General features: G+C 40.6%; 1 protein-coding gene across 1 annotated transcript; it reads left to right on the top strand.

Annotated features, from left to right (window-relative positions):
* The first annotated feature begins 12,133 nt into the window (after positions 1–12,133).
* SLC15A5 (solute carrier family 15 member 5) lies at positions 12,134–62,240 on the top strand. Its single transcript, XM_090041602.1, has 9 exons — positions 12,134–12,509; positions 15,508–15,730; positions 23,759–23,928; positions 28,511–28,731; positions 31,024–31,213; positions 45,078–45,266; positions 50,920–51,051; positions 60,123–60,231; positions 62,093–62,240. Exons 1-9 carry the CDS (start codon positions 12,134–12,136, stop codon positions 62,238–62,240), a joined length of 1,758 nt encoding a protein of 585 aa, XP_089897728.1.
* The last annotated feature ends 9,849 nt before the right edge of the window (positions 62,241–72,089 follow it).

Raw genomic sequence — 72,089 nt, 5'->3', positions numbered from 1 at the left:
AACATATATTGTCCATAACTAGCTCAGTATCTATCTTATTTATGTAATAATAGCTAATGTGGCGTTTAGGGAAAGAGTCTGGCCTCTGCTGAATCATCATCTTCATGTTTTACAACACCTTAGCTTTTCTTTGATAGTCACTTATCCAGATGCTTAGTTGTCCAGGACTTGCTTAGCTTATGAAAGCTAATGCAAACACAGACAGAAATGGTGTATCTTCAGGATTAAAAACATTGAACAGAAATAAAAAAAACCCTTTGAGAAACACAAAGAAAAAGAAATCCATTCTATTTTGGTTTAAAAATATTTATCAGTTCTTCACCTCCCTTGTTAGATGGCAAAACATCCTGGGTTATTGCATATAGACCCACGCACAGAATTCTTGTTTAAAAATATTCCAGCTTTTAGTCTCTCAAAGGTCATTCTTACAAGCTGCTGAGCATATCTCAAGAGAATCCCCAACCAATCAGTGATATCACTGGATGTAGAGAGCATATTGGACCTAACAGCGCATGCTCAGACCCCTTGACATGAAAGGAATCTATCATCTACCTTCAATCACCACAGTGTCTCCAAGGCCTTAGAAAAATCTTATTTTCACATAGCAACATCCTACTTCTTACTCTCTTAATTTAGTGTCTGACATCCTTTTTTGTTGTTTTGAACAAGAAGTTGAGCACTGGAGGGAGTTAAAAGAACCTAGCTGATGGAGTGAAGGAGAAATAATTAAATTCATCAGAGCACACAGACACTCATCTAACTGACTTAGGGTATTTAAACAATAACTTGTATTGTGCATTATCACATTATGTAACACCTCAAGGTGCTTTATAAAAAGGTGAACAATGGTCTAATTATATGTTCCTCTGTACCAAGCTAACAGGTGAAAGCCAAAAGTGAATCTAGGTTTTTTTGTGGTGTCATTTTTAAAGAAGTACAGGAGAATCGGCACCCTTTTGATACCTACTTGGGAAGCTTGAGAGACACCATTAAATGGATGCAATGACAGCATGTCATTATAGCATTTAGCAAGGCATATGAGCAAACAAGGGGTGTCTCCAACCAAGCTGACATTTTCAGGTGTTCAAGCCAACTTAAGTATCTTTGCTGACCTTCTGAATTCCAGAGGTGCCTGGCGATCACAGCACCCACTGGCTTCAGTAAAATCTCCAGGTGCTTAGAGCTCTTGAAACCATCAAGCCGTTTTTATTCTGGTGCCAAAATGTGGCTCAAGGGAAAATGAAGTTCTCCCTTTTGCTAATGCTCCTTGTGTCACCACACAAGAAAACAAAAGCTGTTAAAAGTCCCACGGGGAACTGGGGGAATTCCTCCGATGCGAGTACAGAACTTCAAAGCTCTTCACAAGCCCTGTTTACAAAGACCATACTTGCTCTGGCAAGAAAGACCCTGGGAATGGGAGTGGAGTCCTCATAGTTTATATCACTCTGAAGATTCTAGGTTGCTCCAAGCTGTGGATGAGCCTGCCAAAGGCTGAGATAAAGCAGTTTGACTTCTCTGATTTATGTTTCGTACCTCAGTGGTTCCCCAAGCAGTCCAGAATCCTCTGGCTCCTTAAAGCACCAGTAGGCACCCATGCTTGAAAATGTAGGCACTGGACTGTTGATATGTAAGGGGTGACTGGAACGGAAAGCAAGCCAACGCCAAAATGTCATAGTATTTCATAGGTCAAGAGGAACAACTGCAGGAAAAACACCTGCAAGCAAATATAGCATCTCACTGGGCACTCATGTTACCAAAGAGATTTTGTTGTATGTTCTTACTAGAGTTAACTGGATGAAAGCAAGCAAACAAAAATATAGCCTGTGTATCAGGAATATGACATGGCTGTGGAATAGCCTCTCCCAGGAAGTGAAGGAACCTCACTGCCCGAGTCATTTAAAACTAGACATGGGACACAGTATCAGTGTTTGAGTTTTATCTGAATTTGAGAGTGTTTGGATCTAGGATTTGCATTCAAGCTCAACTTTACTCCACAAAACCCTGGAGACAGTCCTGAACTGGATTGTGGGAAAACATTCTAAGAGGTCTCAGTCTCTCGTTTCTGTGATTTAAGACAGCGCTCATACTTCATACTGTTGGATCAGATCCCAGCAGCAGAATTTTGTACAAGCTGAAATTTAATTGTGTGTGCTGGGATGCCAGCCAAAAGGCCATTTCAGGAGTTTAAAAGAGATAAAATAGAGGCCTAAGCATGGTTGTCTACATCAGCAGCAAAGAACTGTTTCTAAGACTGTAAAGCTCACTCTAGCTGTACTATAAAGAGTCTCAGGTTCTGGACAGACAGTGTATTTATACCATCATTGACACAGTTTATAAAGGAGCAAACACACAATGAAAATATCTATACCAGTGCAGCATTTCCCAATCCAGTCTAGAATTACCACTTAAAGAATCAGAGTAACTCTATACCAGTGCAAGTCTGCCATCTACACACAGCTTATTTTGGAGCAGCAGTTGCCTCATGGAAAAGGGTATTATCTGTTTCCTTGCCAACTAATGGAAAGGCAAGGTACTTACTTTGGATCCTGGGGCAATGTACACAGGTTTACAAAACTGATCTATGTTACACTGGTGTGGGTTCAGATCTCAGCCTTAAGGAAGCCTAAAAATTTGCCTGTGCCTGGATGTTCATATCAAGAGCCAAGCTACCCTAAGGTTCTGGTGTGTTCATATCCATGGTTCTGGGACAGGCTCATCTCTAGAAGAAACTTTCAAAGACATGTTGCAAAAAATAGCTCTGCTTAGTTAAGCTAAGATAAAAATTTAGCCAGAAACCCTTTTACAGAATAGACAAGAAAGAGTATAAAGATTTGAGAAATTTTAGAGTTAATTTTAAAATAGTTCTGCTGTACATATCATTAGGATAGGAATGCAATTTTGAACTCATACCGATTAATAAAATTACAGACATTGAAGAGCATATACAGATTAAAGGCAAGGATCATAGAACAAACCTCTTTATGACATCTGAGACAATAGATTTGATTGTATGGGCAAAATGTCAATGTTAATTAGCTCAGTTCAAGTTTCCTGCATATTATAGCCCAATGCAGTTTTTAACCAGACCTGAAGCTACTGAATAGAATTGTCCCAAAAAGGGGGCTGTGTGGGGGAAGGGATTATCAGGGTTGAACTCAACCCTAGCAGTGGCTCATGCAGTGACTCTCAACATTTTTAGCCTCAAGGCTCTCCTCCATAACTTTTCTGAATTTTGCAGTACCCCATTTGAAAATCCCTAAGATAGATCTAAATTCAGAAAAGATATGGAAGGGGGCCTTGGGACTAAATACTTGAGAAGCGCTGATCTAGCAGGTGCTGCAGCACACTCTTTGGGAATCACTGCACTCAGGAAATTGGAAGTGAGAGGCATCTAAACTACACCTTATAAGCCACCATGACAGCGTTTTAGAATGTAAATTTGAGATTTGGTCCATTCAGATTTGACCAAAAATTATTTCATCCAAAGGAGACTCTGGAATGACAGTCAGGATTCTCCCTTGCAAATTAGGAGAATCAGATTTGAGTCTCTGCTGTACCGTTTTCCTACTTCCCTATTAATTATTCTTGGGGAAGTAGGGAGTCTCAGTCTCTCTTCTTGAAGCTATTTTTTTATGTATAAGTAAGTCAAATATTAAAACAAGGATTTAAACTTTGGGTTTCTATAACCTAGGTAAGTGCCCTAAACACTGGTCAATTGTTGCAGTCTCTTGGTACCTCAATGATTATTTGTTTTAAAAAAATAAAACAGCTTGTTGCTTTCCCAGTAGAAGCCATTAGTATACAGATGCTCAGAATTTTTCTTCCAGAGCAAAAGTGCCTGCTCTTCGAGAAAAATAATCTGGGAACAAGCAGGGTTAAATGGCTCCTGGGAGTTTTTCTCTTGGGAGAGCAAATGCCTATACACTTTCCCTTCTGAGAGAAGCTGCAACACATAATTCTAGCATGCCAGGGTGCTTTGTTCTTGCTCCCCTCCCCCAGGAGATAGTGTGCCAGTTGGGCTGGGCTCTACTGCTCCAGGAGGCTGAGCATTCCCTCTTCACAGTTCCTACATGGTGCTCCAGAGAGACACAGGTTGACCCTGAACAGCCTAGGTCAGACAATCAATGCTACCTTGTTCACTGCTACCATCTGTCTCAAGGCAGACTAAGGGTGCCTGCAGAGTGTGCTGAGTTATATGCGCAGGGGGCCCCTGGCTGCACAGCATCAGCACTGCAAACCTCCTTTCAAATATCTTTGCAGGGTTGTCTAGGAAAGCAACCCAGAACAACTCTACAAGTTTATCTGAAGATGAATATGCTGACTATCTTAATAGCTCCTTAGTGGGGACACTCCCCTAGGTTGTGAAAGGCCCAATTTCAAGTCCCTATTCCAATGACTAGTTAATTTATACAACAGCAGTGTCACAGGAGCACTGAGGTGCTCTGTGCCTTAAGTAAAGAAGGTGGGCCGCTGTCAATCAGGAGGGCAGCCCCAGGTGCTGGTTGCTATGGCAACCAAGTAGGTCATGTGACCGGAAGGGGGCAGGGCCGGGCCCTGTATAAGCAGCTCAGGCTGGAGCCTGAGAGCAGTTCCCCTCTGGCAGCTGCAGGAGCTGCAGCTCTGCGGGAGAGCTGAGCAGCAGAGTCAATGGTGGCGGTTTGACCGGACAGACGTATGGGTGAGAGTCAGCATGGTGTGGGGTTTGTATTATAAGCCTGGTGCTTATGTTACGTTGTAGCCGGCTGGCTGGCTGACTCTTTGGTTTATTTATGGTTACACTGGAGGACCGGGTGAGGCTGTAGGGGTTGAGAGGAGGCCTCACGGGGACTCCCCAGTAGCTTGGGGATTCCTGGTGCCCAGTAGGGGGCACAGAGAGCAGTGCCACAGGGGCACAGTGTGCCGAGTCCCGCAGAGGTGCTCAGCGTGGCCGCGAAAGGGTGCTTAGACCCCGGAGGTGGCAAAGAAGCACGGGGAGCGCAGTACAGGCCACAAAGGGGGTGAGGACACGCAGAAGACACGGCACAAGGACGGGAAGCATGGTATAGACCCCAGAGGTAGCAAGGAGGCACGGGGAGCACAGCGCAGGCCACAGAGGGGGTAAGGACGCGCAGGAGGCGCAGCACGAGTGCGGGAAGCGTAGCGTAGACCCCAGAGGAGCGGTGACAGGCCCTAGGCAGGCCCCTTACTATATCAAGCCATCCCAAGGCAGGTGGCATGTATCATTGACAGGCACCCAAGACAGGCGTGGGCCAAGGAGTGTTCCAGAGGGCTTCCGCAGCAACAGGGGAGCCCAAGGAACCAGAGGGGCCAGGTAAGGCTCCAGCCGCCTGAGCCTACCGGGACACACTAAATTGGACAATCATCATTGGCAGGATCCAGCAGGGGCCAGGTAAGGCTTAGGCCGCCTAAGTCTAATTGGAAGATCACTATTGACAGGACTCAGAAGGGGCGCTGGTTGCAGGTTAAGCCCAGGGGCGCTGGAGAAGTGGTGCCGGTTGTGGGTTAAGCCCAAGGACGCCAGAGGAGGGGCATTGGGGTGGGCCAGCACAGGGGGCGCCAGGTAGGGCGTGGAAGGCTAAGGACCAGATAAACATCCAGGAAAAGCTGCGAGGCTTGGGGCATGCTACAGGGGAGGTAGGAGGCACACACTGCCCATAAGGCTGGGGTGAGAGCACCCCACTTGGAACGGAGGTAATACCAGCGCAGTGTCATAGGTACAAGTAGGCAGCCTCCCATACTGAACCTAAGATCAAAGACGTGGCGGGCGAGTCCAGGGTGCTGGATTGCCTAATTGACACGGCAGGGGGGGCGCTAGCGAGTACACGGCCACTCGTAGGTTCCCACTCTGTGACAAGCAGTTTTTGGCCCCTATGAATCCTTTAAAAAATGGGCCTTGGATAAACTGTAAATATCAAGGAAATGAAGACAATACCCCTTAGGAATTTTAGAGGAATGAACATAGTCTACTAAATAAACTGGTATAGAAGTGTTCTGTCATTATCAGAGAACAGTTGGAACCATCCTGGATTTACAGATAATACTGTCTGCATTGTAGATACTGGTTTAAAAATCTCATTTCAGTCTCTACCTAAAAATCTATATATCAAAAAATATATATCCTGTGTGCCATCTACAAACTATAGCATGACAGAGAAGCCATCATTCTATATAATAGAACTACTTCTAATTTTCTCATTAGAGAAAACGACATCATAAAGAATATCTGCCAACAATGTGATATAAAACTGTACCACGCATCATGAAAAATAATTGCAATTCAATTACTCCTGAATTATAAAACCGTCAGATAGGTGCAATAAGATAAGAGCCTTAGAACATATGAAAAACTGCTTAGCATGGGTAATTATATATATTTGAAGAAAATCTCAAAAATAAAACAGGTGGTTTGAAGGAAAAAAGTAATCATGCCAAGATAATTCTTATTTATAGCTGTAGTTTAGGCATCAGCAATTTTTAAATTATTTTGCCTTAGAGAGCTTTATAAAAGCCAAATTAGTGGAATCTTCTCACTGAGTCCTCAGACAGTGTACTCAGGTGTAGTCATAGTCAAAGGGGAATCCTAAGCCTGGCTAGTCCATTGAGCTAGCATGGTTAAGACATGCCAGTCCATGTAGTCAAGAGTACACCAGGAAGTGATGTTCCCAACCATGCATCTGGCCTTCAGGTCCCCGTACTGAATGGCCTGATACCAGAATAAGCTAAGCAGCCTTTAGTTCAAAACTGGAGTAAGACTTTATATCATACTTCTGAAACCATTGCAAAATATCTTAAATGCTGTGCTGCCATGCCCCTCATTCAGCAGTAAAACCAGGAACTCTCTTGTCCTTTGTTTTATGTTCTGGGCAATAATTCCACAATGTACTAAAGTATATGCCTATTTTTAAACAGGTCAGTAGTCTCATTAACTTGAGCCACTTGTGCACTTAAAATAACACATGCTTGGGTACCTTGCAGAATTGTAAGGTAATTCCATAATCCCTTTCATAGGCAATGCATAGGGAGGTCATTGGGGGGGGGGGGGCACATGCCCCCCGCCCCGAAATTGGCCCTCGTTGGCCAGGGAGTGTGGAGTGCTGGCCAGTGCCTCCCTCACCCCTCCCAAGAAGCACCACAGACACTTCTGATTTTGCCAGCAGCACTTCCTGTTTGCTGCCGGCACTTCTGGGGTCAGCGATTGGTTGCTTGGGCCCCCCCAGAGCCAGGAGGCACTGGTTGCCCATGACTCCTGTCACTGAAAATCTCAAATCAAATTCTAAATGAACTTAACCTTATAACAATCCTTTACCGTAGGTATATAATATAGGAAAAATGAGGTATGGGCAGGTTTTTCTGTCTTGCCTAAGGTCACACAGGAAATTTGCAGCAGAATCATGATGGAGATCATGTTTTCTGACTGTTAGCTCTCCACTTCAACCACATGGAGAAAAGCAGGAGAGAAATAATATTAGAAGAAGACTGGGATGCAAGAGGAATTGTCAAACCCTAAAAACTGAAAGGAACAGCAAGCAAACAGCTTGTTAGGGATTCATCCTACAAGTCGATGGAAACCTTCAAATTCTGGTAGCTTATAGAATAGTTAGGACAGGATCCTTAGTTTAAGAGAAAAAGAAAACTAAAACACTTTTAAATAACAAAAAATTGTGTCAAGTGAAAATAGACACAACACTCCTTAAGAATAAAAGTGGAGAACAAGAAAGGAAAAGGAGGACTGATAAGTGCATTACTGCTTGATAAAAAATTTATTTTATGGAATTTTACAATAGCTTAATTGGCAGGTAGGGTGGGCAAGAGGGGCCCCAAAATAAACAAAAATATATTTTTCTATATTTCCCCTGTAAATTAAATTCCTTGCACTGGTGCTACAATTCTGAGATTTTGCCCCTTTCAGAGACAGTAGATGTTAGCTTAGATCCTCCAAAAGAAAGCATTAGGCCTCCGATTCTCAGTTGTGTCTGTAGGAAGTGAAAAATTTTAGAAACAACCACAGATGGAAAAAAAGAAATAAAATTATGCAAACATGATGTAACAGCATTACCACATCATTTACCAAAGCAGTTCTCGTATAATCAATAATCTTAATAAACCGGTAATTTCGTAGTTGCTATCTTCCAGCCTTCAGCATACTTTTATCACATTTAATGGGTGTTTATAGCCTCAAAAACAATTTCCTTTGAGTAGATCTGCTAGTTTTCCCAGTTTTCCAAATATACTCTCTCAAATCCCTGATAATTGTATGTCAGTGTTTTAATTGGTCTTTTACATTATTTACAAAGTATTCCAGCTTGATGTTTGTTTGTTTGTTCTTCTGGCCTGTACGTCTCATAACCATGTGGACATTACTCAACATTTTTCATTGTTGTTGACAAGGTTTATCAGCAGAATCAGACATACATTTTAAATGCAATGAATATAAAAAAGCACTGCTATGTATTGTGAATTATTCCAATCATTCACAATCTAGATTCAAGTTTCTGTGCATATTGGCTACAAAATTCAGATACCCAGATAATGGGCAGCCTAGAAGCATCTAAATTGGATGCATTAGGTAAGATATCAAAAATTTGTTCCCCCCATATATAACTTTGCTTATGTGAAAATGTGTTTTGTTTTTTTTTAATTCAGTGAAATCTCAGAACTCGTTCAATGAGGTATGAGAATATTATCATCCATGTTTTTCCAGCTGGGGAAACCAGTTTCATAACCTTGTCCAAGGTCATACCAAATGCATGGGTCAAAGCTGCAACTAGAACCCTACTTTTCTAGCTACCTACTGTTTTAACCGCTCAACTATCCTATTTCTCCTTTCATTTAGGTGTTATTTTCAATGCTACTTTGAAACATGTTTGTATGTAACAGGTAAAAACCATTCCGTTTAATAATTATTTTTGAGCCTCAGAAAAAAGGAAGCTGAATGTCCTGACATTCCAAAATAAACCAGCAAAGTGACTGAGGAGAGAGCAAGAGGAAGATATGCCCAATACCTAGAGAAAAGATCCTCTCTCAGAAGTTTGAACACAGACAAAAAGCAGTTATGAAAAGTCCCTGTCTAGGGTCCTAATTAGTCAGCTATTATTATTAGAAAACATCCTGTAGGGAACAATGTTGCACTGGCAGGCAGATGAGTTAGACACAGCTACTATTTGCATCGACACAATTCATACACTTACAAGAAAGAGGAAGATTAAAGTGGTCATGCTCATAAATACATACATATTCTCCCCTAGTCTTTGCCCGTAATGCAAAATTTTATCTCAAAATTGAGTCCTTTCCATGAAATTAAACTCCCTGGAGCAGACAATACAGAACTAAACCCTGACCCCCTTGAAGCTTCTGAGAAGTTTGACATATACGTCAGATATGTTTATGGTTTGACCTACAGAATATTTTTCAACCATGTCAAAACTGTAACCCTTGAGCTTTGAAACAATTCAGCAGTCAATTTAGTTTGCTCCTAGATATTTAGGAAGTGCCACAGCTGGTGTTAGGATGAAGGCTAACAGTTCTCATCCTCTTTTAATTGAATTAAACTACAGATCATAATACTTACATTTTAATCCTTCCAGCACATAAACAGAAGCCTAGCTAGAACCTTTGCCCTTAATCTACAGGAATTGTTTGGCTAAACAGCAATGCAACACTTTTGTTCTGCCTTTGTACTTTCAGTTGTGTGCTATTCTATGAAAATAATTCTTTAAACAACTGGTCCTTGACCAAGGAAAAGCTCAGATCAGCTCCATCCAGTACTGAATTAACTGAAGTACTTAGGCTATGACCTAGTAAGCTTCTAGTATGTTTGAACTGATGGAATACTCAAATAACAAAAAGATGGGCTATCCAGACATACAACTCTTTTACTGACGACCAGTTCTCTAAGATTGACTGTAACCACTAGTTACCCAATAGAGGAAAAGGGCTTTTATAGCAAGTTCCAACAAGTAGTAGTCCCATCTGAAGTAGTATCCCTTTAAAGAAAAACTATTGTAAGGATTACAAAGCCTTTCACTTGGGAATGCAGGATTTGTCAGAAGTAGAGCTTCCTTATGAACCTATCTTAGCCTTTATGGTAGTCTTTAGTAAAAACTCATATACTTCAGTACTGGTGGAACCCTATACTTTCACCTTCCATCTACCTTCCTAAGTATTTATTAAGGAGTGAACAAAAAAAATTTGAATTTATCTAACCTAGCTGGTAAATCTTCTGACTGTGCATTTCCATGGTACGATTCACCCTCAATCAGCCCAGCCACACTAATGATGAACTGGTGTATTCTACTCAAACCCTTTTAAAAGTGTCTGCTAGGAAATAGTGGTGAAATACATATAGGAGTTTAAGAGTGTTTGCAATGATGGGTTTTCTCTGGTTCTTCATTGCAATCCTATCTTCCAAAAGAACAAAGAAAGGCTAACTCAGTTCATCAGTAACTAGGTAAGAATTGCTTCCCCCAGATTGGCTGTGCGTTCACTGTTTGGTCAAAATTACTTTTTCTTCTCTTAACTTGGGACCAGTTTTGTTAAACTGGAAAAAAAACCAACAACCCAAACTGACCTCTAGTCTATTTTCTAACAGCCACCATGGGAAAATGAACACCATAGTCCCTTCTAAATGGATGACACAAGTTGTTGCATCTTTTTTGGCATCTTACATGTGTGTAAACACAGTCTCATCTTCACAGACCCTACTCGGAGTCTAATAAACTGTGTGATGCTTCAGTTCAGAACCTTTCTGAATTAAAAGGAATGCTATCTGAGAAAAATGCCCTATTGCCACTTGGATCTTACTTTTAGGATTTCTAGATGGGATGTTCTGATATGGGTCATTTTTAGAATAAGTTAGAATAGTAAAATTTAGATCTGTCACCAACCTTTGGAGAGTTTTAGATCTGGCATTCTGTTTTGGGTCTTCCTATATGGTTTGTATACTATTTCATATGTTTTGTATAATAGTAGGTAGTATCAAATGGATGCTAGGGGGTGGGGAACATGAATGCAGATAAGTAGCTATGGAAAAGCAGAAACTCAAACCAGAATCTCTCTCCCAAGAGTCTCAGACAGCCTAAAGTTTTTTTGATAATTCTGTTTAGATATAACAGGTCTGATACACCACTGTTTTAAGCCATGGGTAGTGAATTGCATTTCTGAAAAGTGGGTGCAGAATCTTACTATTATTATGTGGTAGTAATTTGGACAAATGTAAATGGCTAAGCAAACTCTGCAATAATGAAGAATCAGGTCTATGAGGTCTGATACCATTCAGTAAATTTGTTTTTGGGTTTGCTATTGGGTGCATTACACAGCAATATAACCAACATCTTTTCCCAAGATTTCTTTTCAGGATGATTATTAATGCATTTGAACCAGCACCATTTTTATTCCATTTCCATATGACACTTTTCAACTATGGCACAAGGTCAGGTTATAGAAAATGTTCTGGTTTTGGGTGCTTTTTGATTGCATTTTCTCTCCATTAATACGCTCAAATTACTTTCTTATAAAATCTACTCTTACTTTAAATGTAGCAGCTTTTCTTTCCTTTCTAATTAACTTTCTTATCTGAGTTTCAACTAAAAATAACAAGTGTAATAATGATAAGATATTGTTCACCTAAAAACATGTATCTTTTCTCTCTTTATCTCTTTACTTGCAGTCTTTCACTTGTTGCTTAATTAAAGTATCAGAATATTAGCCCCAAATTATTTTCTTGATCTGCTACTTGAATTCTGCTGAAAATGTTTAGCCTTCCTCAGTATTTAAACCTTTATCTGTATCATGCAGGTAGAATTGTTTGCATTGCATTGGATTCACATAATTTAATGGGTAATATAATTTTGGGGGGTAAGGAGGGAATCTTGTTAACCACAAAACAAACTAATTAAACAAACAGATTGAATTTAGCAGCATCTGCATGCTTAGAAGTTTTAAGACGGATGGCTCCTAGGGTTTTTGATTTCAAATGTAACAGCACTGAAGTGATAGATGCCTTAGAAATTGCAGCAGTAAGGTGTGGAATGCCGGGCAAGAGTCTTACCAGTTTGTTAATAACAGTAAAGGATAACAGATGTGTATACTTTATAACCTAAGCCACTCAAGTTAGTCTTGTTCAGTGCAGCCAAGCATGCCTGGGGTAGACCCAAGAGGCTCAGAAAAGAAGCAGCGTCTGAAGACCACTGCTGCTGAAGAAAGAAAGAAATTCTCTAAGAGAGGCAAGGATGCTGGAAACTCAGCTGGATCCAACTCTGAGGAGAAACCTCAGGTGGCCATTTGCTTGCTATTGGTGGAGCTGTGTGAGAGGTTCATCTTTTTTGGCATCGTCTGCAACATGATTGTCTTTTGCACTGTTAAACTAGGCTATTGCAACTATCAGGCAGCCATTGTAAACATGTGCTTTGTAGGTGCCTCCATGTTAACGCCTGTGTTGGTGGGCTGGCTTGCCGAATGTCTGGTGGGGAGGATCAAACTGGTGTATATCTGCACCTTTCTACACTTTCTAGGTAGGTGCTATGCTACAACTGTTTCACCAGCAACATACTTTTTGTATGCGCTTACATTCTGCTAAGACCATAAAATATGCCATTTAACATTTACCTGGAAACTCCAATAATCCTACAACCAGGTGGCCTCTCCCAATGCTTCTAATAGCTACTGCCTTAATTTTTTTTCTGTGCAAGAAGTACAAAAATGTATTTGCTAGCATGTGTTTATGAAGCAGTGCCTTGAGGAAGAACTAAATTATGTTTTAAAAAAATGCTAGATTTTCAAAAACGTTAAGGTATTTTAGGTGCTGTGCTGTTTTGATGCCCAGATTCTGACACCCTAAAAGAGCTTAATTCTTCAAACAAAAAAGTCTTCATCATTTTCTCAAAGTCAGCTCATTGTAAGTGGAGAAACTGGGCGACCAAAGTCACCAGTCACATTGAAAAATTCAATATTTTGATCACTTTCTAAACTTCATAGTTTGCAGTGCATTTCCACAGTGAGTGCAAGTTAATAAGATTCTGTCGTACATAAAAGCTGCATGACTGCCAGGTGAGGTGCCCATAGATGTATATGTTGCATAAATAACTTTTACCTTAAATACAGAAGCTGGATTTTGATGCAGAGTCTGATTAACACTACCACTTTCTGCCTCCTTGTGTGACCCACTGGGGTGTAAAGGACAGGTGACCCTCTTCTAAATAGTTTCCTGGAAATTTGTGTACCTTTTTTCAATCTCCTGGTCTTCCTAGACATTCCCCTCAATACACAGGAGTACTCTACAAGCCATTTTTAATGACCTGCATGCCTTTTGGAAAGGGGGACATCTGAACCTTAGAAAAATCATAATTAGGACAAACCAGTTTAAACAGCATTTGAAAGAAACTGTCTTTCTTTTCAGTGAGTGAAACCCTTTTCCCTCCTAGATAGTTCATAAGGTCACAGTGATGAACTATTTTTTCAGCCTAAACTGGGGTGCTATAAACATTTAGAGAAGGTCTTGAATACAGCTGAGGCAAAATGGCATAGGGAGGCATGAAACAAAGAATTGCTGCTGCTGCTTATCCCACAGCTGGAGAAGTAGCAGCTGGGTTGGAACATCAGTTTGCTTCAGACCTGAGTCAGGTTTCAACCAATGAAAAATTACTGATTGCTGATAAATAAGGTTTTTTACATATGACAGTAGCTAGTTTGAATGTGAACAGTTGTCTTTGTCATGTCTGGAAATGTTTTGGCTGGATATTGCAGCATAATATTTAAAATGGGATTGGCACTTAAATGCTAGATGTATGCCTCAACTAAATGCACCTTCTGTGGATGACTGAACAAAAGAGTAATATTTATTTAAAAGAAAAATAATAATGCAAAAAGGACTGGGAGAGCTGTTGAAAAGTAGTCTGGGAGGAGTGTTGCAGGGGCTGTTTTTCTAAACTACAAAATGAATGAACCACCTAGGCAACATAACCTTTCCTATATTCTTCTTTATTCTGAGCATCAACTTTGCTACCTTCTTATAGGATTTGCCCTTTGAATCTAAATCTAAATAGAATATCAGCACACAAATGGACTGTAATGGTAAATGCAAAATGGAGTCATGGACTCTTTTGATTATAATTCAGGCTACTCGAGTAACTCAGACAACTTAATCCTTCCTTGACAACTATTGAAGGTAGCACAAAGCCTTTTCCAAGGAGGCAGGTAAGTGTGTGTAACAAGGGCAAATTTCTGGTAAATATTTAATATAAAATATTGTTCTGCAGTGAATAAATTGTGTAGGCTAAATGCTGAAAAACTCACTATACCTACTCCATGCACGAGATTTGACTGTGAGACCTCTTTAAATATAGCTGTCCTATCAATCTTCTTGGGATTGGGGCCTCAGACTGTGGTGTTGTGTATCACATCCCTGGTCATGCTTACAGGGCAAGCCTGTGTACAAGTGAATACACTTGTAGTTCAGCCTTCTTCAAACTACAAGGATTTTTTAGGGCTTTGCAATTCACAAGAGATACAGGGCTCACTTTCCAGTCCTAACTGGGCACCTCCAGTCTATGGTATTGTTTCTATTGGATAGGGGATGGAGAAAGCAACCAACAGGGTTACAGCCTAAGTGCTGCCTTGAAGGAGTGGTGGAATGCACACGCACACAGAACTGGCTATACCATAGCTGCTGGCAGGGCAGCAGTCACTGCTGCCCCATGTGCTGTTGCTACCCAGGGCACAGAACTGTCCTATTACACTGCTGCTATCAGGAAATTCCTACTTCCACCTTATTCTGGAACCACAATGAGAAACACTAGTCCCAGAAAAACCAGGAAACTTTCATCAAATTGCTTATTTGAGAGTATACCTCCTGACAGTTGCCAAATTATTTGACAAATGTTGTTCATTTAGCTATAGTGATAAACTAGATCTTTTGGGCTCAAGGAAGCAATTTGTTACTCCATCAAGGAAGATAAAAGAACAAGCACAAATTAGTCATGTTGCCTGAACTTGCATGTCATTTAATTGCATCCTTTTTGCTCCTGGCAAATTTCCAGTGCAGCCCTGACTGAGGCACATGTTAGGCAAGATGCAAGAATTTTTTAGGGTGACACCTTTTCTTGAAGCCAGCTATGTATTTGGGATAGAGTTGGACAAGCTTTTGAATGCAAGACAGTCTTTCTCAGGTTGGTGCTGTCAATCCTGCTAGGGTTGGTGACCTGAGGAAGACTGTCTTGCATTCGAAAGCTTGCCAGACTCTATCCTTATCCCAACTACGTGGTCCAATATCATCCTTGCCTCACCAAATTTCTGGACCATCACAGCTATAACATCACTATTATATACCATGTTATAGTAGTGTGTTAGGGTCACTTTTGCCATTGGCAGTCACTCTTCTTCCTTAATTAAAGTAGCTTCCAGAAAGGTTCTGGACTTGCAGTGGTACCAACTGGCTCTCAATAGAAATGAGTTCCAAGAATGAATGCACTTCATTTTAATCAGTTGCATATGTTCATTTTCTTCCCATTGCAGGTACAGTCTTGCTCCCTCTTGTTGCCTTTCCCTTTGAAGACTTTTTTATAGACAGACACCATATTCTTCATGTCCTAGCCCAAAAGGAGCAGAAAGTAGTGTTCTACTTTGCACTTTTAACAGCATGTCTTGGAACGGGTGGCATTAGAGCAATTCTTTGTCCATTGAGCGCATTCAACCTTGAGGATTATGGACCAAAGGAACTCCTTTCTTTTTTCAACTGGTTAGTGTCTGTGTTGCAACAGGGTAACTAGGGAAAGTGATGATGTTTAACTCAATGCTCAAGTTCATATACTTTTTTTTAAGAAAAAGAATTCATATTACAAATCTTGTTTTTTGGCTATAGCATCTATTTGTCAAAAAAAGTACCTGACTTTCTTTACAGATATACATTTCTAAACTTTTAGGTACCATTGAGATCAGAGTTAATAAAGATCAGGTGCCAGACTGAGCTATTCTACTGAAACAGTGTTATTCTATTTGAGTTCTTAGTTCATGCCACTAAATGACTTTATTTTATTTTAAAAAAACTGTTTGGTAGGTCTGAACTTTTTATTCTCAATGGGCCAGACTCTATAGAGTTGACAACATTTCTTGAACTGAAATATACTACTTTCAGCAGTGCTGGGGGTAATGGTTTGAACTCCAGTTTTAGTAACAGAACTGAATATAGAATACAAGAGGCCTGGTTCTAAGTGATTAGAACCACAAATAAGTCAATTGACTTCTGTGCTTCAGCTTAAATATCTATATATGTCCAGGGCTGGTTGGAAATCCTTTAACCAAACTTTTCCCCATTGGAAAAAGGGATTTAATTTTGAAAATATTTCAACAGAATGTTCCATGCAACTTTTTACATTATACATTTTCATTTCAGTATTTACTTGCTGTACTTCGACATTTACAGATTGGATTTTTTCCAAACTCTGTGTTTTATGAAATGTCATTGTTTTCAATGTTTGTGCTTTTCTTGAGGACAAAATATTGAAATATTGGAATCTGGTTTATGGCAAAAATCTCTTCATTAGACCAGCACTGATGCTTCCTTTCTCAGTCAAGACTGTGAGTCTAAACAGATGCTATTGCCCAGAACTTCTATAGAACCTTTCATCCAAGAAGTGTCAGCCCTGTCAGTACAACCCCCGCCCCGCAAAAAAACAAACAAAAAAAACCCCAGTGCATTTACTTGAATATTGGCAATGTACACTGAAGAAACAATTAGAAAATTATTGGATCATGTCCCTGTTCCATTTGTGATAAGTTTTTAGGCTATTCTAATTTCTCCCCCTCGGTTATGTTCATATTTGGATTAAACCCAAACTTCTGTGCATAAGGCAGCTTTACTAAAGATGGAAGAGTCAGTTTGGTTCCTTAAAGCAGACTCTGCCTCCTTGACCTGCCCAAAGGAGAGGAAAAAAATCTTGGTTTCTGATTCTATTCTGAGTTTTAATCCTTAATTAGCAACATCATTTTGATTAAATAAGACTCCAGGGGATTAAGACTGGAGAGCAATCAGTTCTTCTGAAAGATAGCTCTGGAGAATTTATTGTACTGTGTTCTTAGTCATTCAGAATTGTGTTTAATCAAAGTGACATTTCTCAGTGTTGATTACAAAGGAGACATAATAAGAATGAAGTATTTCCTTTGGGGAATCCAAATGGATCAGTTCTTGGGGCTTTGGAAATAGCAGGAAAGGCACATGTTTGGGGAGTAAAAGAAAAACCTGATTGCTATAATGTTGTTACATCATGATTATAATCCTAGGACTAACAAAATGGGGCTTAGTTCTTAGTATTTCTTCATGCCATTACAACCTCATAAGAATATAATCATAGGCTATTTTCTCTTCTTGGTAGGTTTTATCATGAAAATTAATTTTAAAATATATATTTAATGAATTGTAAACTGTTGCTTTTTAAGAAAGTCTGGATTCTTATCCAAACTGTTTCACTTCAGAAATAAGATTTCAACCTTTCAATACTTCAGCTTGGTGCAGGAAAAAAACAACTTGTGAGTGTGTGGTGTGAAACAGCCTGTAATAAGACCTACATTATGTTTCTAGAGCCTGACTTTATTCTCTAGAATAAAACCATGTAAATAAATAGAATTGCACCAATTAATTAAACTGAGGAGTGAAGATTTGGGCCATCGGTCTAAGGACTGAATTATAAAAACACCCATACAGTTTTGGAGGCACAAAAGAGCTCTTCTTGTCATCCCTAAAGAAGAATAGATGGGGCAGATACACAATATGGACCTTAAGTCTAAGCCAACAATGGAGTTAGAAAAACTGACTTGCCTTGAACATTACTTTGTTAGAAAAGTATGCGTCACAGAGGACTGCTCCATTTTCTGTTTTTGTCTTCCCTTATTTTGCTTTCATGCTTGGTATTAGGCCTGTGCAAAGTGGCTAGTATTCACTTCAGATTCTAATTCAGCTATTTTGGGAGACAGTGATTTCATTTGATGAATCAAATCACTGTCCCAAATTGATTTGGCTGAATCTGATTCGGAGATTCAGCTACTGCCAAATTTCCGAATCAAACAAGCCCTGCCCCCACCCGTTCCCCCAGTCCTGTCAATGGCTGCCCCACCTGGCCCCAGCATCCTGACTCCTTTAAAAAAAAAAAAAAGCTCTGCAATCACTGGCTCCTGCCAGGCCTGAAGGGGGTGATGCCTACTTCCCCCACTTCCCTGCACTATGGGGGGCTCTGCCACGAGCCCTCAGAAGCCCCAACAGTTGCTGCAGCATCCAGTAAGTGCAGGGATTTTTTTTTTGATTTTTTTTTTAAAGAGATGGGACACTGGGACCGGGCAGTGCAGCCATCGACGGAGCTGGGAGAGCAGGAGGGGGATGGGGGTTCATGGCAGAGCCCCCATACAGTGTGGGGCAGTGGGGGGAAGCAGGGATTCCCCCCCTCAGGAGACAGTGAGTGTGGGGTTGTTTTTTGGGGGCGGGTTTAGAGCCAGGAGCTGGGCTGGGAGAGAGTGGGCAGGGGTCTGAAGGTGCTCAGAGGGGCTGGAGGAGCAGCTGCACAGTACTACATTGTAGCTTTCCTGCTTTCTATTTAAAAAGTAATTCAGGGCTTATTACATAGGTCTATTTGGCCGCCTTAGACACTTGACTTCGTTATTAACCGAAGTACAAGTGAAGAGCAATACAAAGTTTTCTACGTGTTTTGAATATCTCAACTGTCATATAAAGAGTGTCTAGAATGAAGGGATTGGTTGCTTTGATGCCAAGATAGTCTTTGGACTCAGTGTAGGGTCTTCCACAAAAGGGCAAATGTGGTGTACCTCATAACTTAATATTATATTGGTCACAAAATGAATCTAAGTCATGAGTTTTGTAGACCTAAGTTTTGTTGCTAATGGCTGCATCTAAATGACACACTGACTGTACAGTAACTTGTGACTACTGCACAGTAATGTCACATGGCAGGAAGTGTGATGCGACATTACTGTGCAATAGTCACAAGCTACTGCATAGTCAGCATCATGAAAAAAACATTCCTCAGCCCAACTGCGCAGTAACTCGTTACTGTGCAGTCATTTAGTACTTGTTTAGTACAATAACGATGGCACAGTCAGCATCTCATGTAGACATGGCCAATGAGTGTTATTTCTTTTAAATAGCTGCTGCTTTTAAGTCAATTCAGACTATCTATTTCAAAAGTGAGTGATAATACTAGGTGCATCTACATGCTCATTAATGCACTTTTGCTAATGGAAGCTTAAACTTAATAATTGTAAGGAAAAAGACACAGTAGCCTATTTTAATGTGCATTAGTGGAAAGGCACAGGGTTTTTTTTGTTTTGGTTTCTTTTGGTGATGCTTAAATGCACATTAAAATAGGCTAAAGCTCATTAAAGTGCATATGTAGTGGGTAGTGGGGCCAAATTTTGAAGCATTTTTAAAGGTGCCCTATCTAAATTCTTCTCACAGTTTTCATGCTAGGCATCTCTAATCCTCAACACTGGCCATTTCAAGGTGTGTCAGGAGAATGGCCAAAAGAAAGTAAATAGAGGTTTAGTATTTACTTTCTCACAGTACAAGAACTAGGGGTCACAAAATGAAACTTGTACATAGTAAGTTTAAAACTAACTAAAGGAAGTTCTTTTTCATACGGCATATAATTAAAGTTTGGAATGCATTGCTACCAGATGTTGTGGAAGTTGACATTATAGACAGATTCAAAAAGGGAATGGACACATTTTTGGAGGAAAAGGGCATCAGTAACTATTGAGTAAAGGAGTTAGGGGTGGGTACTGGTAGATATGCGGGGATGCTGCTCCAACGGTCTGTAATTACGGAGTGTCAAAACAGACTTGATTAGTCAAGCCTCTGTCTTGTGTATTCAGTGTCCCCACAATTCAAAATGGTGCTGGGGGCACTTTAAAACTCATTGAATGTTCTTTAGATAAAGCACCCCACCACCATTTTGAAGTGCAGGATGCTGAGTAAGAGAGATGCTGCTGGTGCTTTAACTAGAGCGGCTCTCAGAGCCACACTAATTGTAGTGCCCTCACCCTGCCCCTGCACATGCCCACAGTGTCTGAATCAGAAATTCCTAGATCTTAAATGCTGGAGGCTGCAAGTGAGAATAGGGATAGTGGAAAAGACCCTGGTTGTATACAGTTCACTCCCCCTTGGGAGATGGACCTATGGTCTGGCTAAGTAAATAGCTATTCTTTGGTTCTTGTAAGAATTAAGTAAGCTTCTTTGGCTTGTGTTACGCAGGATGTCAGAGTAAATTACTGAAGGGAGCATTGCAGTTTTAAAATAAATCTATGAATTTATCAAAATCAAATCCCTCAAATTCATTGAAAATTGAAGCTGAATATTTAAGGCTGCTTTGAGATCTCCAGCATTGTGTCTACAGAATGTTTTTGAAAGGCATCTTGACCAAAGCTCTTTAAGAGGAAAGTCAGCAACACTGCAGGAAGAAGAGCATGTCAGCAAGTCATGTATAAGATGAGAATGCCCTAAATAGGATAATTTAATACTGAAATGAGACGCAGGAGATTTAACTGAAGCATTTATGATTATGAAGGATACAATAAAAATTGATCAGTTTCTTCCTCTTGTGTTGTCCCATAATGAGGATAAAAGGCTATTGGCTAAAAGAACAGCCAGCAAATTTGGTTAACAGGAGCAAACAAACATCTTTGCTACCCCACAAGAGTTAATTACTTAAACCCCACAGGTGTAGCAAGGCAATTCTTCCCCCTGAGAGATGCTGGTGTGCTGGGCTAGCAGAAGCAGTACTGGTATTTTTTGTGCTCCCCTGTTAATTATGCTACTACTAAACCCCACATTTTGAAATAATGTTTAGTGCAGCATGTAAGCTGTCAAAATCCACTGGCATAAAAGATCCCAGCCCACTAATCTGGCTGCAATTGACTTCCAACTTTAGTTCTGCATATATTGTAGGTATTAACATTTGTGGTGGCTGAAGAGTGATCTGCTAGGATTGGTAAGGCTACCTATCCTTTGTGTAGAGCAGTGTTCTGAATCTTGTTAGACTCAGGGCAGCTGTCAGAAACTGTTAGCTCTTAGCTCCTCCCTGCCACCTTTTCTTTGACTATGGAAAAATAACAAGTACCATATTTACTCAGGTCCCAGACGAGTTGCCCCCAAATCCTTTTTTGAAACTGAATGGGTCTGTCATGTGAATTGTATGTAACAGTTCACCTGCAGCATTCTTCAACTGATTTCACAGCAGCCCAGGGTAATGTGGCACCTTGCTTGAGAATTACTGGTATATAGAATTGTATTATTGGCATTATGGGGGGGGGTTGCACTTTTCTGCAAAGATTCAGGAGTTTTGTAAACTCGGGCATTTAAAAAAATCCATAAAGTAATTACCGTGTGTGTGTGTGTTTGTGTGTGAGAGAGAGATTTTTTAAAAAGGTGGTACTTTTTGTTTTGGCTTTCAGACCTTTTGGTCTTTTTTGTACAATAGTGATAACTAGAAATGTTATCTCTTGCATAAGTGAAAGCGGGGATTCTCCTAAAATTGCCCAATTACTATGGGTACACAAAATAGGCCATATTCAATTTGGATTTGGATTCAGCTTGAACCAGGGACCGCGATTCGATAACTCGTTGATTCGGATAACTGTCCCCAATTCGGCTGAATCAGAATCTGAAGAATCGATGCTGATTTGGAGAAGCAGTGATTCGGACATAGACACAGCTTTAAATGTTTTTTCTTCATACCTCAAGGTGCCAGGTGTGGCTCATGAATGCTGAGATACTGGGGTGGGTGGAGCACCCTGCAGGAGCACAGAGCCTCCCCCCCGGCATACTTGGTGGCAAACCCAGAAGTGGACCTGGGTTCCAGTCCACTTCCAGGTCCACCAGGGAGCATGCAGGCCCTCCCCCCATCACATCCCCATGGCTCAGTAATTGGCTGCGAGGGGACCTGAGGTGTCCCCCAGACTCAGGAAGCACTAGTCACCAAGGTGGAGGGACACGGGGGACAGGAGGGGCCTCCATGCTCTCCCCAGCAGACCCAGAAGTGGATGGGAAGTGCCTCTAATCCACTTCCAAGTCTGCTGCCAAGTCCACTGGGAACCACCTCTCCCCCCCACGCACACGGGCTCCTGTGGAATGCTCCATCCACCCCACCATTGCAACATTGACGGACGAGCCACCTGCTACCTTGAGGTGTGTAGAAAAAACATTTAATGCTTTGTCTGTCTGAATCTCTGAATCTTTCCAAATCTCTCTGAATCAATATGGAGGGTACTGATTCAATTTGGAGGCTTTAAAGGGTCTCCTGATTTGATCTGGATTTAGAGATTCGGCCACCAAATCAGGCCGAATCTCCACTGAATCAAATCAGGGGCTGAAGCTTTGCATGGCCCTACTGATTACTGAACTGCAGCTTTAAGAAAAGCCCCAAATGTTTCATAGTTTCTAGGGTTGGAAGGGACCTGAGTAGATCATTTAGTCTGACCCCCTGCCATGGCAGGAAAGAGTACTGGGGTCAAATGACCTCAGCAACGTGTACATCTAACCTCCTCTTAAAGACCCCCAGGGTAAGAGCCAGTTGGTTATGAGATCCCTATAGAGTTTCAAGACTTAATAACATACTAATAATATTACTTACTGGCTTGGCTGCTCATTTGAGCTCAAATGAGAATATCTGATTTGCTGTTAGATCAGCATCAGTATCTGTAGACTCTCTCTAGTGCTGCTTGTCTAGAACCATGAATATTTACTGTATTTTATGGTGTATAAGTCAAGTTTTGAAGTCCAATTTTTGTATCAAACTCAACTTATACACCATACCACATAAAAAAATCAGGGACAGGGATGGGCTTAGCTGAGCTTGGCATTCAACTGGTGTGGCCTCATCTCCTGCCAGTAGCACATGCTAGCTGAGTGCTAAGACCAGACCCATTTTCAGGGGATGGGGGACAGAGCTGGGGTAGCCTGGGCTCAGCTGGCATGGCTCTGATTTATAGACCATGCCTATGTAAATCTTTACCTTTCAAATTGGAAGCCAGGGGTTGACCTATACACCATGTCAACCTATACACTGTGAAATACGGTAACTATGTTTGCTTCAGCCCACCTGCTTGGTATTCTCTCTGTGCACCTTCAAAATGGTGGGATTTTAATTATGCTTTCTTCTTACATTAGTTCCCCACCCCTGGCTTTTGCAAGTGTAGGTATCAGGTTGTTAGTATAGCAGGGCTGGCATTGCTATGTCTATATCACATTTCTAAGCAAGTGATATCAGAAGCCAGACCAGACTTCAAATAATCAACCTTCACAAATTTTGCTTGTGAGCAAAGATGGATCTTGAATATTTTAAGGAAAAAGTCAGCTAGGAGATGTCATTGTTAATCCTGAACTGTTTGACTTTATTACGCAGGCAATAGCTGAGTTAAACGCATTTACGATGTGTATGCCATGATAGTCAACTAAGCATGTAGACTGCAATGCTTCAAAAACATCTAAGTTGTCTGACCTAAGAATTGCTTTTGTAAATATATAACAACTCACTCAGATCTACTGTCCATACTTCTGTTTTAATCTCATGCCTATTGGAGTGAACTTTGATATAAACCACTGAGTGAAAATACTCGTATATGGCATACCAATGTTGTAAAAATAAACTTTTGACCTCTCAGTGTTTAAAATAATATTCTTTTTGGCAAAGGAATTGTATTCTTAAAGATAGGTAGCCTCTTCTCTTGTATCCCTCCTAAGATAATTTTTGTCTGGTTTCCATAGGTTTTATTGGCTAGTTAACTTAAATTCAGCAGTTGTCTTTGTCAGCATTTCTTACATCCAGCAATCTGTGGCCAAGAACCTGGGTTTTCTTCTTCCATTTGTATCTGCATTTATGGTCATGATCACAATTCATATGGTACACAGTGAAATGATTTACAAGCCCAAAAAAGGTAAGAAGTAAATATCTGTCTCTTAGAGATCATTTTAAATGTGTTATTTCAACAATATTTTAAATCTGTTTTGTCTGGAATTATTCAAGGCCTATCCTGCTAAAGGATTAACTCTGGTAAAGAGCTAAACATTGATCCAGTCCCTTGAAGAATCAGACCAAGAAATAATTATTAGAGGTTGCTGCCTCTCAGCAGTTTCAATACAGTAAAAGCTGTGTTATCTGACACTTTACCATCAGGAATGCTCCATTAACCAGCATCTATCATAGACGGCATCTGTTGTTTATGGCAGTGGACCAACGCAGCAAAAGCGAAACCAGAAGTCCCACCATGGCACTTTTAGTTTTGCCGCTACAAGCCATGTCCCACTTCTTCCTCAAGAACCATGGCCCAGGGCAAAGCAGCCTGCGCAGGGCCCCACTGCCCGTCTCCCAGCACACTGACGCTGGCCAAAGACGTCTCCAACCCACTTGGCTAGACAGAAGCTCTCAGATAACCGGCTTATTTGATTAACCATCACCCCCCTGTTCCCTATGGATGCTGGATAACAGAGTTTTTACTGTACTTATTTTTATGTTAAAGCTGTCATTCTTAGCATATAAGCTGCTGCATGTAAAAAATAAACTGTTAAGAATCATAGGGTGCATCTGCACATGCAAATGCTCTGGGATGGGTTTAGTCTAGAGTAATTTACACATGCAGGGAAAGTGGGAACAGATTCTCACCCCTGTGGGTCCTGCACCGGCCCCCTGCATTATCCAGGGGGAACTCTGGGCTCCCCCTGGGTGCTAGCCCGGAGCTGGCAGGAAGCATGCATCCAGGAGACAGCTGTCTCTTAGCAGAGCTGCCTACTGCCAATTTGGGCTCTGCCATCGGAGCCCAGATAGAGACTACGTTCCCCTGGCCTGGCAGCAGGGAGGTCCCAGCCCCCACTCCACAATCACAACCTCAAAGCAGGGGCTGGGAGATTCTTATCTCCCAGCTTCAGCTCTGTGATCACAATCAGGGAGCAGGGGTTTTGGTGGCAGAGCCTGCCCCAGCAGCAGGCAGCTCCCAGTGGCAGGGAGCAATGTCTCTGCTGCTGCCCAGCCATCTACACACATTGGTACTGTGCAGTGATTACTTGTGAGTAATTTGCTATTTGTATTTACAGATGGCACATGTACTCAGGATTAGAGCAAATCACTGAGTGTGTCTACACCTGACACTACATGCAAGAGGGAGACTGCAACAGTCAATACATAAAGCTACCAAAAAAGCCTTTAAGCCAAAATAAACCTTTTTTTCAATAGAGGAAAAAGTAGTTTGTATCTGTATTCATATACTATGGTTATCATTTATGGAAGTGGTTCTCAACCTTTTTAGACTTGAGGCACTCCTTGATAGGCTAGAGGCACCCCTTAGCAAGTCTCAAATCTTAGATTTCACACACTGGTTTTTTTTAACTGAAAAAGAAGAGCATTTCCTTTCTTGCAAAGAACGTGGAAAGACCACAATAGGTCTGACTACTTATCTCGAGAATCATGTTTGCACACCTCATGGTGCAAGCATTGTGTGGCATCTCACAGCACCCTTGAAAGGATCAGAGGGCATCCCGGTGTACCACAGCACCCTGGTCGAGCATTACTTGTTTATAAAACCTTCAGGCCAAAAGTGACCTGTTAGCAGGTCTAAGGTCCAAGATCAGATGAAGATCCAACTCCATAATGCTCCCATCTGCCTGGGATTCCATTTACATAAGTGGAGTCAGAACAAACCTTGCTTCCCCAGGGTTTTAGTTTTATTTGTGAATAAACCATTTGTGAATTTGGTCAGAACATAATTGACTTGAGGAGATTTTATATTTAAATCACATGTCTTGAGCCAGCCTCTCTGGTATCTACATTAGGAAAATCATGGCAGTGTGAACTCACTGCTCCACCTTACTGAGATCTTTATGTTCAGAACACAGAAAAGAGAGGAAATACCATGAGTTTGTGGCTAATGTAAGTTGCCTTAGATAGGCATGGTAGTCCATAAAACTAATACAGTTTCTGTATATGTTAGGGCTGGTTTTAACATGTAGTTGTGGCAGTTGGAGCCTAGCAAAACCAAGATTTGAGTGAATATTTGACCAGGTACCTACATTAAGCCCCAACCTGCCACAGTTAAATTGTTACTAGTTTTAAAGCTAGACGGGTATGTTTGCATGAGTTGCAATAAAACCATTTGACCAGGCAGTAGATATACCTATCATGTTAATCACTCCATAGAACCAGTGTAAGCAGAACTTGCTTGTATCATTGCTCAGTATTTTTTCTGAAGAACTATATTTACCTTGATTAATATATATATTTTTCAAATGTCAGGATTGCTCATCTCCAAAATAATATTTGGTAGCCTTTCTCCCTCAAAACAATACCTCATCTCTTATTTGGCTCCTTTCAATAAGATGACTACACTGGAAATTCTTCAGAACTATAATTCAAATCCTTAGGTGACCGCAAAGAAATTATTCTTATATGTGGTCCCTTTTTATTTTAAGGTAACTTTTCAGATGAAGGCCGTGCATTCCGTTATGTTTAGCTGTCAAGCAAGGACTTCATTTGCATTTCTTCCCACTGCTATAATTTTAAGAACTGGCAAGTGACCAAAGATGGGAAAAGTGTGTATCTACCATCTTGAGTGCGATGTGGGCTCTTTTTTTATTATAATTAAAGAGCACGGATTAGAACAAGGTCATGGTATCTGAACATCGGAGGCAAAGACTGAAATAAAAAAGGAAAAATTACTTCCCAAAAGTCCTTCTCCTAACATCAGTACAGCTTAACATTTCCAAAGACATATTAAAAATTTCAACAATTTATTAAGTACATGCTGGGGTAAATATTTATCCATAAGTGCTGCATTTTATACATGCCTCACCCTTTCCTTTTTCTCCTCCTATCCTCTTTTTTCTTATCCTGTTATCCCTGCATTTGCCAAGAGCTAGCCTTTCTTTAAAAGAAAAGGTGAAATTCTGGCCCCAATGATGTATGTGACAAAAATCCTGTTACCTTCAGTAGGGCAAAAATTTCATCTTAATTGTCCCTTAAATCAAACTTCAGTTGCAGTCATTCAGGCTTCCACATAGCTTGAGTTCCAGCTTTGTCTTCCTCACTTCTCTGTGCCTGCAACCTGTTTGGACCTTTGCAAAGCGGTCAGAGGGTTTTATAGGAATTTGAGTCTGAAAGTACGAAGAGAAGGAAGCAAAATGATTTATTAGGAAATACATTGAAATATCAGGACTCAGGGTTAATTGGCATCTATCTCATTTTTCCTTTCAATGAGAACAATAGAAGAATGAAAAGATTTCTTTTAATGGTTCATGTTTTGAAGGAATTAAAATGTTCGTGGATGCAGTTTAGAATACATCAAGTATGCTACAGTGAAAAGACTTCTTATGATGTAGCCCTTTCTTTTTACATCATACCCATTTATTAGTAAATGGTTACAGCTGTTTTAAGGTCTTGATCCAGGAAGGTTCTGACTATCTCTTGTAAGCTTTAATTCCTACAGGAGTTGGAAAACTGCCTCCAAAACTGACCTGTAACTGCACCAGTTCCTAGTATTCTTATGCTTTGTAATAGCACAATATGTTGTATGGGGCAAAGCTAGAGATTAGCCCATTTTTTACTTCAAATTGCCAGTAACCCCATAACCACCAAAGGTGATGTATCCCTTTTAATTTAACACTTTTGTTTCATTTCTTAGCAGTGATTGAAGAATCCAAATCTATGCCATTTTTCTTTCTTGGATCAGGTTGTCTTAGCTTGAATACTACTACAGCATCTTAATATTTCTTTCTTGGCTTTTTGGTTTGACCTCAGGATAATCTAGATCCCACCAGCCAGCTATACAGATCCTTTCAAACAATGGCAGGTGGGAGTCAGAGAATTAGGTCGTAATTATGATGAAGCACTCTCACATTAGGAACTGGACTGAGAAGTCTAAGTGCATTTCACCTAGCCTCATTCATGACTATCTAAAGATAATATTTTTAGAAATTATCTGACTTTAAAATATAATTATAAAATACTCCCTCACTCCTGAAAGTCCCCTGACTCTTTTTTTCTCTTAGCTTTGCCTCATAACTCTTAGTTGACTTCGGTTAACAAAGAATAGTTCATTACTGCATTGAATAGAAAATTACTTGGCTCAAATCAATATAGAAAGCCAAAGTAAAAGATAATAATAAAATAGTTTTAAACATAATATAGTATCTCAATGTGGCAGTCAACAGGTATTATAAAAAAACAAACAAAGAAAACCACCTTTCTTCCCAGCAGAGGTTGCTTAACTATAGTTGGACTCTCTGGGGTGTAAGTTGTAACCAAATTTGGTTCCATATGTTCAAGCTGTCTCCTAAAACTGAATGCTTTTGCACAAATCTGGTCTGTTATGCGAGTTGGAAAATAAGCCAGGCAAATCATATCAAGTTCTGTGTGTTGGGTTTTGTTTTTTTGGGTTTTTTTTTTTTGCATTCTTTCAAAGACACTTGGCTTGTCTTGCATTTGGCAGCAAATAAAGTGCATTGATGCATGATGTCTCTGATCATTCGCAGGTAGTCCTCTGCTGACAACTTTTGGGGTAGTTGTTAATGCACTGAAAATGTGTCGTGTGAGATACTACCACTTTTGTGGAGATATGACAAGCTGGTTAGACCATGCCAAAGAAAACTATGGTGGCTGGTATAGTGAGATTCATGTGGAAAGCACAAAATCACTCGTCAGGCTCTTTCCATTATTTGCCTTCCAAATTCTATATAGGACTTGCATTATGCAGGTAAGTAAACAGCTTTTAATCCTAAATCTCATCTCTTCCCCCCATACTCCCATTAAGTTTTTAAAATATATTAATTTTGTACTATATTTTGGCATGAATTCTATCAGTTGTGTTACCAAAAGAGTGACTCAAGTAGTTTCTCATGATTGACCTATATGGAACCAGCTTGCTTAGCATTTGGGAGGGGCCCTCACATGATGCAAGAAGAAATATTGATAATTGATTAGATGTTAAAGAACCATTCTTGTTCGAATGCCCAGTGATAGAGGACTTACTTTGTTTTCAGTGAGGATACGAGTACTTAAGATATTAAAAATTTAAACCCGAGAAATACCATTACGCAGTTTGAGGATGCTAGAGAGAATTAATTTGATTTTTTTCTGCCTCCCTAAATTTTTTAAATTGTTTATCACCCTTACTGTTCTGGAGGGAGGGTTTGTTGCTGGTGTGTGTATATGTCCCTTCAGAAATGAGTGTATTTTTTTTTCAGTGCTGGATGAAATGATTCTTTCATAGCCCAAGTACTATTATTGTATTATTTCTGCTGCTGGGTAAAAAGTAATATAGAAATGTAAGTGTCATACAAATCAACTTAAGTTTCCATGATTCCTTCAAAGTAATTTTTGACTGGATGTTCCAGGTTAAGATGAAATTTTCAAGGTAGTTTACCCTGTGGCAACTTGCATAACAGTAAATTATTGAACCAGCTTGGAGCTTCATATTTACTGATTGGTGCTAAAATTAGTGCAGAGCCTGCTTAAGAAAAACCTTACAATGCCTTATCTTAATTATACTCCTATTATTGACATTCATTCTTGAGACATCCTTACGCTAAAAAAAGTTGAAGTTGACACTAGACATTACTAGCCAGTACAAGGTGAAACGGAACATCTAGTGACACTGATTATAATCAGAATACTCAGCCATATATTTTTTAAAAGCATTTAAACTTTTAGAAAGCAATGATTTTTGTACTTGAGATGGAAACAGCAATGATTTCAATTCCATAGAACCTTTGCCTCGGTTTAGGCTATCGATTAATATTTCTTCTGTAAAGATTAATAGTATTTTCCCCATATTTTTAACTCAGCTGGTTTCTGGCCTATGAGTTATACTGCTGATAACATTTTTCCTATTAATAAAGGTCAATTCTCATATGCAATTGGTAAATGCAACCTATAGGTTGCATGACAATGTTTCTAACTTTAAGGAGTTTAGCTACTGTTTCTTTATCGTGCATTTTTTTTACATGGTTTATATCCTCTTCAGTAGGTGAGGGGTGGAAAAATCTTTTTTTTTTTTTCTTACAGTGTTGAAATGACATTGTAGCCATGATTGTCCAGGAAATATGCAAGTGGCAAGCATTTCTGTGGGTGATCGATTTTATTGGACCAATTGCATGGTTGGGACAAACTTAAACAAGTTTTCGGGTATCACAATACCCTACACCTAAGGAAGGTTATAAAAATCCACAGATGCCTACTCAAATACATAGAATTAATGGGGTCATTAGATGTGGGTTTGGTAAGAATTTCCTTAGAGCACATCAGAAAAGACATGTTTGAGTGGGTCACCCTTGTTCTCAAGCATATAGCAGGAGCAGAAGAGTTAGAAAGAGAGATTAAAATAGGAGATGAGATCAGAATTCTGTATCAACTTAGTTGTAACTGTCCTATGTATCCTAGACAACTCATTTTTCTTCCTTTCAGTCACTGAAATGGAAATACGGATAGTTCTGTGTCATATAGATGAACTCTCCCTATGTTTGTGAAAAACAGATATAGTAAAAATATCTAATATACCACTATGATGGGGGATTTTATTTGGAGAAAAAAAAATCAATGTAAGGTACTACAGGAAGTACAAAGCATCTACTGCCTGCATAGTTCTTACTTACCTAATCTTGTATACCTACTTTAGTTTCATAGCTTTGGAGGACTGGCATTGTTAGGCCTCTTTCTAGTTACTGGTTTCATACACAATTCTAAGAAAGAATTGCTGAAGTGCAGTGGTTATTGGTATATATTTCTACACTGAGAGACAATTGAAACTGAAGTAAAACATTAGCACTTGGCAGAAAATGAGAATGGTAGCATCAAAGGAGTAATCAGATAGCTTGCTGCTGTTGACATTTCCCTTTGGTTAGTGAATAGATCTCTAAATGCTTCGTTTTCTGTGTCCTCTTCTTCTAGAAAGGCATGGACCAAGATGTGGGAGAGGTTTCCAAATATATTAGAATTTTGACCATACAAAAACTAGTATGTTAATGAAGAGGGTTTTTCCTTTCTTCAGATTCCTTCAGGATATTATCTCCAGACCATGAATTCCAACTTGAACTTCAATGGATTTTTCCTGCCAATTGCAGCAATGAATGTGATAAGCATCCTACCTATATTGTTTCTTGCTCCTATTTTAGAGTGTATCATCAATACGTATCTATTTGATTCCAAGAAACATACAAGATCGCCAACAATTTATATTAGTGAGTATAAAATACACATTATGTGGTCTTCATCTGCAGTTCAGTCCTGATAGAAAAAAAATTACCTAACTGCTGGATTAGAAATATGTGGCTCTTGATTTGATTTGTTTTTGTATATTTGATTTTGTAAATACCAAGGTAAAGAAGGCATGGTTTAAGGGTGAGCTCCCGGGGTGGATATAAATGGAAGTAATTGGATAAAACAGAACCAAAAACAATATATGCTATATACATGTGTATGCATAGGTGCACACACGTAAACATCTCCAATTCTATTCAGAATCAAGCTAAGGAAAAATCTTGAGCCTTGCAATACAGGCAACAGATGCTGGCACAAAGTGTTCAAGGATGCAAAGTAGAAATAATCCAGACCTAATGGGTGAGCATTGCTAACAGCCAAATAAATCTCTGGCAATTTCATTCTGGCTGTTGACCTTGTATTACCCAGCTGGCAGCCTATAGGCTCATGCAGTCCACAAGGGGTTAAATAATGGCCCCTGGGATCTCACCCTGCCACTTCTCTCCTCATTGCTCTGGCTGCAGCAGCAGTCACTCTCCAAGTTCCAGTTCCTGGTCTCTCTCTTGATTGTTGCTACTTGCCCTTGCCCTGGGTAGGGCAGAGCAGTCCAGTACAGGAGCTGAGGGTGAGCCTGGGCTGCAGATGGCAGGGATGGTGAGACTAGGGCTCCAGGGGTGGGGAGAGGGGAAGGAGCGGGAGTGGGGATGGCAGGGCAGGTGGAGATCATGCCCACACAGTACAGCTGTGGGGAGGCCATGCAGTGCAGTAGTGGGTGGGTGCCCAGTGCAATGTTTCAGGGGGACAATGCCCATATGGAGCAGTGGGGGAGGGTACATTTGTGTGCTATGTGGCTGGGTAGTCCACAATTTATCTGGTGCGGCCCACACTGGCTGCCAGGGCACATGCCCCCATGCACTTAGAATTTGGACAGCCCTGCTCTATGTAAAGTTTAGCACTATAAAAGTTTAATATGCTATATAAAGTTTAAGCTCCAGATCAAACTGGATTCTCCTTTGCCTGTTGGAGTAAAGTTCTAAGACAAAAGTATTTTAGTTAAATTATATCACTTAAGGTTGAGGAAACCTATAGCCAGGTCCCTGGTAGAAATATGTTGTCAGTATAGCTACACCAATATACTATAACAGCACTCCTATTGTGAACACCAAGTGTGAACGATATTTTTGCTGGTGTAATATATTGCAGGCTCTCGGTCAACTCCAGGAAAAATAAATTATCATGTCAAAAGTTCAGGCTGGCAATAAAACACTCTATCCTATGGGCTTTTTTCAGCACAATACATCTGTCAGTAGGTGATCACACCTTTGGCTGACATAACTATGTCAGCAAACCTTTGCAGTGTGATGCTGGCTTAAGTGCCCAAATGTTGGTGGTAGAGGTGGGTTTTGTGCAGGAATCAACTGTTTACTGCAAGAAACAACTTTTTCTTTCTACCAGTGGTGATGCACAAAGAAAAAAATTATAGATAGTATCTAAATATATAGCTTTGTGAACAATTCTGGTCAGCCATTGGTTGGATAATTTTGAAAGAGTAGTATGATTTTTGTGAGATGTCCAAGTTGTTTAGTTCTGGAGTTCTAACCTGGAAATGTATCAATAACAGAACAACTGAACTTCTGCAGCACACTTACTTTGGGTTTTGATTTTTGTATTTGTTCAGATGCTAAACTTGAAACATGCCTCAGTTTGTAGTAGTTCACACAAAATGAACTCAAAACAGCTTTCTTAACAAAAAAACCTAGACAGTAGGCACATGAGCAAGTTACTGTGTGGTAATGAGGGTTTGGCTTTACAATGTTGGTTACTCTGGAGAAATAGCTCATGTATGCACTTTTATCCTTTGGTAAGTAAAAACTAAGCTACTGCTAGCTGGTTTTCATCTCCTTTGGAGAAGTTACCTTGGAAAAGCTGACATGTTAAAGACCTGCTCACTTCCCTCTCGCAGTATGCTTATGCTCAGACCTCTTGGAGAAGTTAATATGAAACTTGTTCCTTTCCCAGCTGATCAGGATGAAAATACCAAACTTTGAAGGAGATGGGAGTTGGGAAACTGAAATTTGGATCCAAATGTGAATTTCTCAGTAGCCACTCTTACCATAGGAGGTCAAACCATACTCCTGGTTCTAAATCTCTCCCAAATGATGAAGAATTCAACATATGGATTCAAATCTTACAATTTTAGGGTAGATATTACATTTAGTTTATATCCCAGATGAACTAATATCACCTGGTATTGTTTAACTCTATTTCCATTCCCAGAAAAAAATTATCATCTAGCCTACAATATAAATTCTTCAGACAAAAATATTTATAAACTAGTACTTCCTCTTCTGTTACTAATAATTTGGTACCCTGTGGCAGGAGGCACAGTCAGGACTGAAACACAGAGGTATTAAATTGACTAAAATTAGCTTAATTAAGATTGCTATTAGGTCTTAGACAAACTAGATGCATATAACACAGCAGGTGGCAATTACCCTGGTTTTTAAAATAACATCTAAATTAAAGCACAAAAAGAACATGCAGATAATCAAGTTTTCCTTAAAACCAGAAAATTCTGAACTGGCTAGTTTGTCCTGGTGTACTGCAGTAACAGGATATTTAAGGTGGTTTATTCTTAATGTTGTGGGTTTAAAAAATACATTCTTCAATTTTGGGTCCATAAATAATCCCTCATGCAAATGTTTTTAGATGCTGGAATTGGCTGTTAAATAGCTAACTATATGATTGCACCTGCAAATCTGGTAGACTTTTAAGTACCAGTATTTTTGCCAGCAGTTAATTAGTTTCACAATTATTTTCAGGAGCAAAACTGAAAGCATAAATAGGCAGCTGGTTTTAAGCCAGGCTCTAAATATACTTAAACGCAACTTTGGAGCAGAAACCCATTAAGTATTGTCCCAAGAAAACATTGGATATGCTAAAACACTAAAACTTTACAAAATGTAACTGCATAAACCATATTAAACTGCCACTTAGCCAATTTTTGTATTTTCTTTGGATCTATAGCAGTTTTCCATGTCTGAAGAGTTCCCCCCCCCCACAATAGACCATATTAGGTCCTTTAAAATAGCCTGATTTCTCTGTAAACTGGAGTTGATCAAACTGATATGAAAAACTTAAATGGGCATTTGATCCCTAAACATTCTTAACCTAAACCTCTTCCCAAGCCCCTCAAGTATTCAGTTAACTTATGATTTTTTTAAAATTTTCACAGAACATTTGTACTTTTTGATTAAGTCAGTAGAGTGAGTGACAATGGATCTGAAACAGGGTTGGATGTTTAATTTGATCATTATATCCAAAGCTATTTTCGGAAGTTGTATATGAGCATTTATGCTGCAAAATATAAGTCTTCCTCCAATCAAAAGGAGTTGGAAAAAAGTTTCATATAAGCCAACTTCTTCCATAAGTATCTACTGCAAGATTTCATGAGTTCAGTGACGTGTTTGATACAGTGGATATGGAGAAAGTACTGATAAAGATGGGAATAAGCACAAGAACTGAAAGTTGGGTAAGGAGTAACTAAAGGAGAGACAATAGTAGATTGCATATAAGGCAAATTACTGGGCTGGAGAACCTTATTTACTGTGGGGAGGGAGAGTAGTTCATAGAATCACAGAAGTAGGGTCGGAAGGGACCTTGTAGATCTTCAAGTCTGACCCCCCGCCTGGGCGGGAGAAAAGACTGGACTCAAATGAGTCCAACCAGGTAGTCATCAAGCCTCTTCTTAAAGATCCCCAGGGTTGGAGTCAGCACCACTTCCCTAGGACGTTGGTTTCAGCTCCTAGCCACCCTAACTGGGAAGTAGTTCTTGCGGATGTCTAATCTAAATCTACTCTCTAATAATTTGTGTCCATTGTTCCTTGTTATGCCAGGGGGTGCTAGGGAAAACAGTGTCTCTCCCAAACCCTTCTGGTCCCCCCTAGTGAGTTTATAGACAGTCACCAGGTCCCCCCTCAGCCTTCTCTTGTGAAGGCTGAACAGGTTTAGGTCCCGCAGTCTTTCAATGTAGGGTCTGCCCTGCTGTCCCCAGATCATGCGGGTGGCCCTCCTCTGGACCCTTTCAATGTTGTCCACATCCCTCCTGAAGTGGGGCGCACAGAACAGGATGCAGTACTCCAGCTGTGGCCTGACCAGCGTCACATAGAGGGGGAGGATCACCTCCCTGGCTCTACTTGAGATGCACCTGTGGATGCACGACAAGGTTCGGTTAGCCCTGCCAACTGTGACCTCGCATTGTCGGCCCATGTTCATCTTGAAGTCAGTAATGACTCCAAGATCCCTTTCTGCCTCTATGCTCTCAAGAAGGGAGTTTCCCATTCTATAAGTGTGCTGCTGGTTTCTACTGCCTAAGTGCAGCACCCTGCACTTGTCAGTATTGAAACGCATCCTGTTAGTTAGTCGAGGATTGTTCTTGGGACCAGTTTTACTTAATATTCTCATTAATGGCTGGCACAAAAATAAAAAGTGCTGATGACTCAAAGTTGGGAAGCCATGTCAGTACAGAGGATGATCACTCAGAATGACGTAGAGAGAGAAATGGATGATCTTGAAAGGTGATCAAATAGAAAAGGGATGCAAAATGCCAGATCATGAACTTAGAAACTAATAACAATGATCTCCAGTAAAAGATAGGCAAGGAAATAACAAAGAGAGAGACTTGAGTGTACCAACCAATTATGGCATGATAATAATGAGTCAAAATTAAGACACCCAGGAAAGAGGATATGTCTGTAGGATGCATTGGGCTTGGTATTTCCAACCATTAGACACTGGAGAAACCTTGTCTGGCAGGTGTACTGTTTTTGGCACCTATGTTTGAATCTACCTTTCTTAAACAGGTGCAGAGAAAGGCTTCTAAGACCATCAGGAGAAAGAATAGTCTACCTGATGTAAAGAGACTAAAAGAGCTTGGCTTGTTTAGCCTAGAAAATGAAGAGTGAGAGGGCATGTGATTGTTGTTTATAAATACATCAGGGGGTAAACAGCAGGAAGGGAAAAGAACTATCTGAGCTAAAAGAAAATGTTAGTACAAGAACAGATGGGGATAAATTGGTCATGAATAAATTTAGGTTGGAAATTAGAAACAAATCACCAGAGTGAGGCTGTGGAACAGCTTCCCAGTTCTAGTAACCTGGGCAAAAATCCTACTTAGGATGGAGCTTGATGATAAGTTTGGGGGAGGGGGAGTGATGGAAGGAGAAGGGTATGATATGGCTGTGTGTGATACCAGAAAGCTGGATTCTGTGACTAGGTACATCCCCTCCAAGCCCCTTCTCCAAAGAAGTTGTAATGAAGTACAAAAAGACCTAAGTTTTTTCCATTGGAAGCTTGTTAAGTCTGAGTTGAGCTTTGTTCCAGCGTGATAGTTCATAGACTATATACAAGTTCTCTTCCTGTGAACAGAGGTCAAATGGTGATTCCTTCTTTCAAAAACTTTAGTTATAGCCCCACCAGCATTCACTAAGGAATAATTCACAGAAGGTTGTTGCACAAAATAAATTGCTTGCCATAAAATGCTTTGCATTCAGACAACTTTTTTAATGTAAATGATTTAGTGTCTTAAATTGCCATAATGAATCTGCCTTGGAACAGGAGTTAATCTACTTACTAATGACTTTCTTCACTTTAAGGCTGACATGTTCCAAACAGCCCAATCAAGGAGCTAAGAAACAAGGAGAGGGATAAGATTTGGGGCCTTCCACTGCTCCAGGGTGTTTTTGACCCGCTGCTACTCGGTCATTTCAAGGCTAGCACACAGCTAGGGGAGGCCCCTCTCTGATTCTAAATAATTGAGAATTTACAAACTCATTAGAGCAGATATGAGACCCTATTTACTCATTGTGTGTGGGTCTCATGCAAAATGCCGTCTTTCAGAAATTATATGCCTCATCTCAGCTGGAGAAGTCCCTAGGATACAGACATCTGAATGATCCTTGGAACTCATCCCAGTGGCAGGTTAAGCTAAGGAACTCCCACAGAAGCACTTTGAAAGCAAGGGGTGATAACAAGACATTATCATTATTCACTGAAGTGGAGTATCCCAGAGTTAGATGGAGGGGCAAAAGTTGTTAAGTACTGGTGAAATTTCTCTAGCAATTCCTTTCTGTGTGTCCAAATTACAAAGATAACATTGATGTACCTGAGGTACACCAGGGGGATAAGAGAGCAACTACGGAACAGACAGATGTCAAGATCTGTCATAAATATGATGGCAGATTGGGCAGGAGAGGAATGTGCATGCCCATGGCAGTGCCTTTCATTTGGAGGGATAGGGAGTCCCCACATCTGAAATAGCTGTGTGGGAGGACAACATTTTGCATGATGACAATGTTCTTTATGGCTTATGATCCATCCTCATGGGGGAAGTTGGTGTGCAGAGATGTGAAATCAATGGTGGCTAATATAATGTGTACTGGCAGCTTGTCAATAGAGCCCAAATTCTTAAAGAATCGTTGGTGCCTTTCAAATAGGTGGCAGTTCTTGTGCTACATGGGAATAAGATAGTCAACATACTAAGAAACTCCCTCTGTGATGGTGCCAATGCCAGAGATAATGGGTTGCCAGGCTTGTAGATTTGGGTAATAAGGAAAACTTAACTGGCCTAGATTCCCAGGAGTTGGAAGCAGTAATCCTCTCTGGTGTTTTCAGAGGTAGATCCTTTAAGAGTTTATCTAGTTCCTCCTGGCATTGTGCCATGGGATCCTCTATCAGGAGTTAGTAAAACTTTGTGTTGGAAAATTGTCTCAGCTTCCCATGTGTATGCTGCTTTGGCTGTAACAGCAGGGTCCTCCTCCCCTTCCTCCCCCTGTTATCAGCCTGTTGTAGGATAATATCCAGGTTGTTTTTAGGGCTGAATATGGCTCTCCCATCCACAAGACTGAGGTTGTAATGTAAATATGTTGTTGCTTTTTGGCAATTTCAGAGTGGGCACAGAGCTGGAAACAGTTTTATATACAAGTTCAGAGTGAGGCTGCAGCCCTCAAATAGCACGAGGAGGACAGCTCCTGGACTCCATGCATAGGTCTGGCCTGTGGAAGGTTCATCATTATATACCCTCGTGTGCTGGCTCCTTGTCATAGAAATATTCCTCGGTCTTGGCAGTGAGAAAAAGCCTTAAGTTCTCCATGCAAATGCATCGTATCGAGTTGTGCAGTATGCAGAAAGGATTGTACAAACACCCCAGCTGGGCTGAGAGTGTGGTTGATTATATTACCATGGTTTGTAGAATTGTTGTTGGAGCATGCAAATTTGGGAAGTTTTACCTCCTTATTCCTTATTGTTAGTTCTGCAAGTCTGGTGTTGACCTGTTCCTTTTGTCTGTACAGAACACTGATAAGGTGGTTTCTCAGTTTCTGGGAGAGTGTGAAACACAGCTTGTCGGAATAGGTTGTGTGATATGTAGAATAGAGTGGATTAGTCACCTGGAGTCCCTTGAAATTAATTTGCTTCTGTCTGGACAGCAGAAAGATATCTGAGCAAGTTTCTTGTGTAGTTTGCGTTCCATTTCATTCAGCTGAGTGTGGTGGCATACATGAGCAGAGAGTGATTTGACCAAGTTAATCTAAATTCAGGCAGAAGGCAGGGTAGATATATATCTTTTATAGACTAGATAAACAAGATATTTGAGGAAAGAAGAGCCAAACATGCAAAAGCAAGAAGAATCCTCAGGAAAAACTCCATGCTACAGTCAGGACCATTAGATATGAAATTCACATGTGGTAAGTGTGGGGGTCTGGAGAATAGGAGTGGGTGCAAAAACTACCCTGATCATTCCAGCAAACAACCTGGAATTTCTGAAGACTGTGGGCCTTTTCCCAAGCATGTCACATTTAACAATGATGGACCTTTCATCACGGGTGAAGCCTTGGTGCTGCAAAGCTTTATCAACCAAGCTTTGCACCAACATGAAGAAATGCTCATTTCTGTTGTTAAAGTCTTTGTAATGTGGGATGGACAGGCATATATCTCATCAAGAGCCTCTTACATTGCTTGGTGGTAACCCTATCTCTGCTGTAAATTGTCAGGCACATTCTGTATGTTGCCAAGCCTTGATCTATCACAGCAGCACCTTCCTTGTAGCATCACAAATCTCTGATATCAGCTCTCCATAACAGTAACCTCAATAGTTGATCAATCAACTCCAGTTTAGTTATCTGCTGACAGCACCAACTGAGGCTTGTTGGGGTAGTTACAGAAATGTCTTTCCTCATGCTGAGAGGAACTGTTCTTCTGTAAAGACCCTCTATTGTTGCTCTGAGTGAATTCTGTCTGGCACTCCAGGAAGGAGTCCTCAGCACACTGAAGTTCCACGGCCGTCGGTGGTCTTCCCAGTTCCACATAAATATCCTGCCCCTCCAGTCGGTGCTAGTTCCCCAGTCCAGAAATGGCACTCCATCTAATGAGCCGTTAGTCAATAATACCCACGGAAGTGATTGCTGTTTTGTTTTATCCACCTACTCCTGCATCTGCCATCGTATCTTGGTGTCTCCAAACTGCTCTGAAGCAGCCGAGCCAAATCCAGACGGCTGCATAACTGCCAATACATATGCATTAAATCATGTTGTATTCATGACTTTTATGATTGTAGCACTCGGTATTATGTCATCCACGATGTCTGATGACAGTTCAAAACCACAAAATGACAAGTGAAGTGTGGGATGCCAGAAGAGGCATCAAGAGACTTTGATTCAGTCTAAGTCCTAGAATTCATGTAGGTTGTTGTAGGCATCCCACAATGCACAGCATGAAAAATCTCAAAGCATAGAGCTGAGTGACAGAATGGGGCCCCAAATGCTGCTGTTATTTGAACATGTTTGGAGCTGAGCGTATTCAGTAATTACAGGGGAAATACCAACATAAACCAGTGTGGTCACAGGTTGATAGCATTAATGTGCTGCTTGTGGAGTCCATAAATGAATCTTATGTAACATCTTTCTGTAGGCAGATCTTGAGAATCGACTGTGCCCTGATCTCCAAAATTTGGTCACTTTAATTGTAAGCCAAATCAATTGGGAGATAGAATTTAAAAAGAAAAATTAAAACAGGAATGGGAACTGTTTAAAATTACGTTATTAGATGCCCCTAAATCTATCCTCTTTTTAAAAGTGTCTTCCATCAGCAAGGATGTGAAAATAGCTATAAATATCTATACATAAATAGCGGGGGGAAAGAAGCTGATTGTGACTAACATGAAACAGAAGTGGAGAACTGCGGAAAAGGTATACTGGTAGTAAGGTGACATGAGAAGAAATCTATGGCTAAAAAGAGTTAAGGGAAGCTAGGAGTTTCCTAGATATACTAGGTACAAAAGAACTCTTACAATCACTAAAATGAAATGGTATCATGGTCAATAATAACAGAGAAAAGGATGGAGTGTTCAATAAATATTTCTGTTCTATGGATGAGACAAAGCCAAATGACACATTCATATATGGTATTAATTAAACTCTTTCTGTTCAGTTAACTAGGGAGGATTTTAAACAGCAACCATTAAAGCTGGACGTATCTAAATCATCAGGTCCTAATAATGTACATCCAAGAGTTTATAAAAAGCTGGCTGAGGAGTTCTCAGGATCATTAATGCTGACTTTGTTGTTGGTTGTTTGTTTAATTAGTCTTGGAGGATAGGAAGTTCCAAAGAACTGGAAGAAAGCTAACGTGCTAATATCTAAAAAGGGTAAATGGGACAACCTGGGTAATTATAGACCTGTCAGCTTGACATCTCTTCTAGGCAAAATAATGGAACTGTTCGTCTAGGACTTGATTAATAAAGAATTAGACAGGATGGGGGGTAATGTAATTAATGCCAATCAACACAGGTTTATGAAAAATAGATCTTGTCAGAGTAACTTTAATAACTTCCTTTTGTTAAGATTAAAAGTGTGATAACTAACAAGATTGATGCCTATACTTCTGTAAAGTACTTGACTTGATACTACATGGAAGTTTTTACTAGAATGATGCACAATAAATGTAGCACATGGTAAAAAGCATTTAAAACTGCCTTACTCAGAGGTTCCAAAGGATATAAATAAGTGATCATAATCAACAGACTGCATTTCAAGTGGGGTCCTTAGGAAATCCATTCTTAGCCCTGTGATAGCTAACATATTTATCAATGACTTGGAAGAGGAGCAAAATCATTGTTTATGAAGTCTGAAGTGATGGAGGGAGAAATAATGAAGAAGCCACTGATACAGTGGGTTTGGGATAGTTTGGCAGCTGGGAGGCCAGGGGGCTGTGGATGGGGGCACCAGCGAGGCTGGGGGTAGTGGTGAGGAGGGGAATTAGAGGAACAAGCAGGCCAGGGGGCTGTGGGGGAGGAGTGAATATCTGTGTTCTTAAAAGGAGACCCATTTTTTTAATGGAATCAGATGGTTAATAGAATCAAATCACCATTTCCCAAAGTGATTCCAGTAAGAGGAATCCACTGTATTATGATTGTATTTGACAACAGTGCGGCTGCTGCTGGGATGCTATGCCTACCTGAGTGTTCATTATTTCAAATGATGTTGATGAAACTGAAAAAGGCTTGGAGAAGAGCCTTGAGAATGATTAAAGGCTTAACTCCCCCCTCCCCCCCCCAATATAGTATAAGATTCAAGACCGTCTGTCTGCTCAGCTGACCAAAGATAAGTTTGAGGAATGATGTGATCACATTCTACAAGTACCTACACAGGGAAGGGAAAATTGATACTAGAGGCTCTTTAGTCTAGCATACAAAGATTGAGCAAGGGCTAGTATTTTGAAACTTGAAGCTGAATAAAATCAGATTTGGAAATAAGGACTACATTTTATATAATACCTGGAGTAATTAACCACTGTGACAACTTACCAAGAGCTGTAGTGGATTTTCCATCAATAGAAATGTTTAAGTAAAACTAGATATTATTTTCTTCCCTAAAAAATGTTCTACTTCAGAGAATCTGTTTGGGGAAGTCCTATCTCTAGCATTAGATAAAAAGTCAGACTAGATGATCATACAAGACAAAGCTTTGACTAAGCCTTCAAAGCCTGCCTTTCTGGAGAAGAATTAAAGTTAGGGGCGGGGGGGTGGGGATTTAGATGTGGAGAAGAAGAAGTAGGTCTTTGGCATCCTGCTTCATAGTCCTAACTTATATTTTTGATACAAGTAACATAATGGGGCATCCAGTGGTTAAATTAATGTGCATAAAGTGTTTTGAGACTTAGGTGGAAAAACACTATGAAGTACCAACTAATAATGTTTTCCTAACTGAAGCTTGTCAAATGCTAAAATAAATTGTTACTTGGGGAATTTTTGACCCAGTAGATTGTGAGAAGTTCCTTGGAGGCTTTCTACCTCTCCTTGATGTGATGCATCTGCTATAAAATGCTGTTGCATTCCCTCCTGTCATCAGTTTTCAAACAGTAATTCATCCCTGTTCCTATTAAACACTAAAGGGATCTTAATCAACAGTAAAAGCCACAGCTTCCAGAATTCATATGTTTTTAAAAAAAAGTCTATTTCAACTTTTAGAAATGCAGGAAAACTTCATGTTGCTGGGGAAATTTGATACAAGGATATACTGTAGAACATAATACTTTCTTTTTTCTTTGTATTGAGAACCCTGGTCTTGAATTTTCTATTTCTGTTGTGTTAACCTTGGCATATTATTTCACCATTTCAGATTAACTCTTTGAATATTTTACTATAATATTCTACAGCATGACTGTTCTTAAAATAAGGTGAAACTTCAGTGTGCAGTTCAGGTACATGGGCCCAATAGGGAAAAGTAACTGAATTCTGAACACCTGAAATTTGTTGCCGAACACAGACACCTAAAACTAGAAAGCATTCCAAATACTTTGGCCTTAATATATGTCTGGTGAATACCACATTTCTTCATGTACATGTTACAAACATCCCAATAGTATAAATGGATCATACAGTAATTGGTCTTAATGTGCTTCTACATTAGTTCCCAAAAGTTTTTCTGGGGCAATTCAAAGGCCCTAAACCCTATGTTCCTAAAGGACTGCTTTCTCTCTCATGCCCTGTCACAATCCCTAAGGTCATCCCAGAGTAACATACTACAAGTATCAGTATATCAAGTCTGCCTGGTGAAAATGCATGGGAGATCATTCTTCCCAGTTACTTCTCAGCTCTGGAACTTCTTTCCTCTTGAGGCTCACCAGAGCCCAGGCCTGGATATCTTTCAGAAGCTTAGTAAGACCTTTCTATTAGGGGAAGGCATTTACCAAACAGCTAGGATGAGATGTTGTTTACAGGGTCTCTGTCTATATCTTGGCATGCTAATTCCCTATTACATTGTCTTCCTTTTTTTATCACTTCCCTATTCTTAAGTTTTCTGTTTTCTTACTGTAAGCTGCCCTGAGCCTTTGTTGGGGAAGGCGGGATACAAATCAAGTAAATAGTATCCTTCGTGCTGCAATTTAAGTCCATGGCATTTAAAATACACCAAATCAAAATGCCAGGATTTCACTGATCAATTCATGTAAGGGATTATATAACACAGTTGCTGTATAATCAGTGTTTCGGGCGATCCTTTGCAGTACTAAATTTACATTGTTAGATGGCAAGTGAAGAATGGGGCTTCACATATTTAACCACTTGCATGTGTAGGACTCCATCTAGCAGAGAGTCATGAGCCATCTGGTTATACTACTGGATATTCAGAGTGTGTAGAGGAGGCTACTGCAATTGGGTGATGTCCCATGAGCAAGTGCTTTGAACCATGAATGAAAATTGTACAGATCTGGAAACTTTCAAATCTGCATTACAGCTTTCATGTCATTTCTTCTCTGTCAAATATAAAACTGAAGGGGATTCTTTACATCTGATCTCCAATTTTAAAAAGTTCTGCTTTTGCTCTCAGCAAGAACAAATATTCTTTAAGCAGGAGATGAGTTGGTTTTGTTCCCAGGACTGTGCAGCCTCACCATGGCTTAATTTTAATCAGTATAGTATGAGAGGTATAAAGGGTGCAATCTTGTGTATGTGTGCACACATGTGTTTGTGTGGCTAATGTTTTTTTCCTAATCCAGTGAAGGTTTCAGTCATTCAGTTCAATGACTAAGGATGAGTTTCTACAAACCTAATAGTATTCATGTCATTTCGTGAGAGTTTCAACATGCACTACAGTTCAGAATTGGAGTCAAAGATGTTAAACCCGCCTTTCTCAAATAAACCCGAACTACAAAAATCACTGATAATACCTTGTTAATGAGAGTTTTAACATATCTGAATGGGGCAAGCTGGGTCTCATACTCTTCCATGTTTAGTAAATGGGCTGGCAAAATATGGTGCGTGTACACCCCATAATCATACCATACCACTGTTCCCTTACTGCCTGTATGCTGGACTTCAAGAAGAATTCCCCTGTTTGTGGTAGTCTTCTCCTCTGAGACCCAGTCCTGTCTATACCTGTGTTTGACTCATGCTTATGCAACTCTGTTCCTGGAAGAACCCCTTTTAACTTGTAGCACCTTCACTTTTTTCAAATGCTACTTTAAAACCCACCTCATCAGAAAATCCTTCTTCTTTTTTACATTTTGTGACCTCATAGCCTTTCCTGTTTTCAGCTGTTGCCCCTTGCCTTATCTTATTGAGACTGTATGCTCCTCAAGAAAGAAAGTGCTTTTACCCTACTCTCTGACCTGCCATGCAAATATATCGCATTATATAGATTGCTAAGTTGAGAACCTATTTAAATTCATTTTGTTAAAATATTTTTAAACAAGTTGCAATCATACTTTTCAATTTTTGCATTCTAAATATATTGCAGTCCTATAACTATGCTCTCGTTCAACAGCTTTGCTTCATTTGTTCTGTTTACCTAGTTGCAGGTCATCTGACTGCTGCTCTCTCCTTGATTGTTGCTGGCTTTTCTGAGATACACAGGAAACATTTTCCTCCAGTGGAACAGACTCTTTCAGGCCGAGTTCTTTTGGTTTCCTCCATGCCTTGTTTCCATCTGGCTCCTCAGTACATTTTACTTGGAGTAGCTGAAGCCCTGGTAACTCCCACCTGTAAGTAATGTAATCAGTAATGTTAGAACATCTTGAATCCTATCACAGAATGACACAAATTCCACATGAACAATTCAAATGACTGTCCTATATATTTTTCCACTCCTGGCTCTCTTCCATAGACCTTCTGACCAGATCTATTCCTCACCTGCACTGAAGGAACTTAATTTTTCTTTTTTTGCTGTAGTTCACAATGCTCAATAATGTCCTGTACAATTTAGAGGAATAAAGAATTTGACAATCCTAGCCAGACCATTGGTTCATTAAGTCTAGTAATCAGTAGATTCAGCAAAGCTGATAATTTGACTAGGCTAACTCTCCACCCCTTCCATAATTTACCTTCGTACCTGTGCATTGGCTAGACTCCACAGGTTTCTTTTATACTGAGAAGCAGGAGATTTGAATATCTGTATTGTTTTAGCTTGCACATCTGCAAATATGGTTAGTATTAAAAAAAAAAGTATATAACCCTCATTTTTAAACCCAGTTCAAATAATTGCTTATATGACAACCTTACACAGAGAATTCCACAGCATGAATGTATTTGTTCCAAAACATTTTCAGAAATATTCAGATATTATATAAGGTTTGGAAATAACTTGTATGTAACAACTACCATTCTTAGGTGCTAGAAAATGAGGGTCATGGTCTGTGACTAAAAAGGAATTTTTTTCTAGTTTTTATACTTAGCAGTTCCATAGCACCACTTCATCCAATAGATCTTAAGCACTTAACTAAGGCAGGTATACATGGTTTCTAGGTTACAGGCTAAGTACAACAGAAAACAGTGACCTTCACTACTTAGTTTAACAAAGAGAGGGTTAAGATGTGCCTGGATCATGGTCTATATGCACCTATCAGAGAGAAAAATATCTGGTCGCAGAGAGCTCTTTAATGTAGTACATTGAGGCATTAGAAGTTCCAGTTCTGGAAAATGAAAATGGGTGAATTCAAACTAGAAAGAAGGCTCAATTTTTTTTAGTTTGTGACTAATTAACCTTTAGAACAGCTCACCAAGGGACATAATAAATGTTCCATTTTGTGAGTCTTTTTAAATCAAGGCTTCCATGTCTTTCTCTTGCCCTACCAGGAATGGCCTCGTGATTATTCTCTGGTCTGTGTTATGCAGAAAGTCAGATAACATAAGCATCATAATCTCTTGTGGTGTGAAGAAATATGAAGTAGGATTAAGACAGAAATGTTTAGAGATGTACATTAATTCTGGGCATTTCAATTTTTGAGTGCTCAAGATGAGGGCTTGGTCTGATATGCTGAGTCCCTATGGCTCCTGGAGACATCAGTACTCCCATTAGACAATATATTTATGTCCTATACATTGTTTTGCTGCAAGACAGTCTTGTGGTCTTATCTCTTCTTACTTTTAACAGATAGATCTGTTGCCAGGCTGACTTCTCTATGTGAATTATGTTAAAAATCATATTTAAAAGACATTAATATGGCAAAAAGTAAAGATCTTCAATTGAAGACATGCTAGCAAGTTTTCAGTCCATCCTGTGTACTACATGCAGAAGAGGACTTGTGGGATGTATTCAAGTATTTAACTGTCCCAGTGCATATCCACCAGACAACTGAATGAAAATTTCAGAGGTTTCTGAGATTTTGCAAACTTGATATTCATTAATTATTTTTTAACTTCCTAGGCTTTTTATAAAAAACTGAAAAACCATTGGTTTAATGTTAAGGAAGCTTACCTTTGTTTCATCAAGGAAAGCGCTTCTATAGGGTGAAAAAGAATACATAAGCAGTTATAACACGTCTGCAACATTATGATGTATTCACACCCTAGTTTATCCTGCAGTTTGTTGTTCCTGTACCCATCTTCTAAGAGAGTATTTCTGTAGAAATGACTATACCAAGCATGAACCAAGCAGCCCACAGTGGCCATTTTTATTCCAAGGTGCAGAAAAAGGAGTAAAATTAGGAAATGATTATTCCTTTGTTAAGGATGCAAATCCAGTGATTGTATTTACTGTGACTGCAATGCAGTTCAACATTTTCAGTGCTCTTCTAAATCCTACCATTTGCCCTCAATGTTGCAAAGTTCAACCACTCTTACAACCAAACAAAGAAGCTGAGTTTAGATGTAAATTGGGTTGTAGGCTGCCAGTTTGATACAGTATTCCTGCTGGGATCAGGTTAATACAAGCCCTGAATCAGTTCAGCAGGAAAAAGAATTCTGCAAGGAATCCATGGCTACCTATTGCTTTATTTAGCAATAATTCTAAAAGTGTTGTTACAAATTAGTTCTATGTGGCAGTGCCATTAGGGTTATTTATAATCTCAGAGATTGTGTGGGGTAATTTCAGTTCTGCAAAGAAATATTCCTGTGTTGAGTATTTGTTGTTTGATGGTTTATAACGCATTAAATTTGTCAGATCTTTAAAATACCAAAGTATGTTTCAAATGTTTTTGATAGTCATGGCTAAAGACCTGAAAAGATGGAAAGCAAAAACTAGAGCAAGGATATATAGAAGCACTAAGAAGCATGCCCACCCCTTGCTCATAAATCCACACATGGCAAAATCTAAACTCAAGACAATGTAGGTACTTTAGAGGAAGGATCTAAGCTAGTTCACATTGGCCATCAGACTTGAGGGGTGGTGTTGTTTGTTTGTTTGTTGTACCTCTCCAAAAACTTTGGGGTACACACAGTAGGGGAGAGGAGACTGCTCTGCTGCAGGATTATGCTGGAGGAAAGGGGGTGTTGGTAGCTCCTGAGCAAATAACAGCCTGGAGCAGTCACCTCTCCTAACCCTTCATATTTGTTCTTCTGTAAATACTGTGCTTGCTTACTGTGACGGTTTTGTTAAACAAACAGTTACCAGTTCTGCAGTGTCTGATGCAGTAACCAGCTGTACTATGCCATGCTTCAGTACTTCCAAGTACTAAAGCACAGTGACATGTAAACAGACTCTTTCTGCCTGAGTGTTTCAAAGTACTTTGCAAATGATGAGACTCATAAAAATCAGCTCCATTAATTAAGAGATATATTGGGGATCACTTCATCCACTGAAGAAATGCAGTAGTCTCCATAGTGTAATGATGTAGCTGTTCAATAGCTCACAACAACACTGTGGCTAGGTACAGGTACAGACATTCATAGTTTCATAGTTGGTAGGGTCGGAAGGGACCTGAGCAGAAGGCCTAAGGTGGAATCATTGTAAGTTGCACGGTTTTCTGTAAGCAGCGTAATTTAGATCAGTATTGAAGAGAATGTATGTTCACTCTTTGGTGGGGGGGAGAAAATCTTAGCTCAGGTTCCACCAATTTTAAACCACTCTGTGTGCACCAAACTTCTGTTCTGTTAGGGATATAAACTGGTTTCTGATCACTTATACCTGTAAAAGTGTAATGTCTGCATCTGATCTCTGGGAGAAGCTAAGAATGCAGTATGCAGTTGAAACAGCAGGAATATTTTAGGTAAGTGGGATGCAATCACCTGAGCTGAATTTGGCTAGGATATATGCTTATTGCCTCTCCTCTTGGCTTAAAAGTGGGGGTGAGAGAGGTAGTTCCATTGAAGATCCTAGGGTTTGTCTACATTGCCTTTTCAGCATCACTGGACTTGCTATGAAGTCCCTGCCCACTCCCTCCTGTTCTATGTGGGCCGACTTCCAGAAATTGGGCCATTTAGCTGCTGTAGAAGGGCCCTAACACATGCAAATAAGTGCTCTCAAGACAGAGTTTGAGAGAACTCTGTGGGCATGCTTAGCAGTACACTAAGGCAGATAGATGGTCTTATTTCCAGAATTTGGTATGGGTGGAGCTGGGAGCAAGTAGGGCATGCTTCTTAGAGGCACTCTGGGGCTCGACATGAAGGCAGTGTACAACACAAAAGTGTTTAGATTTAGGACATTGGCCTTATAATTTCTCAAACTACAGTGTTCCATTATAGTACATCCTGCACTCAATTGACCTTGTCTCCCCTCTCACATGGACATCCCCTTGACTCAATTCTACTTTCACTGTTGACTGCGGTAAAAGTGCCACTCAAAACTCAGTTTTTTAACCTAACTTTTTTGTTCAAAACCTTCATTTGCACTTGCCAATTAAAGATGGGGAGGGGAGTGATTTGAATAGTGATGATTCATGTAGCCAAATGTGAAACTAGGATCTCCTTTTAGCAGCTATCTAATCGTGAATTCTTTCCATGAAGGTTGCAGCAATCTCCAGTAAGGAATAGAGATGGGACAGACTGAAAAGGAGAGACCTTGAGCTGATAAAGCTGGATACAGAGGGACCTCAAAAATACATGATTGGGGAAACTAGAGACTTTAGCCACAGATGAAGAGTGACACCAAAGAGAACAAACAGCTAGGGAAGAAATCTAGGAAACAAATTCTAATAAGGCAGAAGTCTGTAACTAACAGTAAACAATCTGGTAGATGACTTCATCTTCCTTTTCATTATGAGAGTTAGTTTTGCTTAATGACAACAGTTTTTTCCCCCCCATATGCACCAAAGTGCAGGAGAAAGTAAGTCCCTCTTTTAAATTTGGCTAAATCACATGGGCTCACTTCCTGCACCCTTGTCATAATTGAATGTTAATAATATTACAAGCTTTCAGTTTGGTTTACTTGACAGTTTTGTAGTTATTCTAGGCTTCAGATTAAAGGTACAACTACTTAAACATTGTAAAAACAAAAAATACAAGGCAGATGATCAGCTACCTACCAGCGGGCGGTGACTGCCTGTTAATGCAACTTTTGGATTGGAAAGAATTCAGGTCACTGTTAGCCAAGATTTGTATTTGCATCAGACACATAGGTATTTCTAACATTCCCAATGCTCCTGGGAAGAGCTACTCTTGTGTATGCCCTGACCACCCACTCCTGCCCATATGTACCAATCCCAGAAATGAGTGTGTAAAGCTGTTCCAGGGGTGCTACCCACTGCTATTATCACATCCATGGTTTTGAATTCTTTTACTTTCTCCTGCCTCTGATCACTGTGCTAGGAGCAGCAGGGTGAGCATTAAAACCCACAATACCATTTCTGAGAGGCTGGAGGATCAGTGTTTACATTAGGGGTTTTGGGGATGCGAGTAAGGGAAAATAAAAAAAAAATCCCGAAGAGGCATCTTTGCCCATCATCACTGGGAACATTTATGAAGTTGGAAGACATTTAGAAAATATTAATATGTCACACACATTCAAACACCATTCCAAACACTAATCATAAGAGCCTTATCTACACTAGTACTCCCATTATTGCTAATGCTAACAGAGCTGGATTGCTGCTGGAGCCAACAAAACCCTGTAGAGATGTTTCACTGTGCCTGTTTCCTTACTTACCGTGTGAGGTTTTAGACTAAGCTGTAAGAGATATTGAAATGGTTGGATGGAAAGTGCTATATACATGGAAAGTATTATTTTAATGAGGTGACTGATACGGGGTGCTATAATGTTCAGTTAAAGTAGCCTTAACTTAACTCAATGCCCCATTGAAGGAGTACATTCTAATAAGTACATCTGCCTTCCATAGTAAGCAGGTTGCAAAGTATATATGAATATGGTGAATGTAGGTTTGGATTTTTGTCTTTCCCAAGTAATTTCATTTCTATTTTACCTTTCTTCTGGCCAGTCCAGTGACCTTTTTAACTTGTACAACTTGTAAACTGTCTTTTCCAAAGGTTCCCTGCTGTCATTCAGGCTTGTGCCAGATGGAATTCAAGGGATCTCCATGCATTTTTTAACCCTCTTCAATGGAGCTGGCTGTTTTATGGGAGCTTTCATTGTTCAGACAACATATGCAGGCTCTCAAGGTAAGGAATGTGCTTGTGCTGTGTACTTCTGAACACAGTTGTCTAATCCTATTGACTATTGATTTGGGGAAGCATGTAACAGCATATGAGTAGCTGCCAAAGTTTTATTGATTTGCTTTCACAATTAAGATAGAATTAAGATAGGAAATAGACTTGCAGCTGTATTCATCAAATTTTAATGAGTCATCTTACTTTTGATAGGTGGAGTAATTAGAGAATGCCATCTTGCGAGGAGCCCCATGCATTCTTTTCTGAAATCGTGAAAAATAAATTGGCCATCAAGCATCCTTACCCGCTAGAATTTGCAGCACACATATACACGCACCATCCATGTATACTTAGGAATAATTTAAATAGCTATGAAAACGTGTTCAATACTTTAGAAGAGGGTCAGAAGGAAACATGAAAGATAAGTTTCTCAAATATGTATTTCCCTACCTCAATATAGGTTTGAGGGCAAGGAAAAACAGGTTAGCCTGACATTTTTCAGTGCTGGTCAGGGGATTTAGCCACAGAATCCCAGGTCCTTAGAGATTCTGATTCTCACTGATAGCAGTAAAACTTAGGAACCTAAAACCTTTGATTTCAGCCATAGAGCCTCTGAAATTAATACGATAACTCTTAACTAAATGCTGCAAGCCTACACTGTGCCATCTTTAGTCAAGAATAGAACTTCACTCTGCGGGTATTTTTGTCAACCACAATTGGAGGCGTTTCATTTTTCATACACAACTTCTACCCAATATACCAATATTTTGCAACAAGATATTTTCCCAGAATTTCCATCCCACTCAGAAAAGTACAAAAATTCCCAGAGAAGCTATTCTTATTGTGTGCTTGACCAAATTTTGCAGATTGAACCAGTATTTATTGTTAGTCTGAACTGCTGGATATTTCTCTGAGGTAGGATATGTTGCAGGGGGAATTTAGCAGGTAATTTTATTTTATTTTTTTCCTTTTTACCTGATGAGCTGTTATTAGATGCAGTTCTGTATGTAGGAGTTTTGTTTTATATGTACATTTAAAAAAATGGGAGTGCCTTAGAAGCTAGGTGTTCCTCTGTTTATACCTACAAAATACAGGTTACTGTGTTTAAAACAGTAAGTTCCCCACACTGCTTCATTTTCATAAACGTGGTCATTACCACCTTACAGAAAATTACTCTTTGTTTACATTTTGCTGCTGCTGGATCTAATCAAAACAAACCTGTAATTTAAAATAGATGCATATTTTCAGAGCTGTATTGAGTTTAAGTTGCATTTCTTATAGATTTCATCTGGCGGACAGTGCAACCAAAAAGTGTATAGCAGTGAAAATATATGTTAGGAGATATTAATCCAGAGGTGGGCAAATATTTTGGCCAGAGGGCCACTTGGGGGTTAGTATCCTCCCCCATCCCCCCCACCCCAACAGCTCACCAAAACTCCCTAAGAGACTCCCATGCACGGCCACAGGGCTGGGGTGGGGCCATGGGTGGGAAGGGAGCAGCATCTGGGAATGGGATGGGCAAGTGGCGCTGGGACTGGGAGTGGGATCAAAGGGCAGTAGCAGTGCGGGGCTGGGGCCCAGGGAAGAGCCATGATCTGCTCCTTGCTTACCCCTGCAATGGTTTCACAGGCAGGGGTGTGCAGGGAGTGGATCACAGCTCTGACCTGGGCCACAGCTTTGTGCTGTCATCACCCAGCAATCCTGGGGTCCCAGTGGAGACTAGCCAAGACCTGCATGGGCAGGGCACATGACTGGGTGGACAAAATAAGGATGCAGGTAGGTAAGGAGGCACTTCCAGGAGCAGGCAGGCCCTACCTGGGATCAGGATCACTGAGCAGTGACAGCAAAGGGCCGGGGTCCAAGGCAAAACCATGATCCACTCCCTGTACGCCCCTGCCTGTTTTTCATTCACGGATCTGTTCCGTGGCCAGGGCTGAGATCTTGCAGTGGTGACCACATGGTCCAGAGCTGGGGCAGAGCCACAATCCACTGCCTGCTTTGTCCTGCCCAGGGCATGTGGGCAGTGGATCACAGCTGTGCCCCTGTTTGTTTCAGTCCACACTGTCACCACTGCAAGATGCCAGCCCTGGAGCAGCTCCCTGCCCTGCCTGCCCCTGGCTTAGTCACTTAAGTCTTTCATTTTTATAGGAGTTACATGGCTAAATCCCCTAGCTACCTTTGAAAAACCTCAATCCATATTTTTGCATCCATTGTGGAAATTATCATTCCCATGAGTGAATGATGCACAGCTACTCCAAATGACTGCTCCACAAAGATAACTGTGGTTTTCAGAAGTGGGTCAGTTACAGTTTGCACTCAAAGGTTTGATTACTCAGAGATGAAGTCTTATCCCAACTTTAAGTATGAGAAACCGTGGTGAGAAATTAAGGAAAAATCTCCTCAATGGAATCCTGTTGTCCTTGTCAGAACCCTCAGATATGAGACTTCCTTCATCTTCACGTGAGTAAGGTATTTCCAGTGTCTCAGGATTTCATTCTAAAATGAGCTTCATTGGAAGCTCTTCTACTGCATCCTCTGTTCATCAAGACCAGTTTGCCTATTTCCGGTGACCGCTGCTGGAATGATGCGTTAACATTTACATTATCTTTAAACTCTTGAATCTCTTGTCACTACATATTTAACTGGGCACAGAAATGCTGCAGTATTTGCTCCTCACTTCAGCCAAATTTTGATGATGATCACCCATAAAATGGGCTAGGCTTGTTCATAAAATGTGCAGACCTTTTGAGCTGAGGATAGAGTAATACTAGAAGATAGTGTTTTGCCTGGTTTCAAAGGGAAATGCTTTCAAAACTTAGGTTGCAGTTCCATCATCGTTGCGCTGCTAATAATAATGAAAACAAGGTCCCTTTTTCCAATCTGTTTCATTTCATCTGCATGATTCGACTGGTTGTACTAGGCCTTATACTGTACTCTGATGTAGTCCTTGGTCACTTTCCTTTGCGCTCATATTAATAAGTAACACAAGAAAAGTAGTCCTCTTTACTTAAAAAACAAACAAACAAACAAAAAAACCCTCTCCCCCTCCCAAAAAACCCCTTCAAAAACTTCCAGATCTCTGTCAGTGTGGCCTCCTTTAAATGTTAAGAGCAATTCAACCAGTGTCAGTTCACCAGCATTGATGCCAGCCATGCCTCACTCCCTCAGAATTTTAAGCTCTATTTTTAAGGCAATCTACAGAAGTTTGTAAAACAACCGATAGATGAACAAGTCCTGGGATTTGGGGAAAACACAACAGCTTGAAATGGATGTTTTTAAACCTACTTAATCAAAGAGCATTTAGATTGGGTTCTGATGACCAAACTCGTGCTCTGTTGCAATTAAGGGGTTGACATGTAAATCGTGCTGTTGTAAATTGTGGCAATGTTCATTGTAAGAATGTTTTGCTACACAATGTGCCATAGGTCAGAATTACTGAAACCTAAATTATTTTGGGGTCCCCTCATCCCTAATTTAGATGGAATCTAGACTCTTCTGAAGTCATTCAGGACATACATATTTTATCGTCTTGGAGGATCTAATTATGTGAATTACACTGCTGGGCATGGAAGGTGTTGATTAAATTACTTAAACCTTTTTGGATCATGCTTCATGTCGCTAACTTACAGGATTTTATTGGCAAAGTTGATCATATATCAGTCACAGAAAGTCTAGGCTGCATTAATCATTTTTACGCATCTATGGAGGATGGTGTGAATATGATAAAATAAGACTTTTTGAAAACTGACGAGTGCAAACAGATGACGGGTGACAGTGATATTTTCAGTACAAGCTGGGAAACTGATTTCTTTTGGATCTTTTACCTCTCCTAACATTTTAATGGAAGAGATGCAAGACAAAACCTGTCCTCCTATGCTAATCACTTCAGAATAAGTTTCTCTATAAGTATTAATGTAAATATATGATAGGAGAAGAGGGTCAGAATGTAGGAAATTGGCCCAGATTTTCTTTCTGCTGTAATCTTTGGTACGAATTTTCTCGCATATGGGTTCTAACTTATTGTGTGATAATAAATACCAAAATATGAAACAGCAAAAGGATGTTTCTTGCAGTCCAGATGGCAGTGTCCACTGATGCCTATTTAATAAATAACAATTGAAAGCAGTATGTACTGGGGTTTAAACTGAGGAGTAAATACATCCTATAACAAGATGAACTGACTGATGGAGATCTCTTAGATTTTAAATTTCAAGGTGAAGGACTAATGGTGATGTGGTTCTTTGTTGTTGTTGTTATGTTGTTGTTTTTTCAAATGTATGGCCTTAGTAACAGGTTAGAAGTAAGTGTCCAGGTTACTCACTTCACTTTACAAGAACAACATCAACTTTTCTCTGTGCCTAAACAGATCTTCTGAATTCTGTTGGGATGATGTTATTATGGTCCTCCTTCTTCCTGGCCATTTTGCAGGCGCAAGTATCAGGTCATCCTTGAATTCAGGATAGTCCAAGGACTACCTTATGCCTGAGTTTTGCATACAGTAGGAAAGCAACAAGCTCTCCTGTCCAACACAGTCTTTACCTGTCTATATTCAGGGCCAGACTCCACCTCTTCACTTTTATTTGTTTTTAAATATGGCCTCCTATTACTGTATTATCTGAACTTCTTCTATAAATAATTCACCTAACCTAAAAGGAAACATTCCTTACAATATGAAGAGGTATCTTTATTATGTTCAACAATGTGAATTGCCAATTGAGAATTTTCATGTTGGAATAATCTAGGAAACAATGGAACTGTGTGGTGTGAGCCTAAAAAGGCCCCTGACATACTTTGCAATTAAGGTACTGTTAACTTGTCAATTGTACCATAAATATTAACCCTGCCACATATTTAAGGAATTAATGGCATGACAAAATGGGAAACCGGCCAGTAAAATAGTCCTCAAAACGTGTAACATTTTTGTGGGAGGTTTTCATCACGCCTTAAATTGAACATCTGTAAGGGTAACCAGGGCTCATTGAAGTTTTCTGGTGCAGTCCTGGGTTTGGGGCCAACAGTCAGCTGTACCAGAGTGTTGAGCTGGCCCCTGTGTGTTCCCAGGACTGGAGCTGATGATCAGCTGATTGTTGGCTTGTTCAGCTCAGTTTGCTACAGGGGGAGCCCAGGATTATAATCCTGAACTCCCACTGAACTGGCAAATAGAAGTGGTCTGACTAGGATCTGATCTATGATCCCAGAATTGTGCTTTCTGCCATGTACATGTGGCATGGCAAGAGGCATGATTATTAGAATAAGGAATCAGATCCCATTGTGCCATCGAATGAACGTGTACCAGAGGCCTAATTCCCAATGAACAAGTAACTGCAGGACAACCCCCATGACTTCTACTTTTGTTGTCAAATCTAGTAGAAAAAACACAGATTAGCTCAACATGGACACACCAGTGGATCCAGGCATAGATACTGTAGGCCATCAGTGTCCAGGGTATTGGGTCATATTTTTCCTGTGATTTATAAGACACTTGGCTTCCACTTAAAATAAAAGTGTAAACTAAAAACAAAAAAGCTATTAGATTATCTAGATTATCTAGGTTTAGAATAAAATCTTGAAAATATAACATGACTATAATTCATGGAGGGATGCCTGACTTTAGACAGTGTGAAACAACATCTCTTAGCAGGTGAGCTGCCCCTTGCTACTCAATAGTTTTAGCTACAGTCCCATTGCTTTGAGAGTCCTAGAGACACATCGTAATAAATGGCTTTGGCTGGTGCAAGTGGAAAAGGAATATACTGTAAAACTTGTACATTTTTCTTTGGGTTTTTTTTTGGAGGGGGGTGGAAAATTCAGATTTTTCTCCCAAAAAAACCCTCCCAAAAGTTGTGTTTTGTTGTTCTTGTTCAAATCAGATACTTTCCATGGAAAGGAATTTGTTTTCATTGAAATAAAACTTAAAAACTGATTTAACAGATTCAGACTGCTGCTAATGCTGCACTGGTACTTTTCAACCAAGAATACAGTTGAGGACCTCCTTTTTATCAGCCAAAGGAAGGGAAGGGAGCCTCACTTCTGCTCCCACTTTGAGTAGAGCTGGGGCTATGATCCAGGAGCAGAGCTGTAAAAAGTGAAGCCTTTTCCTGACTTGCCTAGGGATCCGGAGTATTTTATTTCAGTCCTGCAGATGCAACTTAATTTTTTTAATCTGTAAATTTAAACCTAATTCTAGGTTGAAAAAGTTTGTCTTTTTGTGCCTTCATTGTGTTGATGGTGACTTGCACTGTGCTCTGCATGTGTCTGCATGGGACAGTTGTAGGGCTTCTGAGAGAACTCAGGCACCAGAAGCAGTCAAAACCGTATTAGCCTGGTGCTCCACCTAGGCTGATTTGCCCTGCTCCTAATGCAGATATAGTGTTTCTAGTATGCAGTTTAGCCCAGATTATCTCTAAGCAGTGCTGGGAGCTCTCTTCTGAAGGCCTCATGGGAGATCTGGGTCTGGCTACTCTTGTCTATGCTGCAGCAATGGCATGTCGTGGCATTAAGGGCTCTGTTCACACCCTGTCCGCCTGAGTATGCTGGTGTTCTCCAGAGCTGGGAAGTTCACTAGTGAAGCTGCTATGGGTTCATCCCCAAGGTCTGCTTGCAGGCCAACTGAAAGTTTGAAGGCTTGAGGAGGGGCACAGCAACCACACAGATGCATTTCTGGTTCAGAGTATGTTTGCATATTCGGGTGAGCAGAGCATTTTGAGGCTCCATCATCCCCTTGATGTCAGAAAACACCGCTGCTGTGATATAGACATGTTCACTGTGTTAAGTGCTATCCAAGATCAAAATGGAAAAGTGGGGTGGGAATGGGGAGAATGATCAAGTCCTTTTTCTCTGGGTCTAAGTCACAGAGAAGGTTGGGGCAGGGTACAGAATGGATCCAGGTCTCAAGTCTTAGTCCAATATCCTATCTATTAGCTCATGCTGCGTGACAGTGTACTTTTGCTCATAAATAGAAGGCTTTTATCTCCAGCACTAATTATATGGTGCCAATCACCAGCACTAAAGCAATCTTGAGGTACTCAGTGTTTAGACTCTTCTTTTGGAAGCAACAGACTGTAATGCATAGAGGTAGAACAAGAGTCTTTTTTTTTTTTTTTAATAATTCAGTAGTATTTTAAGTGCATATTTTCTGTTCAGAATCTATTGTAAACTGAGTTCCATTATGCAGCTCCTGCTGCTCATATAGTTAGACCAGCAGATGTAAATAATCTAACAGACAGTGTGAACTCTGCTTTGACAAGCTGTAGTACAGAACCCCATGCTTGCTTTCCCTGTCATCAGATGCACAGTCTCTCTTCTTGAGTTCTATCGGCCACTGGGGGATGTGAAATGAAAAACTGCCTGATTGTGAATTATGACAGTAAAAGTTTATAAGCCACTAAAATGAAGTTATAGTACCTAGGAGCTCAGTCAACTGACAATGTTAAATGATACATTTTAAAACTAGTTCTGAGATAGTGCTCTGAAGAGAACCATGCATGCTGAGGTGAGGTGGTGCTGTTCCATGACAGACACAGGTATCACTCTGTGAACCAAAGTCTGGGGGAGAAATCACAGAAAACTGCTCTGCTGATTACAGTTGCTCCCTATTGATCCAGAGAGATCGAAGAGTGACTGCTTATTTGGAGAGTGAGGTATTTACTACCCTTAGGCACGAATGAAAGTGTATGAGGATGAAAGAGAAAAAGCATGGATCCTTTTTCTTTTTTATTCTTTTCACTGGCCACTCTCCTGAGCTGTACAGTTGTTTCCTCTCTTTTCTCTTTCTAATTAGACTAAGCAGAGCTTGCAAACCACCCTAGAATGCCAACAGATACTAAGGTCAATTAAGGCCATTAGGCTCCTACAGTAGAGCAATAAAAGGAAAGGTTATTTCTCCCTCCCTCCCCCTTTCCCTTTAAGCAAAGACCTGTGGAGAGTATTTGCTTCATAAAGCTAAAGGATTTCACAGAGACTTGGGAGAGTACAGAAAGGTGCTTTTCTCCTCCTCTTGCGAATAAATAGGCTATGCTCCTAATTAGAAGGATTTGATACTGTCCTGTAGAGCTTTGTTGTGTTCTAGTTCTTCTGTCACTCCTTGTTTCATTTTGTTTTTGTGTTTGCCATGTTTGATCATCCCTCAAGGACTGAACTGCTCAAAATCCATCTTAACTGATGTCTGGCTTCCCCCTGCGCACCCTAATCTCTACAGTGGCCACATACCATAGGAAATCTATTCCTGCACTTTGATGTACGTGATGCATCTTGTGGGAAGAGGAAAACTATTAAAATAAAGAAGTAATGAAGCTAAACACTGTGTAGGTAGGAGGGAAGACTGTGGGCTTCATGTGTGGTACTGCACTTGACTGGATGGAATTTGAACTGCTGAAATGTCATTGGCGCACTGTTGCCAAACTCTCAAGGGGAAGAGTGCTTGTGCTTTCTGAGCCCTGGGCAATGCATCAGGAAGGTTGCTCGAAGGTCACCTCTCTCTACTCATTCTTGAGCCCTTGACTGAGGTTTTATCCAATAAGGATACAATGAAATATTGAATAGCTGCTCAATCAGTGAGCAGCATCTAGGTTGTATAGTATACCCAATGAGGCAGAAGATCTTCAGGGGAAGAAAAACAGCATGTAAATAGGTAGTGAAAGGCTCTATGTTTCTCTATTTTGCACAACAGGTCTGCCTGGAGGGACCTTCTGGAATATCATAAATTGTGAGTGCATACTATTGCAATTTTAATCTAGTTATTACATGTACAACACACACAAGAGATGATTACAAAGGGTAGGGTGCTAAATGAAGCCCAGGACTCTATATCCTGTTCCACCTCAGATCTTGGGAAAATTGTTTAGTTTGGCTATGACTGGTTCCTTGTCATTTAACACTGAGACAACAGATACGTTAAAGAGCGGGGGTTGCTCAGATATCGTCGTAATGGAGGCTAGGTAAGTATCAACACGAGTTCCAAACAACCATCATTGTTGTAGTATCTCCTTGGTCTTACACAAGCATTTTTCAGCAACTATTTACGTGATCTATGTCTTGGCCAGGCAAAAAACTCACTCGTCTTCAAATGTCTGCTTCAACAACAGGTATTTGGTTCCCACACTTCCTGCATGAAGGTAAATTGGAAAGGTTCTTCTTCTTCTTGGCTTCCTTAATGATGGTGAATACCTTGGGGTTCTGGACCATTTCACATCGGTAAGAACAAGAGAACTGATTCTCCTTTCTCCGTATGTGTAGGATCTCTCATGAAAATTACAAATTAGCTTTCAGTTTGTGTTATGGCTTTAGTAATCATCCAGTCCTCTACCATACCATAGTTCAGGAGTTTCTACCTCCCCCTTGAAAAGAAGAGGCTTGAAAGTAGCTTGCCTGAGGCAATAAAATTAAAAACTAAATAGATATAGTTTGCCCCAACTATGAAAGTTCTTTAACCATACCTACAACCATCCATTCCCATACCTGCAAAATGTGGCTAATGGTACTGATGTCCTATAAAAGCAGGGAATGGGAGTCCAGTGTTCACAGCCACTTTTGGATGAAGAGACACTGAACTGGTTGTGGGTTACTGAGCAGCCACCTTCAGTCTCTAGTATCTTGATGAAGCTTGCAGTGTAGAAGAAACACTTCATTATTTACAGGAATTCATGTAAGGAACTAAGAAATAACAATCCTATTATTGCCTGTCTGGGACCTAGCCTTGTTGCTGTCCTGCTGCCTCATCCAGATTATCTCCTGGAATCCCATACTTCCTGGATACATAGAAGGCATATCCCCATGAGTGGGAATGTGTTTTCCCCTGGGGACAAGTAGCACTGGCACAACCTTGTGCTGCTGCTCTTCATTCCTAGGGAACGCCCTATGCTAAGTGCATTCTGGTGCAGGGCACATTGCCCCAGGTGGGATAAGGGAGGCTGGGGCAGTAGCCTTACTTGGGGTCCTGGGGCCTCTGGGAGTTGCAGTCACAGCAGGGAGCCTGACCGGCAACTGGAGTGTGGCTCCAGCCAGCCAGGCCCTGGTTTTGGGCGGTGGGTGCTGCTGCCACATGCACCACTCTGCTTCTTTTAGGCAGGGGGTTTTTTTGACCCCAGCATCTCCTGGAGTTAAACTCCCTCCACCCATGCTGCAAAGTTAGCAGCGCAAGGAATGCCTGCATGTGTGGTATGTGTAGTATGTGGCACTGCAGATGTCTGTGACGCTGCCTACTACACATCCGTGCTTGTCTAGACATACCCAGAGTGTCCAGGTGGGCTTGCTCTGTCACACAGTTGGCCATAGATTTTTTTTCCTATATTCTGCCTTCCAAAAATAGGCCTACACTTTATTTTTGGGCATACAGTTTGTGAGAAAATATGGTAATCCAATTCTGAATTAATCCCAGGAAATAGTAATATCTGGTTCCTAATGTAGGCCATCTATTCTGGATACTATCTCCAGTTCTAGCTACAAATAGATACTTTTCTTTTATGCTTACCTCCATTTTGGCCCCTCTAAAATGGGATGTTAATAAAAAAAAAATGTAACTAGGATGGGATAATGATATTCATATTTTGTGAGTGTTTTGATAATGGCCTAGAAGACAGTTTCAAGCGATTTCAAAAGCTTGACCTTTGAAATGAAATGTTGTTTTGAAATAAAAAATTGAACTAATTTTTTATTTTAAAAAATGGGTTTAAACTCCTGGGCAACAAAAGAAATGTTTCATTTTAAACTGAAATGAAATTGTAAGACCCAGAATGATTTTGGTTTTCTGTTTTTCACTTTTTTATGAGAAAATCTGGGGGAAAAATGTTTAGGGTCAATGCTAAATACATTTATTTTTATTTTCAGCTTGGCTGCTGAACAGAAAAGTTAATAATTTTTTCACAACATGGCTTTGAAAGACCCATAAGGTCTGTACAAAGGTCCTTGTCATTATCCCAATTTAATAGATAGGGAAACTGAGGAAAGGCAAGGGTAGCAATTAACCAGTTGCTGAGTAAATCCTAAATAGTCTCATTTTATTTATTTCTGCCCCCTGCCATCCTCTTTTCCCTCCCTTATCTCCCATTCACCACAGATACAGCAATCTACATCAAGAATATGCCAAAGGGTTCAGAGGAAGTAGTCTGCAAGAGAAACTTCTGCAGCATGAGAAGAATCTCAAATTTTATGACAGTGTCCTAGAAACTACTTCTACTTTGTCTCCTGTGGAGACATTCCTGTAATATTTTTACACTTAAATGGAAGACATAGTATTAGGGTGCTCGTCTGTAGTAAGGCATCTGGTATTTTTTTAAAAATGAAACTGCCTATGTATTTGATGTAGCTGAGCAGTACTGCTGATTTTGTTAGTTATATGATGTTTTTACCAGGTATCACAGATAAGCACAACTGCTGGAGCTTTATCCTATAGCTGTTATGTTGGTGTAACTCCCATTGTAGCCAATGAGAGTTTCATGAGAAGAGTGGCTGTAGGATAAAACTTTTTAATTAGTAAGGGTTTATGTAATAATGTGTTATATGTTTGTATTCAGCAATAGCTTGAACTGAATAAAGTAACATATAAAATTGTTTAGCAAATTACTGGGCAACATGACTAATGATTTTTTAAAAAATCTTGTTAGGAGTCAGTGTTCCTGATGCTGGTTTGAATTGGCAATCAAAAGATCTGGATGCTACCTCTGGCTCTGCTACTGGCCCATTGAATGACTATGAGCAAATCACTTTCTCTCTCTTTACCACAGTACTCCCACCTGCAAAAAGATGATTATGGTACTGATGTCCTCTGAAAATCACTTCGGGCATGTCTACATATGCGCTTTTAAGTGTTGTAGCCTATTCTACTGCACATTAAAGCAGTGCATAAAATGTGCTATTATCCTAATATGCAGTAGAATAGGTTACTGTGCATTAAGTATCACCTAAAAAGCTTGTGCTTGCACTACTGCACATTAGGGTAGCCTAATGTGCTTTAATTTAGTACCTCACATTGGAGGTACTAAATTTAATGCACATTAGGAAAAGCGTATTAATGCATGTGCAGACATGCCCAATTTGAGATCTACTGAAGAAGTGCTACATAAGAGTTGAGCAGAACTACTGTTAATGAAATAACCTCAAAATACCTCCCTAATCAAATGCATATACTAGAAGCACTCCAGATAGATTTTTAGGGGGTTGTTAAACAACTGTTGTACCCCCAAAAATGCAATGAAAAAATGTGGAGTAGGTTTTTAACATAAGCAAGCTATATTGAAATGAAGTCACTGGGGATATGTAGATAAGGAGATAACAGCCAACCTTGGACTTTGACAAATAAACATTGGGGTTACTAAGCATTCCCATATTAGAAATATAATGGGACACCCTAAGTAGCTTCAAACCGTTTTTGAATCTCATGGAGACCATTCAGCTGCCTGATTTTCTTTCCCCCAAATACCATGTTCTAAAGTTGCTAAGAAGGAATGGCATGCTACATTCTGAAAAGCAGTAGGTTTCTTGTATCCAAATACAGCTCAGGACTGGCCTTCTTTAACTAGTGGGAATTGATTTAATTCCGCAGAAAATCAACAGTATTTCTAATTTTCAAACCTGTTTGTCAAGATTCGTCTTACACTAGTTTGGTTGATTGAATCCACTACTACTTGGAAGCTGGTCCAGACTTTCACCAGTTCAATGCTTAGGCCAAGTTTCTCAATGAAAAACAAAACAAATTTCATTGGTTAAGAAGCAAGAATTTTTGTGGGTAATATTTTTTTATTGGACCAACTACATGCCTGGAATAGATATAGACAAGTATTCAAATACAAGACATTCTTCAGCTGAGGGCTTGTCTAAGTCTATCCTAACCATACAGTTGGTCCTATAACATATATCACTGACAAAAATCCTCATCTCTCACATTTTCTGGACCATCATCACTATTATAAAACTCCAACATTTGAAAGTGAAAGAAAAATCTCCAAAATAAAAAACTTCCTTTACCTCAATGCAACTTGTTTCCTAAACACTTCAAGTGTTGGGTCCATCAAATCCTAGAAATATACAACATCCACATGCTTTTGTTTTTGGATCAGCATAATAAACAGATTATTTCACTATGATAATGGAAGGAATAAAATGGCATTCCATTGTACTACCCCAGCCTAGTAATTATGATCCTGTACCTTACTACAGTCTAGAACTAAAAACTATTTACCTTCTACTAATAAAAAACAAAATTGTTTTGTTGGATGGCAGAGGCCTGTGGTTTTGGTTCTCAAAAGTTGCAGACAGAAGTGACATTTTGTACCCAATCTGGCCCCTGAAAGTGCTGTACAACTGTGACCTAACACAAGTGCACAGCTGCAGAGCACTTTAAAAGGGCCTGATCCTGCAACAGTCAGAACCTTCATTACATTACGCGAGGGTCCAGATGGAGGTGCTCCAAAGCAGAGCGCCTTCATTAACTTCCGTCCTCATTCACCAGGAGCAGGGCTTGGTTAACACAATCCAGTCCTGCTCCCAGCACTGTTTTCAGAATGGGAGGAGGAGAAGGGAGTAGAAGGAACTTGTTCTGGGGGTTGCCCAGCAGACACCTGAGGGTGGGACAGGTAGATTGGAGCCTCCCTGCCTTTTTGGGGGCTCCAATCCACCCCCTCCCATCACTCCTGCACAGACTTGAGAAAACCCAGAATAGACCCCTGTGTTGTTACCCACCCTTCCATCCTGAGACAGCACCAGGGACTGGGAGAAGTGGGGCAGAGCTAAGACAAGAGGTTACAGAGATGCAGCCTCTCTCCCTGGATCAGCTCCAAAATGGAGTTCAAGCCCACCCTCCCATCCCAACAGCTAACATCTGTTGGGTTGGGAGAATCAGTGTAACTCATGGCACTTTCTGTGAAGCACCACAAGCTAGACTAGGGGGCTGCACTTCTGTCTGTGCCTAAAGCCTTCATGGTGACTATGTTTATGCCTTTATAATCTGTTACATACCCAAAGGGATAGACTTCTATCTTTATGCAAGCACTTCATGACAAGTAAAAGTCTGTCTGGCAATACAAAATGCATTGCAGCTACAATTATCAAACCATCTGGTGTGTACCTTTCCTGCTTCTCCATTCAAGGGGAAGAGTGTTAACGAACTCCCTGCAAAGGGAGAAATGCCTGCTCAAACAGCAAAGGCTGTTAATCATGGAGAGAGAAAAAAGCAGCTGGACCTCATTAAGGGAGGGGTATTGAAGGATATGGGCTTTAAGGGGGGAGAAGGGGCCTTTGCACCCAGGTGAAGTTCATTAGCATTCTAGTTACTGGCAGTAGAGGAGTTTTCTTTGACAGGTTGAAGTTGGGAAGGACAGTTTGGACTTGCCTTTGGCTAGGTAAGAAATAATGTGAGCTACCAACTGAGGATAGTATCTGTGTTTCTGATGGAGAGGTAAGCTTCTTGTACGAATGGTATTAATACTGTGTTCTCATGGTCGCTGATGAGGTAAGAGATGTTTCCCAAATGACTTGGTCAGAATACTCGAGACTCTAAATAACCCGAGTTATTTATCATATCGGTGGCTTATGAGTAGTTGCAGCAGGCTGACTGGAAGTCTCTAAGTTTTATCTTGGCATGCATTAGGATCAATATAAATTACTTTAATTTTGTTCTTCCTTTTTAAAGAAGCAGACTGCATCAGACACATGAAGCAATTAGTTACTAAGGTCAGATAGGTAGGAGATGTGGGGAAATGACTGAGCATGTAGAGTAAGCTAAAGGGAAAGTGTAGCATGCTGAAGAGGCCCCTTCTTATCTGGAATTCTGTTGAACTCTTTTTTTTCTTCCAAAACTAAAACTTAACCATCTATGCTTGTTATATTTTATTTTTATACTGTATTTACTTAAATGTAAGATGAGTTTCTTTCTCCCAATCCGTGGGAAGGGGTGGGGGGAGAAGAAAAGTCTTAAATTTGCATACAAAGTGGGGGGGAGGGGAGGAAAGTGGCTGCTGCAGCTCTGACTCTGGCCCTGTGCCTGGGTTGTGCCCAGAGTCAGATGCACAGCAGCCTCCTACCCCCACCTCTACTTGCCTTCCCCCCTTACTACCAGGTGCAACTCGGCTCCAGATGACACTGGGTTCCATTCTGGGTATGGAGTGTCTGGAAACTCTGCTGAAAGTGTCAATCAGTGCCAACACTTCTGCATTGACTGCCTGGCCAATATGGCTTGGCAGCAGCTGAGTTTCAATGTGCTGTGCTTTGGGAGACAACAGCCCAAGCAGTGTCTCACAATAAGGGGCTGGGAAGAGGCAGAGACTGCTGGGAGCAAGGCTTAAAGACTTTGAAGAGAGGAAGGAAGGGGCGGAGGCTGTAGGAGGAAGAAGTATTGGGGGGGGGGGGCGCGGCGGCGTCACATGGCTCTTTCCCTCCTATCCCCCCAGCCACTATTTTTCTTCGGTGTAGCAGTCAGGGGAAGGGCCATTCAGGACAACTCTCCAATAATTAGATTCTATACCTGGAAAACTATAATATATATACACATTTTCCATATATAGAGAATTATTAGGGTGTATCTTAAATTCAGGGTTGGCTTAGATTTGAGTAAATACAGTATACCTACTGTATGCCTCTTACCATGCACATTTGAACTTTTAATGGAAGGATTTTAATTCTGAAATAACCGGTGAAGGCACAACCATCTAGCTGAGGCTTCCTGGTGACTTACATTGTATGTGAAAGGGAGCGTTGTTCTAGCAGTTTGGGTTAGCTCGTTGGTTGTCCAGTAACTGCTGCTCAAATAGGTCTTGTACTCACAGTATGTCACATACCTGAGATTCATTTTAGTATTTATGGACATTTCTGGGTATCAAATAGTTATTCCAAGGAGTTCAGTAGGCATATGGAAAAGTAGGGGAAAAAACCACTTATTCTGTCTCAAATTACTTACTGAGTACTATGGTTAAGATAGACTGCATGGGACAGTGTTTCAGGTAGAGGAGGTGGTGAAAGATCACTGGTGAGGATTAAGAGATCCATCTGTTAAGTTTGTACTGATGATGGAACACATGCTCCCAATTGGAACAAGATGCATTAAAAGAGCAATTTCACTTCCACTGCCTAGCAACAATGTCATTGAGCACCTGCAATAGTTTAAACATTAAGTATAATTGGCTTTGCTCTACATAAATCTGTAGTTTTGTAAATAAGAACAGTTGAGTTTCCATGTAATGCCAATTAACTGAAAGGAATGTTTTCTTTCCTGAAGCTTGCAGCTTTGCAGAGGAGGAGTTAGTAGGATGGTGCGAAGCTTTGGTCCCTGATTTGATTTGGTGGAGATTTGGCCCAATTCAAATCTGAATTGAATCGGAGGACCCTTTAATCTCCAAATTGAATTGGAACCCTCTGAATCAATTCAGAGAGCTTTGGAAAGATTTGGCAATTTCGACATAGACACAGCTTTAAATGTTTTTTCTACATTTAAAGCCGCTCCCCTCTGAGTTGCTGATTAGTGCCTCCTGGGTCTGGGGGGCACCCAGGGTCCCCCTGCAGCTGATCACCAAGCCAGGGGGGTGCAGGATGCCCCCTGTGTGTCCCCTGTGTGCTCCCCGGCTGACCTGGAAGTGGACCAGAAGTACTTCCAGTCCACTTCTGGGTTTGCCACTGAGCACGTATTGCCTACCCCCCCCCCCCCCCCCCCCCCGGACTCTTGTGGGACGCTCTAGCTGCCCCAGCATCACAGCATTCTCGAGCCATGCCTGGTACCTCAAGGTATGTAGAAGAACATTTAAAGCTGTGTCTATGTCCAAATTGCTGATTCTCTGAATCAGCGTCAAATCTTCAGATTCAGCCAAATCGAATTGGAGACAGTGTTCCGAATCAACAAATAGGGCCAAATCCAAATCGAATAGGGCCCACTTTGCCTTGGGTAAGTCACTTAATATGTTAACCTGATTACCTTGCTGTAAAATGAAGAAAAAGATTCCTGGGTGTCTTCTGAACTTTTTTCCAGTAATAGTTATGGAGAACCTTGAGTTCCTCAGATGAAAATACTTTGCCTTTGCCTGCTGTACTCTCACAACAACAGTGTAGTATTAATACTGTTAATCAATCAGCTAATCTCTCCAATCACTACACAGATACTACCCTCCATTTTCCTGTGAAGGGCATTGAAAATCCAGCAGTTGACTAGATGACAAAGGAAGTGAATTACTAGCAACAACAAGGCTAAGCAAGGTGCTCAGGCCCTATGATCTTTCTCTTTCTCATGTGCATGCTTGTGTTCACACACTCTGTAGCCATTATTGGATCCTGCAAGCTGTCTTTTAACTTTCTGGAGTCACTTGCTTTGTTCATAAGGCATTACAAAATTAGCGATGTGTGAACTTTTTAATCTTAAAAATGGTCTTGTTCAGCTTCTGTTGTTAAAGACTAGATTTTCAATTCTTAAAGAGGGTACCATGGCACCCTGGAGCACCCCCAGATCCTTTGAAGGGTGCCACTAAGTTGAGGAGATGAGCAGATTTGCATGCACACCCCACAGCCATTCACCCCCAGCCCTTCTGTAAGGAGGAAAGCATTGTAATATATAAATTCGATTTTGCAATTGGGTGCCAATCAACTGCAAAAGTTATGGAGGGATGCCTTGAGTCCAGTGAGGGGTGCCTTGAGTCCTAAGAGGTTCAGAATTACTGCTGTAGAGAAAGTGGTTCCTTGCTTGCCCTCCAAGAGCAGAACTGTGTGCTTTTAAGCTTGTTTGTGTTTCCTTTATCTTCAGCATCTGACAAGATAGCTGAAGCTACCATATTCACTGCAAGCTTGCCTTATAATTGAGCAAGCATTCTTCCTTCACAAGAGGCACTTTGTAGGGAATGTTTCCTTTAGTAGGGTTTCTCCTTTTTCAATAATGTAAGCCCACTTTACAACCAATGCAAGACACCTCACTGCGTCTTTTTGTCATTAATAGAATGAAAATTATCACTTCTTTCCCACTCCCAGTCTCCAGCAAATCTTGACTTGGAATTACTATTCCATTTGTCCAACCCCTTTAATCCTTTAATTCTTTTGGTTGCAAAAGGCCCATTTTACCTGTGATTGCATCCCTAAATATAGCTTTCGGAGAGGTTTGCTATTTCTATTGAATGACTTCCACAATATATTTGTACAGGTACATGTTAAAGCCTTAACAGTGACCTGCAAATTCTTTCTGTACACAATTCCCTCAGCTTTACCAATATATGGTAGTCAGACTAAAAGTCATCCAGCTGACTAAGGGCTTTTTAGGGTCCTGAGTCTTTAGAAAAATATATTCAATACCAAGGTGACTACATATTAGCTGGTGCTGGATCCAACCTCTTCTGAAACAGAGGATTTTTAGTAGAGCTGATCAAAATGTGCTGTTTCATCAACATTTAATGGAAATGCATAATTTTCAATTAAGCTATCTTGGAAAGATTTTGAGACAGTAATAGCAGCTGAATAGTTATGGCAGTTCGAAGTCCTTTTTCTATGATTTTGAATCCATCTGGATTTTGCCCAATACAGAGAAGTATGTCAAAGCAGGGAGTTTAACCTTGTTCTCCCATATCCTGGATCAGTATTCAAATTAGATGTATTCAAATTAGATGGATACTTATCTACTTTCCACCTCCCTCTCCAAAAAATGGTTTTCATTAAAAGGTTTTTAAAGGCTTTGACTTCATTCAAGTGCTGAACAAAAGCAAGTTTCAAACCCTCGAAAGTTACTGAAGAGCAAAGATGTCTCTAGCAGGGTCTAGTTTGGGGTCCTATAGAAAACAAACTTTAAAAACAAGTAAACTAATCTCGCCTGCAACTTCTTATTCCTGATGAGAGGCCTACATTTTTCCAATACAGTTCTGTAGCTGATGTGATATCACCAGTAATATAGAAGCAAGGTCTCCAAGAAGGTGGCAATCAGAGGGCTAATAAATGTGTAGTGTGGAGAAGAGAGGAAAAGAGTACTGTAGCTTTACCCAGCTTGGCTATTAAGGCAGAGGAGAAGGATGACTATGTGGTCCCTATTTGCACAGGATTTGCAGGTATGTCTTGTGATTAACCTCAGTGAAACTCTTTCAGGATGTCACATGGCCAAACTAATAACGAATGCTTGCTTTAGGGTGAGATTAGAAATTACAGATAAACCTTGTTAAGGGCACTTAAAATGTGTAAAAATCACACATTCATGCTTGTTAACCAGTGCTAAGTGCCCTCTAGGAATCTTAATCCTCACTTCAAATGGGTATCTTTATCTCTAAACTGTGCTAACCAGCTTGATTTAGCCTAACTTCTAATTGTTCAGGAGAGATCAAATGTGATGGGTGGGGACAGGAGCTGCCAGGTTGCAGGGGGAGGGGAGGGAGGCAGTCTGAGTGAGCCAAGCAGAGGAGGAAGGTGGGGAGCTGCTGGGGTTGGGGCCTGCTCACTGCTCAACACACATACCCACAGAACACAGCACAACACACACGAGTGATGGTAGAGCTGCACATTCATGTTCATACAGGGTGCTTCTGGCTGTGGGCCAGCAGTGATGGGGGGAGGGGGGAAAGAGGGTGCTCCCCATGTGCACCATGACCTCCATGTAGCCCTGTCCAGTTAGGGATGGCCCTTCCCCCACTGCTACCCCAACTGTGCTCCTCAACTGTGGCCAAAGGCAAGTCGGGGGGCAGAGGGAGAGGTTCTGAGTGATTTGTGTGTGGGTTGGATGTGCTATGCTATGCAGCATGTGCATGTTCCTGTTTGAGAGCTGGCAAGCAGGGAAGACACAGGGCAGACTTGGGATCTCAGAGCAATGCCCCTGTTTGCCAGCCCTCTGGGGGCAGCTCAGAGTTGTGCATGGCACAGAAGGCATTAACCCTGACTGCTCCCAGCACATGCTAACTTGACAGGTCATTGTTCAAAGCTAGCAGGTGCTAACTGTAATGTGTAAGCATACCCTTAGGGTGCAGACAGAAGTGGAGCTCCCAGCTGTAAGTCAGAATGCTTTGCAGGACAGTTCTGAGTTGCAATGTTGCCCAGCCTAAAAAGAAGTTGGCTGCTGGTTCCAGGATGGAGGGGAATCTAGCTGGGGGCTGGGAGCCTGCAGCCAGGTTCCCATAGCAATGGCCAACAGCTCTCTGACAGTGCTCCCTGTTTTCCAAATGGGAGAGAGAGAGGCTGCAGAGGAAGCTTGGTCTTGGGGCTCCCCCGCTGGTGCTGAAGGGTGGGTTGGGTGAATTACCCCCCCACACACACACATCTTGTGGGGCCTCTAATACACCTGCCCCACCCTCCGGGTTGACTATTTCTTTTAAGCTGTCTGCAGCCATGTATTTGTGTTTGGTTATGGCTATAGACTGCTTTCTGTGGCCAGATTGGGTGAAAATTGTCACTTCTGTCTGTACTCTTAATTTTGTCTGCTATGGTATGTGATCTTTCAACAGAGGAAGACTTGGGCAGTTAACTGTCTCTAGTGGGTTATGGAATAGAGAAAGATCCCACACAATTTACTGATTCATTTGATGTGCCTGGCTGGTGGAGTATTTGGTTGACTGCATGATTTCACAAAGATTGCACACTTAATTCATACAACACAATTTTATTTTAAAATTCCTTGCTACACATATAACACTACTTAACTTTAAGAAATCCTTCCCAAACAATGCTATAAGAATTAGTATTACAAAAACAACTACAATTACAAGTAAAGGTTATTTCTCATGGTATACTTACAATCCTAGAATTCCGAGAAACCAAATCCCCAGGTATACTTTCATTCTTTAGTTATGGTTTTAGGGTTGGTCTCAGCAGTGATAGGAGCAAGTCCCCTTCCTTCAGTTCCACTCGGGCACTCCTAGGCTTCAGCATGAACTAGAGTTCTTGTTCACAGAGGGGGTGGTTCAGGTGATCAGTCTGAGCCGGCCTACACTTGCAATGCTTCCTTCAGTGTTCTGCAAGTGAGGTTACCTCCAGATTGGGACTCTAGGTTACAGTTTTTATTGGGTGAGTTGCTGTCTTGGGCCTCTCCTACCCAAAGCTGTCACTTCCCAAATTTGGGCTCGGATCTTTTAACAGATTTCTGCTGGGTGGTCAGTTTGTATTCTTGCTTTTTGGAGATT

This window comes from Crocodylus siamensis, chromosome 4 (assembly GCF_052110815.1).
Source record: "Crocodylus siamensis isolate JL-2025a chromosome 4, ASM5211081v1, whole genome shotgun sequence".
Lineage (NCBI taxonomy): Eukaryota > Metazoa > Chordata > Crocodylia > Crocodylidae > Crocodylus > Crocodylus siamensis.
This window is presented reverse-complemented; position numbering and strand designations above follow the sequence as displayed.

Excerpts from the sequence above, each read along its gene's own strand:
- SLC15A5 (XM_090041602.1), top strand. The coding sequence starts at position 12,134 with ATGCCTGGGGTAGACCCAAGAGGCTCAGAAAAGAAGCAGCGTCTGAAG. Across the intron at positions 15,731-23,758 it reads CTCCTTTCTTTTTTCAACTG|GTTTTATTGGCTAGTTAACT; the intron begins GTTAGTGTCTGT and ends TGGTTTCCATAG. Across the intron at positions 51,052-60,122 it reads AACATATGCAGGCTCTCAAG|GTATTTGGTTCCCACACTTC; the intron begins GTAAGGAATGTG and ends CTTCAACAACAG.